Below are 72,089 nucleotides of genomic sequence, written 5' to 3'. Positions count from 1 at the left end.
GACTGAAATTCTTGCCCATTCTTCCTTGCAAAACAGCTCGAGCTCAGTGAGGTTGAATGGAGAGCGTTTGTGAACAGCAGTTTTCAGCTCTTTCCACAGATTCTCGATTGGATTCAGGTCTGGACTTTGACTTGGCCATTCTAACACCTGGATACGTTTATTTGTGAACCATTCCTTTGTAGATTTTGCTGTATGTTTGGGATCATTGTCTTGTTGGAAGATAAATCTCTGTCCCAGTTTCAGGTCGTTTGCAGACTCCAACAGGTTTTCATCCAGAATGGTCCTGTATTTGGCTGCATCCATCTTCCCCTCAATTTTAACCATCTTCCCTGTCCCTGCTGAAGAAAAGCAGGCCCAAACCATGATGCTGCCACCACCATGTTTGACAGTGGGGATGGTGTGTTGAGGGTGATGAGCTGTGTTGCTTTTACGCCAAACATATCGTTTTGCATTGTGGGCAAAAAGTTCGATTTTGGTTTCATCTGACCAGAGCACCTTCTTCCACATGTTTGGAGTGTCTCCCAGGTGGCTTGTGGCAAACTTTAGACGAGACTTTTTATGGATATCTTTGAGAAATGGCTTTCTTCTTGCCACTCTTCCATAAAGGCCAGATTTGTGCAGTGTACGACTGATTGTTGTCCTATGGACAGACTCTCCCACCTCAGCTGTAGTTCTCTGCAGTTCATCCAGAGTGATCATGGGCCTCTTGGCTGCATCTCTGATCAGTCTTCTCCTTGTCTGAGCTGAAAGTTTAGAGGGACGGCCAGGTCTTGGTAGATTTGCAGTGGTCTGATACTCCTTCCATTTCAAAATGATCGCTTGCACAGTGCTCCTTGGAATGTTTAAAGCTTGGGAAATCTTTTTGTATCCAAATCCGGCTTTAAACTTCTCCACAACAGTATTACGGACCTGCCTGGTGTGTTCCTTGGTCTTCATGATGCTCTCTGCGCTTTCAACAGAACCCTGAGACTATCACAGAGCAGGTGCATTTATACAGAGACTTGATTACACACAGGTGGATTTTATTTATCACCATCAGTCATTTAGGACAACATTGGATCATTCAGAAATCCTCGCTGAACTTCTGGAGTGAGTTTGCTACACTGAAAGTAAAGGTGCCGATTAATTTTGCACGCACCACTTTTCAGTTTTTTATTTGCTAAAAAAGTTGAAAATATCCAATAGATTTCGTTCCACTTCACAATTGTGTCCCACTTGTTGGTGATTCTTCACAAAAAATAAAAATTTTATATCTTTATGTTTGAAGCCTGAAATGTGGCAAAAGGTTGAAAAGTTCAAGGGGGCCGAATACTTTCGCAAGGCACTGTATATTGCCGGGATCCAACAAAACATTACAGCTGCAAACAATTTTTTAAATTACATTTTTTCCTTTATAAATGTAATATTCCTGTGGTACTGTTATCAACATGGGGAAGATAAACTACTTTACAGGCAGACTAAGGGGACCCTCCAGGAACTTTTTATGGCAATAACTTGCATACAAGCCTTTAAAATTAGCACTTTTGATTTTTCATGTTCGTGTCCCATAGACTTTAACGGTGTTCTCACAAATTTTTTGCTTGTTCACATGTTCTGCTGCGAACCGAACCTAGGGGGGGGTTGGCTCATCCCTAGTGACCAAGTTGAGGCTGTTGACAATCAGTCTTATGCCGTGTACACACGACCAGACTTTCTGGCAGAAAAGGTCTTCCGAACGGACATTCGATGGAGTTACGATGGACTTCCGAACGAACGGACTTGCCCACACACGAACGGACTAAAGTCTGGTTGTTTTGAATGTGATGATGTACGACAGGACTAGAAAAGGAAGTTCAATAGCCAATAGCTGCCCTTGCGTCGTATATGGTCCATCGGACCAGCATACAGGCAAGCGGTTTTCCCGATAGGAATTGGGTCCGTCGGATAGATTTGAAACATGTTCTATTTCTAGGTCCGTCTGAATTTTTCAAGAAAAACGATCGGACTATCCCACACACGATCGGACTATCCAACGGAATGATTCCATCTGACCTATTCTGCCAGAAAGTCTGGTCGTGTGTACGCGGCATTAGAGACACACCTTCTTTGTCTAGCTTACATATACTTTGATTTGAGAGTGAATTCTTAAAGAGGAGCGCCAATCATATTTGTGTTTATTAAAATCAGCAGCTACAAAAACTGCAGCTGCTGACTTTTAATAAACAGACACTCACCAGTCCCAGGATCCAGCGATGTGCTCACCCAGGCTGTTCTTTCCATCTGTATTTTGTCCCCAGTGCCAGCATCTCAACTGTGGACACCTGGTTTTGGCTTTTGGGTGGCGCTCTTTTTTATAAACGTACAGAAAGTAAACTCATGTAAACATGAAACACCAAGCAAGTACAATGCAAAAGCCTTATCAAACATTACTTTTGGGGTAAACTTTGCAAATATATTTTGATCCCCCTTTAATAACCTAAATTTTACTTGTTCCAGCTTGTATAGTTCATTTTCTGCACAATCATGTTTCTTTTGGCAGCACTTGTAACAAATTATTGGCAGGTTTATCTCAAAGCAGTTTTACAAGGTTTTTTGAGACACAACAATTTATTCTTGATCTAAATCACCATTGTGGAAACCTAGCTGCAACAAATAAAAGGACTCATTCAAAATGTAATTTTACTAGAAGTACAAGTAACAATTTCATAAGCAATTGAATTTGTAGTGAACATTACCGGGCCAGGAGTATTCCCTGAGATCTGATTTGCACATAATAGATGTTCAGCATGTAATTCAGTACACTGAGCAGACTGATAAAGCCTATATAGCATTTAGTAAGTGTATATTTTAATACATATGTGAACAGGAGCGCTTCCACTCCAAATGAGCAGATATACAATTGCAGAAATGGAGAGAAGAAAGGGTTGGCTACTTTTAGAAGCCTGTCATATCCAGAGATATACGGTATGTATAAATGTCTCTGGGTCCTGAAGTAAGATATGAACCAGGACCCCAAATCCTATTGATAAAAGGAAATACATACACACAAATTCCGCACATAATATAACAAACTGTCACCTGTGTGTAAAATGCATCAAACTGATGCTCGTCTTGATTCAATGAGTAGAAGAATCAGGTTATGGGATGGGCCCTTTGGAGGCCACAGACCCATTAGCAGTTGTTACTTCTGTTGCTATATGACTTATGAGAAAACTCAAATTTTAGCTTCTCCTATTCCTATATAGACTACCAGACCTTAGAGCTGCATGATTAATCGTCAAGAATCGTTATCACAATTCTTTCCCCGTTGCGATCTTGATAAAAGTGTTTCACGAATTCTTGCAATGCAAAGAATTCTCTCTGCTCTTCTGAAGCCACAGCCCTCAAAAGAAAGGGGAAAAAGCAAGAAAAAATCTGGTCAGTCTGCCAAGAAGCTCAACATTCTTTATCAGTTGAACTAAGTCTAAACATTGTAACAATTTGTCAATGGAATACACTTTGTGTGTAAGTGAGGAAAGTTTAACCACTTAAACACTAAACCTTTTTCTGACATTTGTTGGTTTCAAGTTAAAATCATTTTTTTTGCTGGAAAATTTCTTAGATCCCCCAAAAATTATATATATATATATATTTTTTTTAGTAGAGACCTTAGAGAATAACATGGTGGTTGTTGAAATATTTTATGTCATACTGTATTTGTGCAGCGGTCTTTCAAATGCAATTTTTTTTGGAAAAAAATACTTTAATAAATAAAAATATAAAAAAACTAACTAGTAAAGTTAGCCCATTTTTTTGTATAATGTGAAAGATTTTACGTCGCGAGAATTGTGATCTTTTTATTCTAAGCAAAAAAATTGTGATTCTCATTTTGGCCAGAATCGTGCAGCTCTAGCAGACCTACACTTGTCTGCCAAGTGTAACATTGGCATTGTTACTAAGGACGCAGAACTCTGCCCACAAGATGCCAGTGTTTAGTACTTTGCCTCGCCATAGCTCTAATACAAGTGCACAGAACATTCAGGGAAATGTAGTCTTGAAGGAGAATTTTGAATACAGTGCAGCTGGGATCACAACTAAAAGGTCCACAATTACCAGCGAAAGGGAGGGACAATATAAAACAAAAAGCCAGAGAAAGAGCCAGGCAGTTGGGGAGAAACACACTTGGATAAGTGGTACTGGGTCCACAGGCTTCATTCTAGTGCGAATCACCCCAACCTCCTCTTGGAACTGAAGATTTTCAGAGATCCTGCCTCCACCTGTTTATGGTAAATTCCCTCTTCTGCTCCCACATCTTTCTGCTTTTTGCTGCATAGAGGAAATGGGGACTAGCAGAAACAAGCAAGACAGAATGCATAATAAACTATAATTTAATGGATAACAGCACAATTAACCACTTCAGCCCCGGACCAATAAACACCTTAAGGACCAGAGGTCTTTTTCCAATTTCGCACTGCGCTGCTTTAACTGGTAATCGCGCGGTCATGCAATATTGCACCCAAACGAAATTTGCGTCCTTTTCTTCCCACAAATAGAGCTTTCCTTTGATGGTATTTGATTGCCTCTGCGATTTTTTTTTTTTGCGATATAAATGGAAAAAGAGCGAAAATTTTGAAAAAAAAAATATATTTTCTTCTTTTTGTTATAAGAAAAATCGAATAAACTAAATTTTAGTCATACATTGAGGGCAAAATTTATTCAGCCACATGTCTTTAGTAAAAAAAATGTCAATAAGCGTATATTTTTTGGTTTGCGCAAAAGTTATAGCGTCTACAAACTAGAGTACATTTTCTGGAATTTACACAGCTTTTAATTTATGACTGCCGATCTCATTTCTTGAGGTGCTAAAATGGCAGGGCAGTACAAATCCCCCCCAAATGACCCCATTTTGGAAAGTAGACACCCCAAGGAAATTTCTGATGGGTATGTTGAGCCCATTGAATATTTATTTTTTTTGTCCTAAGGGATTGAATAATGACAAAAAAAAAAAAAAAAAAAAATTTTTTTACAAAAAGTTGTCACTAAATGATATATTGCTCACACATGCCATAGTTATATGTGGAATTGCACCCCAAAATATATTCCGCTACTTCTCCCGAGTATGGGGATACCACATGTGTGGGACTTTTTGGGAGTCTAGTCGCGCACGGCACCCCGAAAACCAATCACCACCTTCAGGATTTCTAAGGGTGCAAATTTTTGATTTAACTCCTCACTACCTATCACAGTTTCGAAGGCCATAAAATGCCAAAATAGCACAAAACCCCCCAAAATGACCCCATTTTGGAAAGTAGACACCCCAAGCTATTTACTGAGAGGCATGTTGAGTCCATGGAATATTTTATATTTTGCCACAAGTTGCGGGAATATTACAAACTTTTTTTTTTTTTGCACAAAGTTGTCACTAAATGATATATTGCTCACACATGCTATGGGCATATGTGAAATGACACCCCAAAATACATTCTGCTGCTTCTCCTGAGTACGGGGATACCACATGTGTGGGACTTTTTGGGAGTCTAGTCGCGCACGGCACCCCGAAAACCAATCACCACCTTCAGGATTTCTAAGGGTGCAAATTTTTGATTTAACTCCTCACTACCTATCACAGTTTCGAAGGCCATAAAATGCCAAAATAGCACAAAACCCCCCCAAATGACCCCATTTTGGAAAGTAGACACCCCAAGCTATTTACTGAGAGGCATGTTGAGTCCATGGAATATTTTATATTTTGCCAAAAGTTGCGGGAAGATTACAAACTTTTTTTTTTTTTGCACAAAGTTGTCACTAAATGATATATTGCTCACACATGCTATGGGCAGAAGTCAAATTACACCCCAAAATAAATTCTGCTGCTTCTCCCGAGTACGGGGATACCACATGTGGGGGACTTTTTGGGAGCCTAGCCACGTACGGGACCCCGAAAACCAAGCACTGCCTTCCGGATTTAAATATAAAATGCTACCAAAAAACCTGTTAGCGATGGCAGGGATCAGGCCTGACTCTGCGATCGCTGCAGTTATGTGTTTAGTGTTTTGTAAGTGACAGTGATCGATCGATACTGCACTTGGGTGGGCTGGGCAGAGGGGCAAAACGCAGGTGCTAGCAGGTATCTGGGCTGATCCCGCTAACAATGCGTTTTTTTGGAACCCTAAACTGCTGGGGACGCTAGTATAGATCTGATCAGATCAGATATTGATCTGTTCAGATTCTATAGCACTACGGGAGGTGTATGCTTTGCGTGGGGGTGTTAGCGGTACTGGCACTAACCTAGCGCTGCCTGGGGCGACGCAGACCCTGACCCTAAAACCTAATTGATATCACCCGCCGGGTGATCAGGGGGTTAAACCTTTATTGGGTAATAAATGGTGGGTGCCCTGATGCTATAAAAAACAAACTAACCAGAGTCACCCGTAACACTTATACGGTGATCAGTGGTGAAAGGGTTAACTAGGGGCAATCAGGGGGTTCAAATTTTTATTAGGTAGTATATGGGGGTCCCTGGCACTATATAAAAACCTGACGGGGAACCTAAATAACTAACTGGCTAACCAGCGTCACCAGTGACACTTATACTGTGATCGCTGGTGAAAGGGGGTGAAAGGGTTAACTAGCAGCAATCAGGGGGTTAAAACCATTATTGGGTAGTATATCGGGGTACCTAGCGCTATAAAAACCTGGCGGTGAACCTAAAAAAATAACTAGCTACCTAGCGACACTAGCGACACTGATGCAGCGATCAGAAAAATGATCGCTTAGTGACACTGGCAAAAGGGGGTGAAAGGGTTAACTAGCGGCAATCAGGGGGTTAAAACCATTATTGGGTAGTATATCGGGGTACCTAGCGCTATAAAAACCTGGCGGTGAACCTAAAAAAATAACTAGCTACCTAGCGACACATGCAGCGATCAGAAAAATGATCGCTTAGTGACAATGGCAAAAGGGGGTGAAAGGGTTAACTATCGGCAATCAGGGGGTTAAAACCATTATTGGGTAGTATATCGGGGTACCTAGCGCTATAAAAACCTGGCGGTGAACCTAAAAAAATAACTAGCTACCTAGCGACACTAGCGACACTGATGCAGCGATCAGAAAAATGATCGCTTAGTGACACTGGCAAAAGGGGGTGAAAGGGTTAACTAGCGGCAATCAGGGGGTTAAAACCATTATTGGGTAGTATATCGGGGTACCTAGCGCTATAAAAACCTGGCGGTGAACCTAAAAAAATAACTAGCTACCTAGCGACACATGCAGCGATCAGAAAAATGATCGCTTAGTGACACTGGCAAAAGGGGGTGAAAGGGTTAACTAGCGGCAATCAGGGGGTTAAAAACATTATTGGGTAGTATATCGGGGTACCTAGCGATATAAAAACCTGGCGGTGAACCTAAAAAAATAACTAGCTACCTAGCGACACATGCAGCGATCAGAAAAATGATCGCTTAGTGACACTGGCAAAAGGGGGTGAAAGGGTTAACTCTAGGGGCAATCAGGGGGTTAAATCTTTATTGGGGGGTGATAGGGGGCTACCCTGGACCTAACACTAACTGTCCTGACAGTTTTTACTGTCACAACTGACACTGAATGCATTGATCAGTAAAGAAATGATCAATGCAATCAGTGACACTGTGACTGGGGGGGGGGGGCGGGGGGGGATCGGGGGGCGATCGGGGGGGGATCGGGGGGGGGGGGGTTTGTGTGCCTGTGTGTACCTACATGTCAGTGTAGTGTTGGTGCACACTTACTTTTAGTCTTCTCCTCGTAGTCCGGTCAAAAAGACCGCCCCGAGGAGAATGACATCACTTCCTCCTTCCTGTGTAAACAATACACAGTGGGAGGAAGCTTCTCATTGGCCAGGAGCGATCCAGAGGGGGTGGCCGAAAACGAACGGCCATCCCCTCATCACGGAGCGCTCCTGGAGGGAACCGGACCGTCGTATCCAACGGGAGGGGGTCCGATCGGACCCCCCACCCGCTGGAAGGCAATCACGTACATCTACGTGATTGTGCCTGCCTGTGCCATTGTGCTGACGTACATTGGCAATACGGCGGTCCTGAAGTGGTTAAACAAGTTAAAGTGGGACTTCATTGTATCTGAAAAACACAAACCAAAAACACAAATTAATTTTATTGTTCAAAGTAAAACCCCCCATCTATTCATATCTTCGTGCTTTATTTTGCTTAGAGATCATTTTGAAAAACATCCACTAACATTTCTGGCCGTGGCCATCTTGAGTAAGGGCAAATGATTCATGTAGCATTTACTTCCTGGAATCCATCTGCCCTTGGTTCAAGTGATTGTAAAAGTACTTTTTTAAGAAAAAAGTCATACTTACCTCATCTGTGCAATGGATTTTTCACAGATCGGCCCCAAACCTCCTTTTCTGGGGTCCCCTGGCAGCACTCCTGGCTCTCCCATGGAAAGCCGCTTTCCATGGGGTCACTTGTGCGGGTGCGCTTCCGAGTCCTGTTGCTGTGTCCATTGACACAGAGAGCAGGACTCAACCCTAGCTCCCATGTCAATGGATTTGACTGACAGCAGCGAGAGCCAATGGCTGAACCGGAGAATGCATAGAATGCATTAAAGCGGAGGTCCACCCTAAAATGGACCTTCCGCTCATCGGAATCCTCCCCCCCTCCGGCGCCACAATTGGCACCTTTCAGGGGGGAGGGGGGTGCAGTTACCTGGATAATCCAGGTAACTGCACCCACTTCCGGGCTAGCTCTCTGCGGAAAGGGGCGTAGATTACGCCCCTTTCCGCAAGTGCCCGCCCCCTTCCGCAAGTGCCCCGCTGCCTGCTGGGAAACACACAGATCCCAGAGGCAGCGGGGACCATCCTCATTGCGCAGCGCGGCTCGCGCATGCGCAGTAGGGAACCGGGAAATGAAGCCGAAAGGCTCCATTTCCTGATTCCCATACCCAAGATGGCGGCGGCAGCACTCGAGTGACGATCTAGAGATCGGCTTCGGGTGCCGTCATCGTGGGTGCGCTGGACAGGTAAGTGTCACTATTTTAAAAGTCAGCAGCTGCAGTATTTGTAGCTGCTGACTTTAAAAAAAAAAAAAAAACGCGGAGTCCCGGCGGACTCCCGCTTTAAGCTGAAAAACACTGAGACTTTACAACTCCTTTCAGGCAAGCAGGCAAGAGGGTGTGCCTAGCTGAGAAAGCCTTTCCTCCCCTTCTAAAGGAACTTGGGATGTATGATGTCATTTGCCTAGGCATGGTAACCAGGAAGTAACTGAAGAAAAAAAAAAGTTTAGAACAAGTAAATATGATATACTTTCCTATTGATTTAGTAATGCTAGCAGCATAAGGATTAGAAATAGTCTATGTTAATTGAGAGAGTGAAGTTCTGCTATAAGACTAACATTGGTTGCAATCTCTGAAAACCTAATTCCATTCGATAGTGAATTTATAGTCTGCTTGTGCTTTTTCAATACTTATTTTAATTATTATTAAAACAAATAACTGGGCTAAAGGTAATTAACTGGAATTAGAGCAGAATTTTCAACCTCACTTATTTTAAATCCACGTGATTGGAAATGGAAAATATCTGGGAATAGCAGATGAAGATTAGTGTCTCACCGAAATGTCAGGTAAGCAATTATACTGCTTGCGGAATGTGGAAAAAAAAACAAAAAAATAACTGTGGTTCATTTATAAGGAGAATTTAGCAGGCTATCCCCAACAACCAGATTTCTGCTGGGGTTTTATCACAAGTTTTGGTAGGTATAAATAACATTTCGGAATGCATACTGTTGGGCTTGAATGTACACTGTTGCCTGCACCCACTGGCTACATTCCCCTAGACATGAATTGGCTGTCTGCAGGCAGTAACTGGCAGCTCCAGCCACTTAGACCTCATTCACACAGGTCATACTAAAGTGTACCTAGGGTTCATTCATGATGACCATACACCTGCACAGATGTCACATTTGTTCCATCTGTTTATGAATCGACCAGTATTCTATAAAAGCAATAACCTATAACAATCTTAGAGGCATGACCAAAAAACACTACAGCGCTGGCACTGTGCCCATCCTATAGGGATAAAATGTCATATACCATGTTAATAAAGAAGTATTGAAAGATACTTATTCCCGGATGTATAGGAATAAAAATGTCATTTGGTAGAAAATGTCTGACACTGTGGTGATGAAAAGGCTGCTTTCATATGTGCGCTGGAAATCCACAATCTGTAAAATAGGAAGGGAAGTCAATAAAGTGCCAAACCGGTATAGTGTAGCACAATGTATTAAGTAAAATACCATATAAAACAAATGGAACTCACAAGTGGGTGAGAGAGGATGAAAGTCGGCTGTGGTGGGGAGCAAGATGAGCCTGGAGTCCATTCAGGGAGACCACCATATAACCAGTGATGTATATAAAAGTCTATATTGCACGTGTAGGATATGTAAATGAGGGGCTGTAATGATTGGCCACACTGATTCAGAGGAACTGGAAATACAAAACATGTGATGAGAATTTATCTTAACATGTAAAATGTTGCATACACACGGTCGGACTAAGTTGTCGGAAAATCCGATTGTACATAACGTGATGACGTTATTTTGTTAGACGGGACTACGTTCAGGCTAGTAGCCAATAGCTTTGGTCTAGGAATTTGATCTGAGCATGCGTGGCACTTTGTCCATCGGAGTAGGCTACACATGATCGGAGTATGTCCGATAGGAGCATTTTGTCTGAAAATTTTACCGGCAAGTTGGAAAACTTGGTCCGTCGGATATTCCGACGGAAACAATCCGATGCAGACCACACACAGTCGGAATATCCGACAAAACAGTCCGATAGGACACATTCCGTCGGAATCTCCGCCCGTGTGTACAAGGGCTTACACTAGAAAAAAGTAAATATAAAAATAAATAAAGTATTAAGGGAAGTACAAGGGCTGCCATCTGTACTTCTAATGCCGTGTACACACGACCGGACTTTCCAGCAGATAAAGGACCGACAGAATCAGTCCGTCAGGCAATCCGATGTGTGGGCTAATCTGATAATTTTTCATTAAAAAAAAATCCGACAGACCTAGAAATAGAATATGTTTCAAATCTGTCTGACGGACTCAATTCCTATCGGGAAAAACGTTTGCCTTTATGCTAGTTCCTTCGTTAGTCCCGTCTTACGTCATCACGTTCAAAACGAACTGACTTTCTAACAGACTTAGTCTATTCGTGTGTGGCCAAGTCTATTCGTTCGGAAAGTCCATCAGAACTCCACTCCGCTGAAAGTCCATCGAGAAGACCGTTGGACCTAGTCTGCCGGAAAGTCCAGTCATGTGTATGCGGCATTAGAATACCAATGGACTGTCTGCTTCTGACTCCAGTACTGACCTAGACAAACATGCTTATTAGAAAGTCAGAATTCAGTATTACATCCTATTTGTATAGTAGATCTCAGTCAGTGTGTCAGAATGTATTGAAGGATTGCTAGTGATAGCCAGCTATTATTGCCATATAGTCAGTAATTGTAGTGACCATATTTCTTAAAGTGTAAGTTCATTTTCAGCCGCATTTTCCTAAAACCCCCTTTTGTATATATTCTGAATAGTACATACCAGCGCTCCTCGTGTTTGAAATGCTTGCTGTGGGGGGCACTTGACAGGAGAAAGGGGCCGGGAGCAGCCAAGAGAGACTCAAGAAGATGAGGATCTGGGCTACTCTGTGCAAATCCATTGCACAGAGCAGGTAAGTATAACATGTTTGTTTACAATCACTTTGAAGCGTAAATCCACTTTTGTTGGGAAAAAACTTTCCCCCCTGGGTGATCTATGTACATTGCAAGGATTTTAACAAACTTTGGTGCAGATTCCTACCTTTGTCTGTGCTCATGTGGGAAAGTGAGTCTTAAAGCGGGAGTCCACCGGGACTCCGCGTTTTTTTTTTTTTAAAAGCCAGCAGCTACAAATACTGCAGCTGCTGACTTTTAAATAGTGACACTTACCTGTCCAGCGCGCCCGCGATGTCGGCACCCGAAGCCGATCGCTCGCTCGGCTGCCAGGTCCCGCCGCCATCTTGGGTATGGGAATCAGGAAATGGAGCCTTTCGGCTTCATTTCCCGGTTCCCTACTGCGCATGCGCGAGCCGCGCGGCGCAATCCGGACGGTCCCCGCTGCCTCTGGGAGCTGTGTGTTTCCCAGCAGGCAGCGGGGCACTTGCTGAAGGGGGCGGGCGCTTGCGGAACGGGGGCGTAACGTACGCCCCGTTCCGCAGAGAGCTAGCCCGGAAGTGGGTGCAGTTACCTGGATTATCCAGGTAACTGCACCCCCCTCCCCCCTGAAAGGTGCCGATTGTGGCGCCGGAGGGGGGGGGGATTCCGATGAGCGGAGGTCCATTTTAGGGTGGACCTCCGCTTTAAGGGGAGTAGTTTCATAATTATCAATCAGCTGCAGGGCACTAATGAGTAAAGCTGATGGGCCTACATCCCTTTGGATCTGATTTCCTATTTGGAGTATCTCACCAAAAATGAAATTTTTGTTGCAGGGGATGCCTAAAATCTGTCTTGTATCTTAGTGCAGATTCCTGGGAAAATTGTTGAGCCAATCACACAAGCAGGAAAATCTGTTTCTGGGGGGCGTTCTGTGCACATTCTGTGTAGAGAATACCTCCAGGTAGCCATATTGCATTGCATTTTCAGAAAATTACATTGACTGAAGATTGAAAAGGAAAGGACATTTTTAATAACATTCAATACAATATGACTTGTGCCGCAATTGTATACGCTATATTTTTTTTTCTTTATTTGCTGTTTTTTTCCACATGAAAGTGGAGTTGCCATTTAAGCAGTTTGAACGGGCCTGAGTGGCCTTTAGGAAGCACACAATTATAGTATCCAGCCTGCAAACAGCAGGAAAAAAGGGGATCAAAAGGCCAGTGGCTAAATTACACTTTAAGGACAGGTTTTCCTTAACAACAATAAGCAAAACATTTCTGCCCATGATAAGGAGAATAATAATACATAAAACATCCATATATAGCTTTGGCACTTCGTTTTAGACTTTTACTATTACTGCCAGCACAAAGAATCCTGGAATAGCTGACATTCTTTCACAGCAGTAATTATCACACAAAGGTTCTGAACAATTCCCATATCATCCTGTAGGGAGCAATGTAGGATGACAACTGGTTGCATGATATTTAACATATGACATTTATAGCTTTATACATTCATGTTCTACCAATGATAATTAAGCATTTCTACAAAAAAAAATAAAAAAATTAAATTGAGCATTGGATTTTAACATATTTTAAAATGACTTAGATGTAGCTTGTGCAGCATTGGTTAAAATTCTACTACTTTGCTCAACTTAGTCGGTCTTAAAGAGACACTGTCATCAAAAAAATCACAAAAGATATAAGAATGTGTATTTAGACATAACAACAGAACTGCTGATTCATGTTACTGTATATTTTTTAATAATATTATGTGCTTAGCGACTAAAGTTGCTCACAAACAGCAGATGGTGCCACTTCATTCAGCTGCCTCTGTCTTCATATCAGCTCCCTGTCACCCCATGCAGAGCAGCATGCAGAGCAGGGGGCCAATCATCAGGCTGTGCTGCATGCATACAGTAGGTACATAAAGGAAACACATAGTTGCTAGCAGTCCCAATCAGATTCCCAAAAAATTGGCTCTGTTATGGGTGGGGTGGACTGGTCCGGGGGGGGGGGGGGGGGTTCGATCCCCCATAAAAATGCTGCACCACATCGCCATCACTCGGTTGTCATCCTGGCCTGTCCACATAGTAAGCTGGGTGGGCTGGGAGAGACGGGAGATTATAGATCAGGGATATGCAATTAGTGGACCTCCAGCTGTTGCAAAACTATAAGGCCGCGTACACACGTGGGGACTGTTCGCTCAACTTTGTCCGCTGAACAGTGTTTCGGCGGACAGTCCGCTCGTGTGTGGGCTTTCAGCGGACAGTTTCAGCGAACAGTCTGCTGAACAAAGTTTTTCGGAATTTCCGAAAAACTGTCCGCTGAAACTTTGTTTCAGCAAACAGTCCCCTCGTGTGTAGGCTTGTTCGTCAAACTAAGTTCCGCGCATGCTCAGAAAGGATTTACACGCCGAAGTTTGCATTGCAGTGTATAGGACGTCGTTTTCTAGTCCCGTCGTACGTGCCGTTCACGTCATCGCGCACGGTTTCAGCGGACTGTTCGTTCGTCGTGTAAGTCCGTCCATGCTAATTTTGAGCGGACTGTCCGCTGAAACTGTTTGACGGACAAAGCTGAGCGAACAGTCCCCGCGTGTGTACGCGGCCTTAGTCCCATCATGCCTCTGCCTCTGGGTGTCATGCTTGTGGCTGTCAGTGTATTGCTATGCCTCATGGGACTTGTAGTTCTGCAACAGCTGGAGGTCCGCTAATTGAATATCCCTGTATATAGATGATGTAAAGAGGGAGGGATGTAACAGCTAACTGCAGCTATTGGCTGAGGAGGTGCCAGGAGGGGGGCTGTACCATGTCCCAGCCAATGGGTGCAGTGTCCAGACATAGAGCTGCTCTGCAAAGAAGCTGCATGAGGCAGGAAGCAGAAACAGTTTCGGCAGATCAATGCAATTTTTTTTTTTTAATTGAGACGCATGATACTTGCAGCCAAGGAGTATTCAATTATGCTGGAAAATAATCAATATACATCCTGTGACTGTTATTTTCTGATAGGTTAGACTTGTATCCCTCTTTCTCATTCTATCCCTCTTTCTCTTTTTCTCCATCCCTCTTTTCTTCTTTCCTTTCCTCCCTCTCTCTCTCTTCCTCCATTCCTCTTTCTCCCTCTTTCTTTCTTTTTCTCTCTCCCTCCATCTTTCTCTCTTTCTTTTTCTCTCCCTCCATCCCTCTTTTTCTTTTCTTTCCCTATATATTACCACATTCTCCACTATGTAAGTAATCTCAGACTCTATTTAACCACACCCATTTAAGCCACAGCCAATATTTAGTGTAATTTAAACTACGCCAATTTTTCGCGTGCCACATTTTTTTCACTCCTGCTAGACCACGCCTACAAATGAATTCCTGATCCCTAATTAAAATAATAACACGTTTACATAAAAAAAGTGTCCCTAAAAATGTTCTCAGAATGTTGGAAACTATGGAAACCTGCTGATTGGATGAGAGATCAGAGTGAGCAGGACTGATGACTTTTGTCTGTTTCTGTACACTAATGCCGTGTACACACAACCGACGGTCTTCCTGACGGACTTTCGGTGGACTTCCGGACTTTCCGAATGGACTTGGACACACACAATCACACCAAAGTCTGATGGATTTGAACGTGATGACGTACGACCAGACTAGAATAAGGGTGTTCATAGCCAATAGCTGCCCTAGTGTCGGTTTTTGTCCGTCGGACTAGCATACAGACGAATGGATTTTTCAAAAGGACTCCAGCCGTTGAAACATGTTCTAAATCTAAAGTCCATCTGATTTTTCAACAGCAAAGGTCCAATGAAGCCCACACACGGTCGAATTGTCCGACGGATTTGTTCCGTCGGATCTTTGCTGTTGAAAAGTCGGTCGCATGTACATGGCATAATAGAGAAAGTTGGGTCCTCTTCCTGCCTGTGCTGTATGTTTATAAGTAATTCTGATCATTCATTGGTATGTTAAACTGAAATGCCAGTTTTCAGGTGGACTAACCCTTAGCTAATGGAACATATGTGGAATAAACTAAGCCCCCCCCTCCAACTAATTCATACACCTCCACTACTTACAAGCCCTGAAATTTCCGACGGAAAATGTGTGATTGGATCATGTTGTCAGAAAATCTGATCGTATGTGGGCTCCATCAAACTTTTTCCGTCTGAATTTCCAACACACAAAATTTGAGAGCTGGATCTAAAATTTTCCGACAACAAAATCCGATTGTTTAAATTCTGATCGTGTGTAGACAATTCCGACGGACAAAGCGCCACGCATGCTCAGAATAAATTAAGAGACCACAGCTATTGGCTACTGGCCCGTTTATAGTCCTGACGTACGTGTTGCACGTCACCTCGTTAAGAACGATCGGATTTTCCGATAACTTGTCGGAATGCCTGACCGTGTGTACAGGGCATAATGCTCCTTTTCTGTCCTTTTCACACAACAGTGCACATTAGTCCATAGTCTCTAATCGATCTTGGGAATGAGCAAGAGAGGGTGGCTACCTTCCTACATACAGTGGGTCTATGAAGAACAAATGTAGCCCCCCTCTAACAGGAAGTCAGCTCACAGCAGCAAAATAATTAATTTGGATATTTGGAGGTGGCTGAGAGCAATAGAAGGGACTTTTTTTTTTTTTATTAAAGTATAACTAAGGCCCCTTTCACACTAACGTCCCGTTCAGGCCCGCCTGTCAGTTTTTCAGGCGGACCTGAACGGGTGCTCCATAGAGCTCTATGGAGCGTCGGATGTCAGCGGTGACATGTCCGCTGACATCCGACCCGCTCCGATCCGAAAAAGTGTGACGGAGGAAAAGGCTATTTTTCCATCCGTCTGCGGATCGGATCGGATGACGACGGGCACTGCGGTCCGTCGTCATCCGATCTCCCATAGGGGAGAGCGGCGCTGTGACAGGTCCGTCCCTGCACAGTGTGCGGAGACAGACCTGTCATCTCCCTGCTCAGCGGGGATCGGCGGAGTGATCCCCGCTGAGCAAACGGACATCCACGGGGCGGATCAGAACTGATCCGCCCCGTGTGAAAGGACCCTAAAGGCAAAAGTTTTTTTTTTAGTTTTGGATATAGTGGAGAGGGACTAGAACACCTGTCAGTTTTAATTGCTGTAGGTGTCCCCTGTTAGGGAGATTCACCTTCTCTATTTGTCCTGTTTACTATTATCATTGAAGGTAAAGGTAAAATAAAATCCCAAATTTTAGGTTGTCTCCAGAAAAGTAAAATAGAAATGAAAGGCAAAACATTTTTGTATAGATATAAAAATATACATAAATATCTTTATTTAACTTTTTTTTATAAGCAATCATATTTCCTCTGTTATCAGCTTCATAAGAGCTGGGGGGAAGAGAAGCACCAGCACACTGAGCTTCCCAGCAAATGGCTGTGCAGTGGGGGTATATCAGGACAAGTCTGATCGGAGGAGAGCAGGCTGAGTTCCAAGCATAGCTAAAGAACTGACCACGATGTGCTCTCCTACTTAGTGTGGTCAGTTTTTATTAGAAACCAGAAGGACTGGCAGGAACACCAGGGATTTCACATAAAGGAAGCAATACAAAGGGAACAGGAGATTTTCTCATACAAGTACATGGTACAGCAGCCACATATCAGCCACATATGAAGTTTTGGGGTAACAAATGCTTTAAATCTCTGCAATAGGACACAGATGGGCAAAAAAAAAAAAATATGACAGGGGTTGTAACCCTCCCTTACTCCAAAATGAAAAAAAGTTTTGCCTTTAGTTCTAAATGAAGAATACATACTTGATATGAATACACAGTATATTAAAGCAAGATTTTAATGTCATTTTAGAGAGCCCATTTGCAGTGTTGTATTTTAATGCACACATTTCAATGAACTAAAAAGTGTTTTGTGGTTCCCAATAATAAAGTCGGTGTCTATTCTCATCTTAGCAGTGCAGTGTTTTCAAAAATACACGTCTAATTTTTTTTTTTTAACATTTGGGACATTGGGTGGTCTGCTGAAGTCAATGGTAATGCATACAAAATGCATTTTTATGCATTGGCAACCGTATTAAATTAAAAGTCCACCCTAACACTAAAATCCCTGCATCCACAGACATACACAATCTAACACTAACCTATCTCGCCCTGTAAAGAAGAAATCCGTATACATACCCTTTTTGAAGCCGATATGACCCGATCCCACGCTGAGCTGTCAGCCACGGCTTCACTGTGGAGGCAGGTGCAGAGGACACAGCCGACAATGAAAGCCCATAGTAAGTCTTCATACCTCCCAACCTTTTGAGATTAGAATGAGGGACACCTATTAGCAAAAGTATGTAGACACACACTCTGCCATTCCCTATTAAAGGTGAATTCTGCAAAAAGAAAAAATGACTAGGTAAACCTACAAGTGCTTTTTTACCACTACTATTCCTTTATATTGGTTTTTGAAATTTAAAAATGCAACAATTTAGAAATTGGATCAAAGGTTTAGTTAGCGTTGGGAAATACAATGAATACATTTTGAAAGATAAAAATAAATTTTTATATACAACTATATAGATCAGACCAAAATGAGGAGGAAACAGTAACAGAGGGACCAAATCAGGGACAGTCCCTCAAAATCAGGGACAGTTGGGAGCTATGAGTCTATAGGTGATGTCACTCTCTATTCATTTCACAGCCGTTCTCGGCTTTCTCCTCATCAGAGCTTCTGCCGCTGGAGACCGGACCGGAACGGCTTCAAAAAAGGTATGTATACTGATTTATTCTTTACAGAGCTATAGAACTGCATGATTCATCATTAAAAAATCGTGATCTCGATTCAACCCCCCTCATGATCTTAATACAGCATTTCCTCAATTCAGTGCAGAGAGTTCTCTGCTCACAGCTGACAGCTATCAAAAAAACTAAACTAAAAAACAAAAACAGGCAGCCTGACAGGTTTATCACAACATTGCCAGCACTGGGAGATAATGATAAACAAAGTATCATTTATCAAAGGAATGAACTTCAGTCTGAAAATAGGTCAGTTTAACCACTTAAAGAGGGATTCCACCTACAAAAAAAATATTAAAAGCCAGCAGCTATAAATACTACAGCTGCTGACTTTTAATAAATGGACACTCACCTATCCCGGGGTCCAGCGATGCCGGCAGCCGAGGCCGATCGATCGCTCGGCTGCTGCCACCACCATTCTAGGTGAGGGAATCAGGAAGTGAAGCGAATCGGCTTCACTTCCCGGTTCCCTACTGCGCATGCGCGAGTCGCGCAGCGCAATAGAAATTGTCCGCGCTGTCTCTGGGACCCGTGTGTGTCCCAGCAGACAGCGCGGCAGGACAGGAAGAGGCATAGACTCCCACGGGAGTTTATGCCCAGAAGTGCGTGTAAATACCTGTCTTTGACAGGTATCTCCACCCCCCTCCCCCCTGAAAGGTGCCAATTGTGACACCGAAGGGGGGGAGGGTTCCGATCAGCGGAAGTTCCACTTTAGGGTGGAACCTCGCTTTAAAGACTAATGCCTCATACACACGATCGGAATTTCTGGCAACAAACCCGTTGATTTTTGTTCGAAGGTCGTTGGCTCAAACTTGTCTTGCACACACAAGGTCACACAAATGTTGGCCAACAATTATGAACGTGGGAACGCGGTGGCATACAAGACGTATGATGAGCCGAGAAAATGTCAGTTCAATAGCCAGTGGGGCTCCTTCTGCTTGATTCAGAGCATGTGTGAACTTTTGTGCGACGGACTTGTGTACACAGGATCGGACTTTCCGACAACAAGTTTTGTTGGTAGAAAATTTGAGAACCTGCTCTCAAACATTTGTTGGCAGAAAGTCCGACAGCAAATGTTCGATGGAGCATACACGCGGTCAAACTTTTTACGACAACAAGCTCACATCCAACATTTCCCGTTGGAAAATCCGACCGTGTGTACACGGCATAAGCCCTTTTCAGATACTTGTTGCTTACAAGTTAAAGTCATTATTTTTTGCTAGAAAATTACTTGGAACTTCCAAATATTTTTTTTTTTTTTAGCAGAAACCCTAGAGAATAAAATGGCGGACGTTGCAATATTTTATGTCACACTGTATTTGCGCAGCGGCCTTTCAAACGTAATTTTTTTGTAAAAAAAATACACTTTAATGGATTTAAAAAAAAACTAAACGTAAAATTAGCCCAATTTTTTGTATAATGTGAAAGATGATGTTATGCGAATCGTGATCTTTATTTTAAGCAAAAAGAATTGTTATTCTCACTTTAGCCAGAATCAAGCAGCTCTACAGGGCTAGATAGGTTAGTGTTAAATCGTGGATGTCTGTAGATGCAGGGATTTTAATGTAAGACCCCATACACACTATTATCTGCAGATTTTTGTCTTCAGATTTACCAAAACCAGGTAGTGGAAGGACCTGCCTGATTGCACACAAATGGAAACTCTTATGCCGCATACACACGACCGGACTTTCCGACAGAAAAGGTCTGACGGAATCATTTCATTGGATATTGTTGGCTTCATCTGACTTTTTTTTTCAAAAATTCTGATGGACCTAGAAATAGAATATGTTTTAAATCTTTCAGACAAAATCAATTCCTATCGGGAAAACCGTTTATCTATATGCTGTTCTGACAGACGCAAGGGCAGCTATTGGCTACTGGCTATTGTGCTTCCTTTTTCTAATCCCATCGTACGTCACCATGTTCTAAACGAATGGACTTTGGTGTGATCGTGTGTCGGCAAGTCTGTTTCAGCGGAACTCCGTCGGAAAGACCGTCAGAATTTATTCTGACGGAAAGTCCAGTCGTGTGTATGCGGCATTAAGGTTTGATCTCATATTATATGGTTTTGGTAAATCTGAAGACAAAAATCTGATGCCCTGTACACACGGTCGGAAATTCAGACAGAAAAGGTCCAATCAGAGTATGTTGTTGGAAAATCCGATCATGTGTGGGCTCTATCGGACTTTTTCCGTCGGAAATTCAGACGTAAAAAGTTTGAGAGCTGGATCTAAAATTTTCTGACAACAAAATCCGATTGGACTTTTTCCAATAGTTTGTAGAGAATTCCGGCAGACAAAGTGCCACATATGCGCAGAATAAATTACAAGACAAAAGCTATTGGCTACTAGCCTCTACGTAGTCCCGTCGTACGCAACGAACGTCACCTCGCTCTGAGCGATCGGATTTTCAGACAACTTTGTCCGACCGTGTACATACAACACAAGTTTCGGCCAAAATCCGTCTGACAGATTTTGTGGTCGGAATGTCTGACCGTGTGTACAGGGCATAATAATGTGTATGGGGCCTTAGGGTGGACTTCCACTTTAACAAGCCTTTGTCAATAGCTGTTAACCCTATCCATTGCAAATTCTAAAATAAAAATTTACGTCAAAATGCCTGTCAACGCACATGCCAAAAGCTCCAAAATACACACCTCTACACACATGCATACATCTAAATGGGCCCATAGTTTTTTCTATTTTCTAAATGCTACTTTGTGAAATATTTATAGAACAAGAAGCGAGTGTCTGTAACAAGTCCAGCGTTCGTGAAAGTGCCCAGTAAAGGAATGTTTTCAGTTTTGTGTTTCAGCTTAAAAGCACATGACAGCTCCTGCATTGTAAACGAGGATTTAATGCTTAGTAGGGAGGCATTTGCTAATTGTCAGTTTACTAGATCTAGTCGACTACCAGGAACAGGCAAAGCTGGGTCATGTGCTCCTATCTCCGTCATATTTGTTTATACTTCACAACAGATTTATCCGTTGTTGGCTAGACTTCATTCTTTTGACATAAATGCTGCAAGGCCTTTTTTCTGTTCCTTCGCATTTGCGCAAGTGGGTCCGTTTGATTAACTGGTGATGTTCTTAAACAAGGAGCCACTGTGTTGAACCATCGACATGTACACAAATCCACTGGTTTACATGGAACGTTAAAGAATCCGGAGAATTATCTAATTGCATTGCAGGACAAAATGACGTTCCTTTTACAGCAGAACTCTTCCATAATTCAGTTGTATAAAATGAAAGTCTCAGCGGAGAGTCATGAAAACGGGATCGTTTTGCAATTCATTAAACACAAGTGCTCAGTAAAGAGCTTGCTTTGCTTTACATGTCATTGTAATACAATTAATAAATGGCACAACATCTTTTTTTGCTGCCATTACAGTTTTTGTTTACTTCTATTGCTCCACAGAGAGTATCAGAAGCAGGTCAGGATGGGCAGTAGATTCGGGTGCTCAGATTACACACACAGCTGATGAGGAACAAGAATGATTTTTTCAACTCTGTGCTTAACTGATAGAAAGACTTAAATTAAAAAAGTTAGTTCTTTTTAGAATGTATTTGTCTTAAGCCTCGTACACACGATCAGATTTTCAGATGACCATTTGTCCTTTTTTGATGCATGCTAGTCTAAAGTGAAGAGGTTATTCGCCATCCAGAAATTCTCATATGACATAATACGACTTCAGAAGTGACGTAATGTGTTGAATGGTTTTTCGTTTCTAAGCAAGCTTGCTCTCACGATTTTTTTCGGATAAAAATCGTACTAATTAAACGAAGTTGTCGGATGAAAAATCAGAATCGTCTGTCAAAAGCACCATACTAACGATTCGAAAATCGTCAGATCGTTGGACAAAATTTTACATTTCCGATTTTCGTTCCATGTGTATGGGCCTTAAGGCCATTTTCACACGGGGCGGAATCCGTTTTTATCCGGTTTCCTCAGCACTGACCCCCCGCTGAGCAGAGCGGAGTGAGCGGATGGCACAGCTCACTCTACTGGCAGTCGGATGTAAATGGACTGGATGTCTATTTACAGCTGACTTCCTTCAATCAGATCTGGCCAGACAGAGGGGAACAGATCCCATTCCATTTGTTTTTGCTGGATCAGATCAGAGTGGAGGTAGCCGGGTGTAACAGAGACAAGTCCATTTACATCCAACTGCAGATAGAATGGCGGGTCTAACTGGGTCCGGCTGATAAACAGACAAGCAGCCCCAACTGGACCGCTTTTGTGAAAGGGGCCTTAAAGAGGAAGTAAACCCTAATGGGTTTACTTCCTCTTTGTCTCCCTGCAAAGGTAAAGCATAATGGGCTACTATGCATAGTAGCCCATTATGTGTCACTTACCTGACACAGGAACCAGCGATGTCACCGCTGTCCCCTGTTCTCCGGAGCGTCCATCTTCTTCCGGGTATAGCTGCTCTGGCCACTCACAGCGCTGGAGCAGCGATGACATCACTCCCGCGCATGCGCACGGGAGCCGCCACTAACGGCATGTCGCCGTTAGCAGCATGCTGCTAATGGCGATAGTGCGCCTGTGTGCCGCTGTCTACGGCACATGCGCCATAGACAGCTGTCACCGTCTTTTAGTAAATATCTCCTAAACCGTGTAGGTTAAGGAGAGATTTCTTGGACTTACAGGTACCCCTTAATTTAGGCTTACCTGTAGGTCAAAGTGGTTTGTAAGGGTTTACAACCACTTTAAGCTGGCCATATATGGGTCAAATTCTGTGCCACCATTGATTTCGAAATTTGAGCAACCGAGTGTTGCTACAGAAAATAATTTTTGTGGACAGGAATCTTCTTTTCTTTGCAGGTCACAGCTCATTCACATTTCTTTAGATTATATTCCTCGCACGATTTTCCCATCATTGATTAGAAATTTGTTAATTTTTACAAAAATTTCCAACATGCTTAATCACTCAAATTTGATGGCCACACAAAACTCGTTGTTGCTGAAGTCCACTAATGGTGTGAAATTCGAAAGAAAATTCTTAAACCGGCCATACATGGTTCAAATTCTGAAAGAATTTTCTTACAAAAATCGTAGCTAAGAATTTTCTTTCGCATTTTGCACCAGTAGTAGGCTGCAGCAATGGCCAATTTTCGTGCAGCCATCAAATTTGAGTGATTAGACATGCTGGAAATTTTTGGAAAAACAAACTAATTTCTAATCAATGACGGGAGAATCATGCGAGAGGAAAAGTTTTAAATGAAATGTGCATGAGCGCAAAAAAATTAAATTCACGGGAAAAAAAAGAAGATTCCCTACCACAAAAATTATTTTCTGTAGCAAGAAGAGGTGAAATTAAAGGCTTGGTTGGTCAAATTCAATGGTGGCACCAGCGGATTTTTAAAAGAAAATTTGTTCGGAATTCAACCCATGTATGCCCTACTTTAGGCCTCATGCACACTGAGCATTTTCCCAGCTCTTCTGAATAGCAGGAAAAAGGCAGCTTAAAAATACACATAAAGGCACGTTTAGACATGTTCAGGCACGTCAAGAATTTTGGAGATTATTAGGGCTGTTACTGATTAAAATTTTCACGTTCGATTAATCGATCTTTTTTAAATTGATTAATCGACTAATTTCAATTAATTATAATGCACATACAGATCCAGCTACTTTTAGCTGATCTCCTTGCATTGCAACTCTGCATTAGTCAGTGGTAAATGTGGTATACACTATATACAATCACCCGACACTAGTTAGTTTCCACAATCCATGACTTAACTTCACAGTTCGCACAAATACGTTTTAAATTTAAACCGTAGCACTGACGTAAGTCTTTTTTTTTTCCACAGTAGAGGGACAATCCCTCCGGCTCCGCAGTCTAACAATCACTCTCACCTTATGTCATGGACCCCTGTGCAAATTGGTGGACATGCAAGCCGGTTTTAAAAGGGTTAACACGGACCATAAACTTCTCTCACATCTCCTTAGATCTCAGCAAGGGTGCCAGGTCATGGGTAGAAAGAAAAGATCTAAGTGCTCACCGCTTAAGTATAAGATTTAATTTTTGTGTTCAAACACAAACTACTCACACAAAGATGATAAAAACATAGCATGTAAAGCTGACAATCGTGTTAGTTCCGTAGGGCAGCAGCGGGTGACGTCATGCGTAGCTCCTCCACCATACGCATTACATTCAATCATAACTTCACTGGACTCCTCCCCCTTCCCTTTGTTAGCAGATGGAGGCACTTGGGGAAGGGGGAGGAGTCCAGTGATGTCGTTGTTCATGACATCACCGGATCTCCGACGGAACTCCCTGCAGACCCGGAAGCCGGCGGAGAGGTAAGTACTGATCAAAAGAATTTTGATCGATCAAAAAAATGTATTGATTAATCGAGGAATTAAAGGGGTTGTAAAAGGTAAATGTTTTTTCACCTTAATGCATTCTATGTATTAAGGTGAAAAAACATCTGATAGTGCCGGCGCCCCCAGCCCCCCCGTTTTACTTACCTGACCCCTCGAAAGTCCTGCGCTCGTCCCCCGACATCCTCTTCGCCACTCAGCCTGGCCGCTGATTGGCTGGAGTGGATGGATTGAAAGCAGCGCAGCCATTGGCTCGTGCTGATGTCAATCACATCCAATGACGTTGCGCGCCAGGGGCGGGATCGTGTGATACAGCGAGCGGCTATAGCCGCAGGCTGTATCACGGGAGCACGCCCGCAGGTGCTTCTCACCATGCGAGGGAGCTCGCATGAACGTGAGAAGTACCTGCGGGAGGAAGCAGAGACAGCCGCCGAGGGACCCCAGAAGAGCAGGTTCGGGGCCACTCTGTCCAAAACGAGCTGCACAGTGGAGGTAAGTATAACATGTTTGTTATTTTAAAAAAATAAAAAAAAATACCTTTACAATCCCTTTAATCTTTAATTTCCACAGCCCTAGAGTTTATTCATTTCTTGGCCAGAATCAGTGGTCGCCCATCCATACGGGGTGCAGGGGTGCCGCCCCCCTAATCCATGTGCCCGGCCCCTTATCTACATGCAGGGTACCGAACACATGGATTCCAATGTTTTTTTTTGAAGCACGTGATTAGAGTCTGAGGCTCTAATTGGCTTCAAAAAGGGGTAGGCTTTTGTTGTTTGACAATAGTTAATAATGAAGCCACAAGGATGGTGATTTATACATGCTACACGTGAACTCTGCTGGATTTGTTTTTACATGCTGTATTTTTTCTTAATAAATGTGAGTGCAATTTATTAAGCTGGGGTGGTGAGATTTATTCAGTTTAACACCCAGGTACTGTACTATTGGAAGCATTCTTGTATTTTTATGTCGGATTTGGAGCTGCTGGTGATCAATGTGGAGCAATTTTTAAAGGAGAAGTACGCTGTGTGCAGAGCACGTTTGACCCTTAAAGGGTCTATAGAGGAGGAAAGCTTCCATTACACCTGGTGAAGGGAGCACAAGAGTCACAGATTGGAATCTGTTGTGAGGCACGTTTTTCACAGTGAAGTTAGAAGATCTTAATTTATTCATCCAATATGGACTTTATATGAATTCTATTGAATAATTCATACATTATTACTTATAGCACTGTTATAGCACTGTTACAGCACTTATTTGCACTGTCACTTTATTAAATTTAGACACTCAATAGTTTTTAGTCACAAGCAGCGCTATCACATATTATTTACCAATATTCGCTATTGTCTTCCTGATTCTCCTCCCAGCCAATCAGGAAGCGGTCACCCCCAATTGGCCACGAGAAGAAGCGATCCTATTGGCTGTCGAGGAGAAAGAGGGTGGGGATGCAGGGGAAGCCACTGAAGCCAAGGAGGAGGAGGAGGGTGAAGCGTGGTTGATGACTGACGGGGGGGAGGGGGGACTGAAGGTGCTCAGACTGACAGGTGGGGGTGGGTATCGATCATCGGGTGTATTGTTTACCGACCCAAAAAATATACCACCAGCAGCCACTGGCCAGAATATTAATTTATTTCTGCCCATTGAAATGAATTAAGCACTAAACGCGCCTAGAGTTTAGGCATGTTTACACATGTTTAACCACTTGCTTACTGGGCACTTAAACCCCACTCCTGTCCAGACCAAGTTTTAGCTTTCAGAGCTGTCTCACTTTGAATGACAATTGCACGGTCATACAACACTGTACCCAAATTACATTTTTATCATTTTTTTTCCCACAAATATAGCTTTCTTTTGGTGGTACTTGATCACCTCTGGGGTTTTTATTTTTTGTAAAAAAAATGTAAAAAGACCAAATTTAAAAAACAAATTATATTTTTTTATATTTTGTTATAACATTTTGCAAACAGGTCATTTTTCTCCTTCATTGATGTAAGCTGATGAGGCTGCACTAATGGGCACCGATAAGGCGGCACTGGGGGGCACTGATAGGTGGCACTGGTGGGCACTGATGTGTGGCACTGAAGGGCATTGATAGGTGGCACTGGTGGGCACTGAGAAATGGCACTAATAGGTGGCACTGATAGGTGTCAGTGGTGGGCACTGATCGGCACTGGCAGGTTACACTGATAGGCAGCACTGCTCGGTGGCACTGATGAGGCACTGATTGGCACCACTGGTGGGAATTGATAGGTGGCAGTGATGGGCACTGATGGGTAGCAGTGATGGGCACTGTGGGCACTGGCAGATGGCACTGGCAGAGGGTATTGATTGGCACAGATGAGGCAGAGGTGCCTCCTTCCTCTTCAGGACCGATGTCCCTTGCACATAAGCTGATGATCGGCTTTTTTTTCTCCTCACACTATCAGCGTGAGGAGAAAAGAGAAGCGATTACCAAACTTTTGTTTACACACGTGATCAGCTGTCATTGGCTGACAGCTGATCACGTGGTAAGGGGCCGGGACCAGCCCATTACTCGGATCTGTGATCACCTGAGTCTCAGTGACTCGGTGATCACATTGCGGGCCGCGCACGCCCTGCAGGGGGCGTGCAGGGAGTGTGCAAAGGGGAGGCCGTCATTTGACAGCCTCCCAGAAATTCTGGTCTGTGTGCGCTGTAGCCATCATTCGTCGATAGCGAGGATGCCAAGTGGTTAAGTGTGTCAGTTGTTATTTTTTGCCTAAACATTCCTCTCTTGAACATGCATGTGATTTTTTTCCACCTCTAAACGCTTCTGCCTATAAATGTGTGTAAATGCCTATGCATTCAAGGACACATAGAGGGGGTGTTTAGAGGGGGAAAAAAGTCAAATGCCTCTTATAACGTTTATAACGCCCAGTGTGCAAGACGTCTTAGGTCTTTTGCCCACTGCTGCCTAAAAACTCAGCATTTTTAGGCATACAGGTGTTTTTTTAAATTTTTTTTACTGATTTAAATGTGCTTGTACAAACAGATGTAAAACATGCCCTGTGAATACAGAATTTATGCATATGCATGGATGCATGCAAATATGTGCAAATAGGCACATAACGCATACAATTTTAATTTGAAGATGATTAAAATGACATTCTGAGAGCAAAATGCAAAATAAACGCAAGAAATTTTGACCAGGAGTACTGATACTCAAACATCAGTACAGCGTGCAAGTATCCTTAAAATATTAGTTCATCCTTATAGAAAAAAAATGTAAAGGTGAACTAACTTTGTCAAATTCTCTTTCATCGACTGGCACTGTAACAAAGAACACAAACAGTGGGTGGGGATGGAGATAGATGATACAACCACACCTCTACTAACTTCCCCGTGGCTCACGACATCTCTACCGAATGACATTGGGGATCACCCCCTGATTGGGGCTACGCTGACAGCTGTGAGGAGACTGTTCCGCAACACACGTATCTCGCCTCTGCCCTCCCCCATAACTCCTATAATTGGAAATCCAGACTTCTCCCCGGGCCTCACTAACAAAAAACTGAGAAAACTGACAGTAGCTAGGAGACACCACCTGGGGGAGGTGTGGCCATCTGGAGAGCTCCCGAACTTGCAGGCTATCACAGAGCTTATGGACCCACCACTTGATATGTTCAGCGCATACCAGCTCCGACACTTCTTGCAAACAATTCAAAAGATCCCCTACACACCACGAGACTTGACTTACTTTGAGACTGTGTGTCACAAAACCGAACCTGTATGACATACCCTTTCCCTACTGTACAACCTCCTGACTAATCAAGACGATGGGAAAAAGACTTAGGAACCCACTTCACTCCACAGCAGACAGGAAAAATTCTGGTGCTAGCGCACAAAGCCTCCATTGCAAATCACTACCAGGAAGCAGGGTACAAAATAGTCTCTCGCTTGTACAGGGTTCCGTACTTGCTCAATAAGATGAGTAATACAATCCCGGATAAATGCTGGTGGTGCAACTCAGAAGTAGGAACCATGGCTCATATCTTCTGGGTGTGCCCAGCATTGGGGGCGTTCTGGGAGGGGGTGACGGATACGATTAAGAGCATAACCTGTGTGGAATTAAGGGGTAACCCAGCTCCGTGCCTTCTACACCTAACAGAGAGGCCCATTCGGAAGTATAAAAAGACGCTGACGATGCAACTCCTCATCGTGGCAAGGGCATGCATCCCTGCAATGTGGAGGCAACCTCAGCCCCAGTCGAGGGTCCTGTAGTACTCTAAAGTTAATCACATCCTCCGGATGGAAGAATTGACAGCTACTCTTCACAACACGGAAGAGCAATTCCACGACAAATGAAGGCCCTGGAGCCTGCCTTTTGCCCTTTTCGTCCCCCCCTTTTTTTTCTCCCTCTCCCTTCCCTTTCCCCACCTGTCCCGAACTGATTCCTTCCCCACCCTTCCTTCTCTTGTCAACTTGCTCCCTCACCTTCTTATGCTGGGGGGTTCGGGTGGTCCTGTAGACCCAACCGTATACCATAGACCTTGGGATACATGCGAGAATAGATATCTACGGGATGCGTCCCCGTGGACTCCATGGACCCCCTGGTTTAATGTTTACTCAAACCATTGAAATTACAGCTTCAATACCTTTTCTTTGAAGTTATTTGGCAGAATTTAATGTGTCTAGAGATGTATTATTCACTGTCCTTAATGGTTTGGAAGCTTTGTTTGTACAAATAAAATGTAAAATCTGGATGTATTGTACCGTTGACTGCCATGAAAAAATAAATAAAGGAATAAAAAAAAAATCTCTTTCATAGAAATAATTAAACCAATAAAAAAGTTTACCAAAGTAAAAATGTTAAAAGTTAACAATAAAATTATCCCAAATTTTAACAGTTTTCCTATCTGCCTTTTATTTTGGCCACTACATGGCCTGTCTTCTCTTTCATTATATGAATGGGAACGGAAATGTTAGATTACTCTTGCAGCAACGTCGGCAATTGAATATAGCTACTGTACAGCAATTATAATGTGACCAAAATGCATGAACATGGCAACTAAATTTCAGCTGACCAAGCATTGTGCACAAATGGTGGTCTGATGGTCCTATTATTGAAGGTGGTGTTTGGGACAGGTCCCCCTCTGTTCAAACTAAAGATCCTCTTTGGATCTGCCTTTAATTTGTATTGCACCCTTTGTGAAAGAAGATAAATCAGGGATGTGCAGGCTAAAGGCGATAAAAATGTTTCTTAATGGAGTTGGCCAAAGCCATATTAGCTTGACAAGTCAAGGTCTCTTCTCAATGTTCTCTCATGATATATACAGTATTAGTGAAGTCACATATGGATATCTCCTTGAGATTCCAGTAGACAATTTAAGGGCCCCTTTCACACGGGCACCTCTGTTTGACGGACTCCGCTTGCTCAGCGGGAGGATCGCTCCGCTAATCCCTGATGAGCAGGCGGATGACAGGTCTGTGTCTTCTCATTGTGCAAAGCGGAGACGAACAGAGTCCCGCTCTTCTCTATGGGCAAATTGGATGAAAACTGACTGCCTGTTCGCTTTCATCCAATCCGCCATACGGATGGAAAGTAGGATCACCATGCGTCTGGGTTTGGTGGACAGGATCGTATATCAGCAGACATGTCATCCGCCACTCCATGGCGGTGAATAGATGGTTCAATCAGGTCCACCTGAAAAGCTGACAGGTGGACCTGATCGGACAGCTGGCGTGTGAAAGGGCCCTTTGTGTGACCACCTAATTATAGCAGTGCCAGGTGTGCATACTTTTTTATCTCAATAATGGAGATTTCATCAACAGGGATATAAGAAATTGTTGGACACTTAATTCTCCAAACACTACCAAAATATCTCTTACATCTTGTCATTAAAATTTTATGAACTTGGCTTTCAAGAAATAAATTGCCGATACAGCCAATCTCTTTTCAGCATATGATGCAGTTTTTTGGCCTTTGACATTTCCTCAGCTGTTTGCGGATGGCGTGTTTAAGTGGCTGCCACTGAAAGTAAATCATTAGCTCTTTGACTGAGTAATTGAAGCAAAGACAGTTTAGAACAAAGTTCGCATTCCCACAAAAGATTTTGCTGGGAGCAAAGTCATTAAAAATGTACTTGTAGGTACTACCTCTACACTATGACCTGTAGACATTTATTATGCATGTTTAAAGCCCAACTTCGGGCAACTAAAAAAAATGTCTTGCACTAGGGCTATGCCTGCACTGCAAAGGATAATTGCTTGTTTTGGTCTAGATTAGAAGAACACTACAAGGAAATTTAAGCTGGCCATAGAAGGATTAAAATTCGGCAGGGTTCAGTAGGAAATGTCCCCACTGGCAGAATACAATAGCACTGGGGGAGGGATTTCCCCATCAACACTGACTGTGTTGATGGGGAATCGGGCAATTCTCTATCCTACAGTCCATGATTGAAGGAAAGAAAATTGCATAGTGTATGGCTTGCCTTACTTGGCTGATCCTCTGCTACTCCTCGCAGTTTCTTCTCCTCCATGCTCCAACAGTCTGCAGTCCTGACATCAGTATGAACAAAGTAGGGTTCATAGCCCTTCATAGGACATCATGGCGAAAAGAATCAGTCCACTGCCAGAGGATGGGTAAGCACCATCTGCAGGGGAGCAGAACATCAGGTAAGTAAACTGTTTCTCCTATTCTCTAGACAAAACAAAGTATTAACCCTTGCAGCCCCAATGCAAGGGATATTTCTTTTTATTTCTTGGAGTTGAACTTTAAACAGGTTCTACAGTTCAAAAACATATTTGAGTCCGAAAAAGAAGTATGCACTCTATGTCCATGATGTTGATGTATGTTTCAAAGCTTTATGTGTCAGCCTAAATATTACCTTTAGATTACCACTTGTCAGATGTACATATGTACAGTTGATAATCTGTTATTGCTAGGAATTTAATCTCAAATCTGGATTGCAAGAATATGCTGAAAAGCATATATTCACATAAATACAGATCACAAGCATAGACGCTGTCCCCCTTTGAAATACAGACCGCCAATGGTTGTTTGGGGTCTATAAAGGTAAACAGTCTTAACCAAACTGGTTCTGATGGAAAATCTACCTTTCTCAGGGGTGGCCAAGTGAAAGTGCGGCTTTCCTGAGTATTATGGGAGATCTGTGAACTTTATTTTCTATGGTGTTTTGCAAAATTTGGCTGGCCATCAAGGGCCATGCTACCTGATTACCAAAGACAGACAGCCTGCCCCCTTCCTCATGTTATGCGTACACATGCTTTGTTAGTAGAGAGTTATTACTGAAGAAGGAGTAGGTGTCTTTCTTCAGTATGTACAGCTGGCTGTAACCTGTTAAACCAATATGTAGACTAGCCTTCAAATTTTCCACTAGCCTAATGTGAGTAGAAAATGATGGCTGCTGAGTGTGGGCTGCCTGGGAGCGGTGGGAGGGGGGGGGAGGCGAGCTCCACTGACAGGCGGGGTTGAAAGGGAGTCCTTTTCCCAGCGATCACCAAGGGAAAGACAGAGGAGGACAGGTGGCCAGATTATCAGAGAGTGGGGAACATTGCTGCAACAGCTTTAATTTGCAGTCCTGTGTTCTCACCACTCGTCATCACATACAGCCCCGCCTCCTGGCCCGCATACTTTGATAGACAGATCACCCGTCCAATGCCAAGACGTGTGACATATATCAAAGTACCCGGGCCAGGGGGCGGGGCTGTGACCACGAGAGGCGGGAACACATGGCAATTTAAATTAAAGCTGATCCCTGCTCTCTGATGATCTGGCCGGCAACCCTCTTCCTCTCCTCTCTTCCCCTGCACAGGTGAGGCTGCATAGTTGGACACAGGTAAGCTGCATTGTTGGACACAGCTAGGCTGCATTGTTGGACACAGGTAGGCGGCATTGTTGGACACAGGTAGGCTGCATTGATGGGCAAAGGTAGGCTGCATTGTTGGACACAGGCAGGCTGCATTGTTGTGCACAGGTGAGGCTGCATTGTTGTGCACAGGTGAGGCTGCATTGTTAGGCATAGGTTAGGCTGCATTGTTGGACACAGGTGAGGCTGCATTGATGGTGCCACATACTTTATGGTAGAGCCTGACGAGCAGAGGAAAGCCTCTCGTACAACTCTGGTTCAAAAGCCACTGAGTTACCAACAGCGTCCGCCAGAGCACAGTGGGGTAGGAGTGCCTGTGATGTTCTCCATAGCAGGAGGACACTGGTAGCAGCCAGAAGCAGTAGTGGAGCTGCAGTTGGTGGCTGTAGGTATAGGCACTTGTGGATGCAGGGATGCTGCGGATGTAGGGAGGCTGCTGGTGCCAGGTACCACGGAAGCAGGTACGTGGAGACTGAAGGAAGGTGCAGCGTGAGACAAGCTGGTTCAGATACAGAGGAATCAAGGTACATCAGAGATAACACTTAAGAATGGTCAAGTTCAGGCAGAGGTTTGGCAACAGAGAAATACGGAAGTAAGACTGAAGAAAGGTGAAGCAAGCCAAGGCCAGGAATGGAGAGAATCAGAGTAGTCAGGAAGCCAGGTAAAGCTCAGATCAAGGATAGGCACTGGAAACAGAATACAGGGGGAAACTGCAGATCAGACATTAAAGTCCCTAGTACATCTGCCATCCTTATATACTACAAATGGGCACCAATGCTAATGGGGGCGCACACACGTGTGCTCATGCACATAGGCATTCATCTGAGTCCACGGACCTCCCTATCAGGAGGGACATCATTAATTGTGCCCATGCATGCGTAATGGCCTCTGTCTCTGCACATCTGCTCTACTATGGCCAGCAAGTTCCTGACAGATGGGCACAGGTAGGCTGCATTGTTGGACCCAGGTGGCCTGCATTGATGGACACAGGTAGGCTGCATTGTTGGGCACAGGTGAGGCTGCATTGTTGGGCACAGGTAGGCTGAATTTATGGACACAGGTAGCCTGCATTGATGGGCACAGGTAGGCTGCATGGTTGGACACAGATAGGCTGCATTGATGGTCACAGGTAGACTGGATTGATCAGCACAGGAAGGCTGCAATGTCGGGCACAGGTAGGCTGCATTGTTGGGCACAGTTGAGGCTGAATTGATGGGCACAGGTGAGGCTGCATTGATGGGCACAGGTGAGGCTGTATTGATGGGCACAGGTAGGCTTCATTGATGGGCACAGGTAGGCAGCATTGATGGGCACAGGTAGACTGCATTGATGGGCACATGTAGGCTGCAATGTTGGGCACAGGTAGGCTGCAATGTTGGACACAGGTAGGCTGCATTGTTGGGCACAGGTGAGGCTGTATTAATGGGCACAGGTAGGCTGCACTGTTGGACAAAGGTAGGCTGCATTGTTGGACACAAGTAAGGCTGCATTGTTGGGCACAGGTAGGCGGCATAGTTGGGCACAGGTGAAGCAGCATTGATGGACACAGGTAGGCTGCATTGTTGGGCACAGGCGAGGCTGCATTAATGGGCACAGTAGAGGCTGCATTGTTGTGTACAGGTGAGGCTGCACTGATGAGCACTGATAAAATTGTTGTTAATATTTATTTTTGTAACTTCATTCTGCATAAAACATTTAAGTGTTATTTCATGAGATCATTTATGAGGGCATGTTTAGAGGTGGAATTAGGGGCGGGGTAGGGGCTGGGTGGGGCAACTGGTGGCTAGTAACCGTAAGGCCTGGTTAGTAGCTCAGGACTTGAAATTTTGAGACCTGATGTAGAAAATCATTCTAGTCTATTAGATTGTAAGCTCTTCTGAGCAGGGCCCTCTTAATCCTCTTGTATTTTCTTGTATTGTAACTGTATTGTCTCCTTTTTATATTGTAAAGCACTGCGTAAATTGCTGGCGCTATATAAATCCTGAATAATAATAATAATAGTAAAACAGATTTGTTGTCTGACACTCTGTTCCAAATTTATAGGCCACATTCACCTCTTATGCCACGTACACACGACCGGACTTTACAGCAGAATAGGTCCAACGGAATCATTCCATCAGATAGTCCGATCATGTGTGGGATAATCCGATTGTTTTTCTTTAACCTCTAGGGATCTGCGCTATAGCCAAATGAAGGCTACAGCGCGGACCTGCATTGCCGGGACGACGTCTATTGATGTCGTCCCCTGCACGAGAGGCCTGTGTGCCCCCTGCAGGGCGCGCAGCGCACTCTTTGACTCGCTGGATCACAGATCGGAGTAAGGGGTCGATCCCGACCCATTACCACGTGATCAGCTGTCAGCCAATGACAGCTGATCACGTCATGTCAACACAGCCGGTAATCGGCAATTTTTTCTCCTCGCGTTTAGGAGAAAAATAAAAGCCGTTCACCGGCGGCAGTGAGCGGGACATTAGTCCCACTCACTGCGATGTGCCCAGATCCTCAGTGCCCACCTGTTCCCCCTAAAAGTGCTGCCTACCATTGCCCATCAGCGCCACCTGCCAGTGCCCACAACGCCACCTGTCAGTTCCCACAGTGCTACCTGTCAGTGCCCACAGTGCCATCTGTCATTGCCCACAGTACCACCTACCAGTGCCCACAATCAGTGCCTCCTGGACAGTGCTGCACATCAGTGCCATCTATCAGTGCCCATCAGTGTCACCTACCAGTGCCCATCAATGCCCATCAGTGCCACCTATCAGTGCCATCTATCAGTGGTACCTATCAGTGCCCATCTGTCCCACCCATCAGGGCCCATCAGTGCCATCTTATCATTGTCCATCAGTGCCGCCTTATCTTTGGCCATCAGTACCGACTTATCTGTCCCCATTAGTGCCACCTTATCTGTACCTATCAGTGCCGCCTTAACTGTGCCTATTAGTGCCCATCAGTGCAGCCTATCAGTGCCCACCAGTGCCGCCTCATCAGCGCATATCAATGAAGCATAAAAATTACCTGTTTGCAAAATTTTATAACAAACTTTTAAACATGATTTTTTTTCGCAAATTTTCCATATTTTTTTGTTTGTTTAGCAAAAAATAAAAACCCCAGCTGTGACTAAATACCACCAAAAGAAAGCTCTATTTGTGGGAAAAAAATGATAAAAATGTAATTTGGGTACAGTGTTGTATGCCCGCGCAATTGTCATTCAAAATGCGTCAGTGCCGAAAGCTGAAAATTGGTCTGGGCAGGAGGGGGGTTTAAGTGCCCAGTAAGCAAGTGGTTAAAAAATTCAGACTGACCTAGAAATAGAACATGTTTCAAATCTGAATTCCTATCGGGAAAACTGTTTTTCTGTATGCTGGTCCGATGGACCAAATACGACGCAAGGGCAGCTATTGGCTACTGGCTATTGAAATTCCTTTTCTAGTCCCGTCGTACGTCATCGCGTTCAAAACTTAAGTCCGTTTGTGTGTGGGCAAGTCCGTTAGTTCGGAAGTCCATCATAACTCCGTTGAAAGTCCATTGGGAAGACCATCGGTGCTTTTCTGACGGAAAGTCCGGTCGTGTGTACACGCCATTAGGCAGGTAAATAGTATAATTTACAGTACTACCAAATCTCAAATCATAAGTTTTCATATATGAGCTGTAAGGATAAAATATTCAATAATAAATTAGCTTGGAATTCCAGTAAAGTTTGTTAAAATTAAGCATTTCCAAGTGTCTCTGATTTTGAGGGACTGTCCCTGATTTGGAACAAAGTCCCTCTGTCCTTCTTTCCTCCTCATTTGTCCCTCATTTTGGTAGGATCTACTGTATATAGTTGTATATAAAATGCACTATTTATCTTTCAAAAAGTGTTTCCCAGTGCTAAACCTTTCATTTGATTTCTAAATTGCTTATTTGTAAATTTCAAAAGCCAATATAAAGAATAGTAGTGGTATCAAAAAAAAAAACATTTGTGGGTTTAACTAATAATCCTTTTTGTATAATTCTCCTTTAAGGGGGCGTGGCAGGGTGTGTGTCCTATACTACATACTTATGCTAATATTTGTCCCTCGTTCCCATTTCAAAGAGTTGGGAGGCATGCATTCTATATACTTTAGATAGAAAAAAGAAAATATGTGGGAGTTCTTTTAAAACATCCAGATACAGATGATATACTGAGTTTCTTAAATTGCTGTGACATGAGAAACTTCGGCCCTGTAATAGAACTTGATTGGCATTCAGAAGACAAACAACTTATGGCTACAATGGAAATAGAATGTAAGTAGGATAATACACAGTAAAAGTGAAAACATTTTGAACAATTAAAAAAATAAAAAATAAATTTTTACATGACACTAAATAATTATTGATGCCTAAGGTTGGTAGCTTGGTGATGTAACTTTTTCACTTTGAAAGGAGTGCTTGAAGTCTAGTTGCAGCTTGCTTGCCGGGCATCTGAATATTCGGTAGTGGGTTATGTCACGAATCACCAAAATATCAAAAATTAACATAAATAAACATATTTTCCACCCCTACTTCTATGCTAACCTACCACCTAAATCAGCCAGTTCACCTTCACTTATGACTGGTAAATTTCTAGTTAGAATATGCATTTGATGCAATTACCCTACACCCCTTTCACACCAGGGCGTTTTGCAGGCGCTATAGCATTAGAAATAGCGCCTGCAATCCGCCCTAAAGAAGCTGCACCATTGTGTGTAGTGTGAAAGCCCTGAGGGCTTTCACACTACAGCGGTGCGCTGGCAGGACGTCAGAAAAAAGTCCTGTCAGCAGCTTCTTTGGAGCGGTGAAGGAGCGGTGTGTTTACCGCTCCTCCATCGCTGCTCCCCATTGAAATCAATGGGGCAGCGCTGTAATACCGCTGGCAAAACGCAGCTAACCCTTTCACGGCCGCTAGCGGGGGGTAAAAGCGCCCACTAGCGGCCGAAATGCGCCGCAAATCCGGCGGTAAAACGCCGCTAAAAATAGTGGTGTTTTACCGCCGACGCAATGGGCGGTGTGGTGTTTAATGGGGTCCTTTCACACCACACCGCCTATTGCGTCGGCAGTAAAACGCTGCTATTTTTAGCAGCATTTTACCGCCGGATTTACGGCGGATTTGCTGCGCATTTCAGCCGCTAGCGGGGCGCTTTTAACCCCCCGCTAGAGGCCACGAAAGGGTTAAAACCGCCAGTAATATGCCGCAATAGCTGCGTTTTGCTGGCAGTATTACAGCGCCGCCCCATTGATTTCAATGGGGAGCAGCGATGGAGGAGCGGTAAACACACCACTCCTTCACCGCTCCAAAGAAGCTGCTGGCAGGACTTTTTTCTGACATCCTGCCAGAGCACTGCTGTAGTGTGAAAGCTCTCGGGCTTTCACACTACACACAATGGTGCAGCTTCTTTAGGGCGGATTGCAGGCGCTATTTCTAATGCTATAGCGCCTGAAAAACGCCCTTGTGTGAAAGGGGTCTAAAGGTAACAGCACATATCACTTATTAGTCATCTAATTTTGCAGAATTTACTGCTGTTTTTATGACAAAGGCATTTTTGAGTTACTGAACTTACCACAGAACTTTGTTACAAGAAGCAGTGTAGAGTAGAGGCACAGGGGTGTTTGGTGTAGTTTCCAAAACTGGCAACTAGGTGCCACCATAGTTAAGAAGGTTGGGAACCTGGTAGTGAGAGTAGACACAGTGTAGTTACCTATGTAGCTGATAGAAGACCCCAGAACAGTGAGAGAGTGTACCATAGATAGTGAGGTAGTGCTAGCCCTGCCCCTGCCAGTGTGTGGTATCTTGGTTATGGTGGCTAGTGTGGCAGGAATCTGCCTGGGGAGTTGGTTATGTGAACTATTGCAAGCCCCAAGGAATGGCAAAAAATTGTGTTTTAGACTCTGGCTTCTGGGAGCTTCCCTGTAGGAGGAAAGCATAATAGGAGACGTGCAAGACTTATGGGATGACTTGCTCCCCCCTTGGCATGGGATGTAGTCATACTTCCCAACATTTCGATATGGGAATGAGGGACATCTACTAACAAATGTTAGGACACGCCCCCTGCCACACCCCCTTAAAGGAGAATTAACCAAAAAAAGGTAAATTAAATCCACAAGGACTTTTTTTTTACTACTACTATTCCTTTATATTGGCTTTTAACATGTACAAATGCAGCAATTTAGAAATTGGATGAAAGCTTTAGCACTGGGAAACACATTTTGAAAGATAAAAAGTGCATTTTATATATAACCATATAGACCAAAATGAGGGACAAATGAGGTGGAATGAGGGACAGAAGGACATTGCTCCAAATCAGGGACAGTCCCTCCAAATCAGAGACAGTTGGGAGCTATGTGTTGTATTCCCTGAAAGATATGGGCTCCTTGACTTGGCTCTCTGCTTGGTATTACTTTATTTAATTGTTTGCAACTCAAGAGATGTGCCATCACCATTGGGATGACTGAAAGCATGTAAATATGTAAATCAACTGGTTCATTGAACAGCTAATAGGCTTTCTGTTTTTTGGACTTTTCCTTCTAACTTCTAAATGAGGGAATTCTATGGAAACAAACAGTTGCTGGGTGAAGCTGCTATTGGAGTCTATTGCTGTAAGGTCTGAGGAGGGTATGGAAGGGACTGCTGCTGGTACTGATTAGGCCAGGTAAAGTCTATCTGGGGTGATAGGGGAGGATCCAGTTCCCATACTGTCCTGGTAGGTAAAGGTGACCCACCTATGTTGGTCAGGAATGAATTAAAGAGTGCATGTGCTGTTTTACCACATGGCCATAGACATGGAAGACATGCAGCCCGGCACACAACTAGGCTGCTACACAACAACAGCATCCAATCTAATTTATCATGGGGCTTCATATACCTTAAACTACCCATCAGATTCAGTCAGTTATCTTCCAGCTAAAGTTTAAATCTGATTGATGGCTGTGCAAAAAAAAAAAAAAAATGACAGATCTTGGTATTAACAATACAATAAACCCATACTGTGTGCATTTATAGTCTAAAGCGGTCTCATCTTTCAGTAAGCAATATGGTGCTCTATGCCCACGGGCCACCACTTTAGTTGCATACGTAGCTATGTCTGACTAAATGCCCCCAAGGAAAAATTTGTATTTTTAGGTTTTTCATCCCTGTAAGGCCTTTCAAGCTATGGGTTATCACATATCCTCTGGGAAGGTCAGTGAGCACAGTCACAAAAAATACTGACTGACAAAAGAGCCACATTAGAGAAAGAACATAACGTACTGGAGGCAGTAGCTAGTTATTGTCACAAAGCCTGCTATTCTTATCAGTGCTGCTCTGTGAAAGGAAGTGTGTGTTTCTTTGTTGTGTTTGTATTACGATAGGATATTTGTCAGCTTTAAAGCACAGTATATTTGAAAAGCAAAAAAAAGCAAGTGTTGGGTAATAAGGACTCTGGAAGTCATTCATACATTGTATGCAGTACAGAGTCTCCAGGGTGTCTGAGTTATGCCATCAACTGTCTGTGATCAGTTTGCTGCTTCCTCACTTCCACAGCTAGGCTCTGTACAGTGCCAGGGTCACACAATAGCTACAAAGTTGACATTTCGGTAGTTTAAAATTGTGTATTAAATTTATCCAAAAACCCCCCAGAAAAAAAAAACATTTTTATTGCAGTTTAACAATCCGTAGATGTGACGACTGCCTCCATTTTCTTTTTTTAGTTTTTTTTATTATTATTCCATCAGAGGATCCTTCTGTTCTTTTTCAACTTCCTTTAACAGACCAAGCTGTGCAGCAAAAGTGGCAGTTTGTGGGTTGGACAAACTGTCTAAGCCCCTGTACATATGGTCGGAGAATCTGTCAGAATGCGTCTTATCGGACCGTGTCGTCAGATAATCCGACTGTGTGTGGTATGCATCGGACTGATTCCGTCCGAATCTCCGTCCGACCCAATTTTCCAACATGTTGGAAATATTTCCCGACCAACTGGGCCGGTCGGACCTAATCCGATCATGTGTATAGCATTTTGATCGGACCAAGTGCCACGCATGCTCAGATCAAATTCCTACATCAAAGCTATTGGCTACTAGCCTGAATGTAGTCCCATCGTAACGAAATTACGTCATCACGTTCTGAAAGATCGGATTTTTCGCCAACTTGGCCCGACCGTGTGCATGCAACAGTTTCGGACACAATCCATCGGACTAAATCCGACGGACAAAATCCAACGGATTTGGTTGGCAAAATCTCCGACCGTGTGTACAGGGGCTTACACTGACAGAGGGGCTTTCAGTGGTCAGCTTTTATGTAAAATATTTATCCAAAAAGCAAAAAAAAATCGTTCCTTAGAGGGCAAGTTCACCTTAACAGAAAATCTGTAAGGTGAACTTACACTGGACCCCTCCCCATCCCTCACAGAGGGTGATCGCGAGACTCAGGTACAGCAGGACAGGTGGGAATGGGGAGGGGGTCCACTGGAAATTCACCTTACTTATTTTCTGTAAAGATGAATTTACACTTTAAAAACTGTTAGCTGGAGTCCGACCTGAACTAAATCTGCTAGTGCATCTAATGCTGTGTACACACGATCGGACTATCCGCTGGACTTTGCAGTTAAGGTCTGCCGGACTTTCAAACAAACTGACTTGGCCACACACAATCACTCCAAAAGTCAAACGGATTTGAACGTGATGTCATAGACTAACGAAGTTCATAGCCAGTAGCCAATAGCTGCCCTAGCGTTGGTTTTAGACCGCCGGACTAGCACACAGACGAACGGATTGTGCGCTAGAAAGCCGAGTCCGGTAGACAATTTTGAAGCAAGTCTTATTTCTAAGTCCGCCGGACTTTTGGGAAGAAAAAGTCTGCTGGAGCCCACACACGATCAAATTATCCGGCGGACTCTGGTCCGATCATGTGTACGCGGCATAACAATATTCTTTTCCGAAATTGACAATGCTGCTGTCCAACATTGTCTCTGTTGCTCTTCCAGTAGTGCGGAGACACACTAGGTGAAAAAAGCCTAAAAAATTTAAACGAATGTAGCCACCACACTGCAATATATTACATTTTTGTTTTTGAATTTTATACCATTTTTTATTACTGTTTTTTGGGAAGTTGTTACTATACACTAAACTATATTTTAAAATTGAAAAAAAAAACATAAATTAAAAAGTTAAATATGTTTTAAATATATCTGCTATTAGTCTATTATATAGTTTCATTGATGTTTTCTTTATAACCAGGTATCATCATATATATATATCTTTTTAGTTTCTGATTCTTTGAACCTCACAAAAAAAAAAGTTAAAGCTTAAAACAGTTAAAACTTAAAACAACATTAGAAGAAAAGTGTCCAGGTTACTTACCATACAACCCAGCATCCAGCCATATCTGGTTGGCACCGGAGACATCAATGGGCCTTCTCCTGGGACACAGGGAACGCTGAGGATCCTAAATCTCCCAAGATAGTATACTAATCTTCTAGATTACTGCTACTTGTCCACAATTGGCACTTCTTTTTCTTAAAATTTCCTTCCCCTACACCTTATTGCCCCTCACACTACCCCAGTGGAGGCTCAACTATTGGAGTTCTGTTCGGGGGATTGGGGGGATTCTTCTATGCACCTCGCTTGTGTGGATGGTGGAATCTGTCTGATCAGCAAAAAACGAGCCATCCATGGCCAGCCTTATGCCAGGTTTACTTTTTCGTTCAACCCAGCGGTCTAATGGAAAAAAAAATGAAAGAGCTCATGAGGAGTTACTGCACTAACTATGTGATGTTAGTACATCGATCTCCCATCGGCAGACCTTTTTTGGTAATGCCCCTTCAAATTAAGCTGGATGTTCGGCTTGCTTCTGTCAGGACCACTTGTCGAACACATGAGCTGAATGTCATCTGGCATCCGATACCGCCCGATATTTGGCCTATCTGTATTGGACTTTAGACTGTATGTTGATTTGAATGTACAATATGTACAGTATCTGACAAAAGTGAGTACACCCCTCACATTTTTGTAAATATTTTATTATATATTTTCATGTGACAACATTGAAGAAATGATACTTAGCTACAATGTAAAGCAGTAAGTGTACAGCTTGTATAACAGTGTCAATTTGTTGTCTCTGCAAAATAACGCAACACACAGCCATTAATGTCTAAACCACTAGCAACAAAAGTGAGTACAGCCCTAAGTGAAAATGTCCAAATTGGGCCCAAAGTGTCAATATTTTGTGTAGTCACCATTATTTTCCAGCACTGCCTTAACCCTCTTGGGCATGGAGTTCACCAGAGCTTCACAGGTTGCCACTGGAGTCCTCTTCCACTCCTCCACGATCACATCACGGAGCTGGTGGATGTTAGGAACCTTGCGCTCTTCCACCATCCATTTGAGGATGCCCCACAGATGCTCAATAGGGTTTAGGTCTGGAGACATGCTTGGCCAGTCCATCACCTTTACCCTCAGCTTCCTTAGCAAGGCAGTGGTCATGGAGGTGTGTTTGGGGTCGTTATGTTGGAATACTGCACTGTGGCCCAGTCTCCAAAGGGAGCAGGATCATGCTCTGCCGCAGTATGTCACAGTACATGTTGGCAGTCATGGCTCCCACAAAGAACTGTAGTCTTCCAACCCCCCCCCCCCCCCCCCAGTGCCGGCAGCACTCATGCAGCCCCAAACTATGACACTCCCACCACCATGCTTGACCGTAGGTAAGACACACTTGTCTTTGTACTCCTCACCTGGTTGCCGCCATACACGCTTGACACCATCTGAACCAAATAAGTTTATCTTGGTCTCAGCAGACCACAGGACATGGTTCCAGTATTCCATGTCCTTAGTCTGCTTGTCTTCAGCAAACTGTTTGCGGGCTTTCTTGTGCATCATCTTTAGAAGAGGCTTCCTTCTGGGATGACAGCCATGCAGACCAATTTTATGCAGTGTGTGGCATATGGTCTGAGAAGTGACAAGCTGACCCCCCCACCCCTTCAACCTCTGCAGCAATGCTGGCAGCACTCATACGTCTATTTCCCAAAGACAACCTCTGCATATGATGCTGAGCACATGCACTCAACTTCTTTGGTCAACCATATCAAGGCCTGTTCTGAGTGAATCGTGTCCTGTTAAACCGCTGTATGGTCTTGGCCACTGTGCTGCAGCTCAGTTTCAGGGTCTTGGCAATCTTCTTATAGCCCTGGCCATCTTTATGTAGAGCAACAATTCTTTTTTTCAGATCCTCAGAGAGTTCTTTGTCACAAGGTGCCATATTGAACTTCCAATGATCAGTATGAGAGAGTGAGAGCGATAACACCAAATTTAACACACCTACTCCCCATTCACACCTGAGACCTTGTAATACTAACGAGTCAAATGATACCAGGGAGGGAAAATGGCTAATTGGGCCCAATTTAGAAATTTTCACTTAGGAGTGTACTCACTTTTGTTGACAGTGGTTTAGACATTAATGGCTGTGTGTTATTTTGAGGAGACAGCAAATTTACACTGTTATACAAGCTGTACACTCACTACTTTACATTGTAGCAAAGTGCCATTTCTTCAGTGTTGTCACATGAAAAAATAGAATAAAATATTTACAAAAATGTGAGGGGTGTACTCACTTTTGTGAGATACTGTAAATGCACTTGTCAGCACTAAAGTGTCAGCACTATATGAAAACCCATGATAAATAAAACAAACTTGTAGGAACTTCGAGTGTAGAATCAAATGCTACCCTGTTTCCCCTAAAATAAGACCTAGCGTGATTGTCGGTGTTGGCTGCAATATAAGCCCTACCACCCAAATAAGCCCTACTCTGTTTCCTCAAAAATAAGCCCTACCCTGAAAAGAAGACCTACAAGGACTTTAACTAGGGCTTATTTGGGGGGTAGGGCTTTTATTGCAGCTATCACCGACAATCACACTAGGTCTTATTTTAGGGGAAACAGGGTATGTCTGTGTAACTGTCATTCATAGCACTCACTGAGTTTTGTTGCTGAAAATAACAGTTGCTTTTGCAAATAGCAATCATTATTGATTAGTTAGTGGACTGAGTTTATAGTTTGTACTATCTGGTTTGGCAATGTTATGAAATACTGAGATAGACTACAAGAGATCTTTTAGTCAGAATTCCTTGTTGCAAAGAAAAAAGGACATTCTCTTTTTGATGATATAAAAGTAATAAAAAGTTTCATAAGGAAATAGTTATTCACATAGCCTACTTACTATCTTTTAAATTATTTACCAATGCTTATTTTGACAAGGATCCATCCTTAAAGATACCCAATGCTATATTTACATTTTAACGGGACTGTAAAACAGCATTGTATATAACTTTCTCCTAGAATGTATTAAACTAGCATATTTATGTATTTACCATTGCAGGTTGGCCAAATGTTACACTCCATCCATTTGACCACTAGGTGGTGTTATTTTTTCCTGCAAAATATTCCAGTTCTAACTTTATCAAAAACTTGACACTTTACCAGAACTGAATAACATTTATTGCCAAGAATCCCCAGAACACACCCAAATAACACAACTCAGTCTACATTCAGCGCTGAAATTGCATTACTGCAGGACAACTGGAATCCACAAGTTATTGAAGATTTTGTAAAGAATTCAACAGCATTAACAGGAAAATAATGTTAAATACTTTCAGCAAACTACATTCAAGACATAATTAAAAGAAATAAACTATGTTGTAATCTGATGTGTGATGCCTGTGGATTAAAAAAGCAAAAAATGTTTTAAAGCGGACGTACAATGCATCTGAGCAACACAAACCAAGAATGTTATTTAATTAATTTTTAATATTCAAAGCAAACTCCCCCATCCATCCATGTCTCTATGCTTTATTTTGCTGAGAAGTCACTTTGAAAAAAAACTATAGAGTTAGGACCACAGTATACAGAGGAGCCTTGATGTAGGCACTGCGGCTTTCACGGATATTTGAAAATGTGTGCAATGAAACCCTATGTTTTTTGCTTGCTGGCAGGCTGGTAAGGGTACTGGGAATTTTTTGTTTGTTTTTGATCTGCATTGGCCTTCCATGTGCACCTTACTGCAAAGGCTAATTATAAATTGGAGTGGTTGCCATTTTTATAATGTTCACTGATTTAGTGTGGGGACACATTGGGTACCTTAAAAGAAGAAGTACAGCCAAAGCCAGATTGTTTTGCACATCTGTGACTCGTTTTTAGGAGACAGTGAGCTGAAGCCTGCTGTCAGGTGACGACACAGAGATGGTCTCGGCTGGGGAAAGATTGCGATAATATGGTCAGAATCCGCCCACAACCCTGGACTGGCACCTGACTCAGCCTCTCAGCAAGCTGCTAAGAGCCTGAGCCAGCCGATCCTGCCACCTTCACAGCCCAGCGCTCCAGTGAGGGTGGGGGGGGGGGGGGGCAGAGCAGACAGCGGTGAATGACAGTCACCAGCTCTCTGCTCATGAGCACTGAGAATTGAGCGATCGGCGGTGTTTGATCTCTCGGTTCTCAGTCTTAGAGCCAGCGGGGGACAGATGCAGAATTACCTAGGTAAGTATGATTTAAAAAAAAAAAAATATGACATACTTCTCTTTTAAGTTGCCATTGGGCAATTGCAGGGCATCCAATGTGTACCTTTGCCTTGAAGGAAGAGTGGGCTCCCTCCAGGCAAGCTTGTCCTTAATTTATCCACTGCTATATATGCTCCAACTTGGAGAATCTCAAAACTATAAAGTTAGGATGGCAGTATACAGGGAAACCGGGGTGTGGGCACTGCGGCTTTCACATATATTTGCAAATGTGTGCAACAAAACTCTCTATTTTTAACATGAGATATTAGACAGGGACAATTTGATTTCTTTGCAGGCTAGCTGGTAATTGTGCTGGGAATTTTTTTATTTATGATGTCAATTTGAAAAACACCCCCTAGATTTTTTTGGCCTTGGCCATCTTGAGTAAGGGCAGATGATTAATGGAGCATTTACTTCCTGGAACCCACCTGCTCTTAGCTCATGCATGCAGGCAGGAAGATGTGCTTAGCTGAGAAATCCCCTCTACCCCTCCTGAAGACTCCTGGGATGTATGACATCATTTGTCTAGGCCTGGAAACCAGGAAGTAGATGAAGAAATGTAAAAAGAAAAGTTTAAACAAGTAAATATGATATACTTTAGCTCTAACGAGCAGGGCCCTCTGATTCCTCTTGTACCAAATTGTAATGTAAATGTAATGTCTGCCCTCATGTTGTAAAGCGCTGAGCAAACTGTTGGCGCTATATAAAACCTGTATTATAATAATAATAATACTTTCCAATCAATTTACTAATGTTAGCAGCAAAAGCATAAAAATAATCATTGTTGAGAGCTTTATGAGATATATTAAAACAATTCTTAGAAACCATTCAGATTCCTTTTTCATTTTAAAATCACAAAATGGCTTGATGTTGTTTGGTTGCTACGAGCAATATGGATTTTTTGTTAGCACACCTTTTAATAAACAATCCCAGAGTGATTACAGATATTTTGTACAAGCTACTTTGGTAGTAACTGAGCTCAGTTTACCTCCCTGCTTCAGTGTGTGTTGGGAGCTCTGCACAGTGCATACCTATCAAATTTATAATTTAAGAAAGAGGGACACTTTAGGGAGACATTAAGTAAAAGAGCTCTGTAACGGAACCACTTCCCACTCTCCACTTGAGTGCTTCCGTCAGTATACTGCTTCCTCCATTCTGGACCTTCAGATATCAGATATTACAGCCACATATTGCAACAAGAACCAGGTGAGACTAGTTCAGTTAAAAAACTGGAATACTTTATTTTAAACTAAGACACATACTTTTATATCCCACAGGAGGACATCCCCCTCCTGATCATATTACCCTAATAATACAAACTGTAAACAAAAACATAATTACAACAAATGACATACTATAAACATTATGTTAATTAGCCACCTGGATGACTCAGATGTCTCATTACAGGTCAGTCTTGCTGGTTTCAAGCTCAGAATGTACAATACACATTAACATAAGTATAAACACAGAACATGAAAAGCAGGAGACCTCAGTAGCAGACTGTCTGGCTCTGGCTCCTACACAGTTCCAGAGGCCAATGTGACCAGCTCTTTCAATTAATATGTATAGTTCAGAATCAAACAAACCAGGAATAGTTTTTATATATTTCCTGGGAGATATTGTGGATAAATATTACTATCCCATCTGAAGTAATTCACCACATTCTCAGTGTCCATTAAGTGGTGGTCCATCATTAGAGAATGATCTGCTCTCTCCCTGGGCCATAGTCAGTGGGTAAGAGGCTTGCTCCGAGTCCTTCCCAGAAGCCCCCATCTTAACTAGGTCAGTCACAAGCTCTAAAACAGAAAAAGTCCAGTCAAAATAACAAGATAAAAATGAATAGCTCATCAAAAGATTTTAAAAAAATGCTTTTATTGCAATATTCACCTTAAATCCAGAGATTTTCACTGCAATTTTTTTTTCCTGTTATCAGATGTCCTCAGTCTAAGCCCAGGTTATTCTAGACCAGCCCTAGCCTGTGACTGGACAGTGAAAGAACATGCCAGGTCAAATTCAGGTACGTTTGCATTTAAAAAATAAATGTTGTGATGTATTCATGATTTCAGAGCTGTTATTTACAGTAAATCATATGTTCTATATCTACATAGAGTTTAGATTTTTATGATTTCCAGGGAAAAAAAACACCTTTCCACTCTATACCTCCAAACTTAAAGTGGATGTAAATTTGCTCCTTTATGGTCTGTTAAATATAATATTGAAAGCAGTGTGTTATATTTGGTTTGACAAGTGAAATAAAAAAAGCTGTTCATCGATCTAGAAATCTTGTGAGCTGATAATGTCCTGTACTTCTGTGGACAGTTATCAGTTAGCAATGTTTGCAGCTCTCTCTGTTAACTATAAAATACCTCCAACTATATTCCTATAGTGAGAAATGGTGATACTTCTTGATACAGTACAAGGTTGTCGCCCTAGAACAGAAGGTGTTTTCCTGACAGGATCACCAGGTGAAATTAAAGCTCAAATCTGGAATTTTTTTTTTTTAAAGTCAGCAGCTACAATACTGTAGCTGCTGACTATTAACATAAGGACACTTACCTATCCAGGGATCCCACTATGCCATACTGAGCCAATTTCTACATAGGCTTTGGCTGCAGGCGCCGACATTGTAAGTAAGGAAAACCAGCAGTGAAGCCTTCAGGCTTCACTGCCAGTTTTCTACTGTGCATGCGCAAGTAGCTCTGCGCTTTCTGAATGGTCCCACCGTCTTCTTGGACCTGATGTGTCACACAAAGCAGCAAGGAGAAGGATGAGGGACCGGAAATGCCCAGAGATCACTGTGGCAATTGTCCTATAGCCTAGGCCATCTTTATGTAGAGCAACAATTTTTTTCAGACCCTCACAGAGTTCTTTGCCATGAGTTTCCATGTTGAACTTCTAGTGACCAGTATAAGAGAGTGAGAGCGATAACAACAAATTTAACACACTAATGAGTCACATGACACCGGGGAGGGAAAATGACTAATTAGGCCCAATTTGAACATTTTCAAATAGGGGTGTACTCACTTTTTGGTGCAGCCGTTTAGACATTAATGGCTGTGTGTTGAGTTATTTTGAGGGGACAGAAAATTTACACTGTTATACAAGCTGTACACTCACTATGTTACATTATAGCAAAGTGTCATTTCTTCAGTGTTGTGTGAGGTGTACTCACTTTTGTGAGATACTGTGTGTGTGTGTGTGTGTATATATATATATATATATATATATATATATATATATATATATATATATACGAAACGGGTGAGGTTGACAGCACGTTGGTCGTTGGTAACTTCAAAGTGCACTGCAATCAGACAGGTCACATATAGAAAAAAGAGTTTTTATTTAAATAGACTAATTTTCTTCAATTAAGGGGAGCAGCAAAGGGTTCAAAAGTTGCATCCCCACATTCATGGACATGATTGAAAATACTTTGGTTTACAATAATACACTTTTTTTGACCATTGTAGATTGTCCAGATTTATAGATGATGTGTTTGCGGTGTGGACAGGTGACGTGTGTACTCTATCACTGTTCAATGAATATTTAAACTATTTGGTACCAGGTCTTAAGTTTAATATGGTATTTACCGTAGTTCTAGTCCAATCTCTTTTCTAGATACTATGCAAAATATACAGGGACAGAAAATTGTGAGAAATCTGTATATTAAAGCCACCAATCACAACCCATTATTACATTTCAGGAGTTTTCATCCTTCAGGTGTCTTTAAATCCATACCCAAAAGTCAAATGACCCGAGTAACCAGGATAGTTAGTGATCAGGCATTGTGTCCGAATAGCCTTGATGAGATGGAAAAGAGACTCACACAAAGGGGTTACCCTTCAGAGCTAATTCAGCAAGAAAGAAAGTGATATCTACTCCTAGAAAAACACCCAGACAGAGGAGAATTCCTTTTGTGTCACAGTTCCATCCTTTTTCTTTTTGAATACACAGTATAATCAGAAAACACTGGTCTATACTCAGAGAAAATTATCCAAATATCTCTGAATTTCAAGCATCTTCCTTCTTATAGACGGGGTAAAACTTTACGAGATAGAATAGTGAGGTCTGATCAATACTGTCCATCAGGGCCGCTGATAGGCCAGTACAACTGGCCCTGCTGTACCGGGCCTGACCAGCAGAGGGGCCCGGGCAACCTGAACGGCAAAATTTTATGTTTAAAAAAAAAAAAAGTTCCTCTTCCACCGATCAGTGCTCGAGGCACTGGCAGTGGGTGGCATTTCAGGGGGGAGGTGCGAGCAGCACCCGAGTGGAGTGACATCTGCCGGCTCAGTGATCAGGGACCCGGCGCAATAATCCCCTTCTCTCTGTGGTCGCGTCGCGCGGCCGTTCTGATCAGTCTCGGTAGCGGCTGTCACTCACAGCCGAGCAGAGTGAAGCCGCCTCCCCCTCCTCCATGCACAGCACTGTGTAGACATAAAGGAGGAGGGGGAGGCGGCTTCACTCTGCTCGGCTGTGAGTGACAGCAACTGCCGAGACTGATCAGAACGGCGCGACGTGAGTCACGCGACCACAGAGACAAGGGGATTATTGCGCCGAGTCCCGGATCATTGAGCTGACAGGTGTCACTCCACTCGGGTGCTGCTCGCACCTCCCCCCTGCAATGCCGCTGCCTTGGAATCGAGGTACATTATGGGTCCTTAGGGGAGTCTGTGCACTGTAGGGGGGTTCTTTACTGTGGGGGGTCTGTGCACTGTGGGGGGGGGGGTCTGCACTGTGGGGGGTCCTGCACTGTAGGGGGGGTCTGAACTGTAGGGGGGTCTTGCACTGTAGGGGGGTCTTGCACTGTAGAAGGGGTCCTGCACTGTAGGGGGGTCCTGCACTGTAGGGGGAGGGGTCTGTACTGTAGGTGAGGATTCTGCACTGTAGGGGAGTCTGTACTTTAGGGGAGTCTGCGCTGTAGGGTGGAGGGGCCTGTACTGTAGGAGGGTCTGCACTGTAGGGGAGGATTCTGTACTGTAGGGGGGTCTACACTGTAGATGGGGGTCTGTATGGTAGGGAGGGGGGTCTGCACTGTAGGGGGTCTGTGTAACATGCAGGAGGTCCAGAGCTGTGAGGGGCTGTGTAATGTAAAGGAGTGCAGAGGTGCAGGGTGCTGTATAATGTAAAGGGGTCCAGAGGTACAAGGGCTGTGTAATGTAAAGGGGTCCAGAGGTTCAGGGTGCTGTGTAATGTAAAGGGGTCCAGAGGTACAAGGACTGTGTAATGTAAAGGGGTCAGGAGGTTCAGGGTGCTGTGTTATGTAAAGGGGTCCAGAGGTACAAGAGCTGTGTAATGTAAAGGGGTCCAGAGGTGCAGGCTGCTGTGTAATGTAAAGAGGTCCTTAGGTGCAAGGTCCTGTGTAATGTAAAAGGGTCCAGAGGGGCAGGGTGCTGTGTAATGTAAAGAGGTCCTTAGGCGCAAGGTCCTGTATAATGTAAAGGGGTCCAGAGGTGCAGGGTGCTGCGTAATGTAAAGAGGTCCTTAGGCGCAAGGTCCTGTGTAATGTAAAGGGGTCCAGAGGTGCAGGGTTCTGTGTAATGTAAAGAGGTCCTTAGGCGCAAGGTCCTGTGTAATGTAAAGGGGTCCAGAGGTACAGGGTGCTGTGTAATGTAAAGGGGTCCAGAGGTGCAGGGTGCTGTGTAATTTAAAGGGGTCCAGAGGTGCAGTTGTGGAGAGGGGGGTAGACAGTAGTGACAAAAAGATATTGAAGGATGCAGAGGTATGCAGGGGACACAGTGGGTGTTTTTACATTTTATGGTGGGGGGGATGGGTGCCAGATATAGGATCCGCCCCGGGTGCCAAATGCTCTAGGTACGCCCCTGCTCCCCCCCCCCCCCTTGTTCGGTAAAGTTGTTTTTTTTAACTGTGCTATGCGCTCATTGCGCTGTGTTCATTCCAGTATGCGGCTGCAGGGGAGGGACTCTTTCCTGTATTTCGGGCGCGGAAGAATACGTCTTCTGCACCCGCTCCGCACACCGCACAAGTACTGGCTAGCATATAATGTTATGGTGTTGCGGAGTGATTTCCCAAACCTCTCTCTCTCAGCGTGACAAGAACTTAGTAGCAGAGTGAGAGGCGACTCAGGCGAGCAGAGAAAGCAGGGGCCGGGCGAATCGATCGAGTCGAGATCTTGTGCACAATTACAGGTGACAAGGTGAGGTGTATGCTTGCTTGGGGGAGGTTTGAAGTTCAACATCTGCAAATGCAATACATACCCTGCCAATACCCAATACTCTGCAATACATACCCTGCCAATACTCTGCAATACATACCCTGCCAATACTCTGCAATACATACCCTGCCAATACTCTGCAATACTTACCCTGCCAATACTCTGCCAATACTCGGCAATACTTACCCTGCCAATACTCAGCAATACTTACCCTGCCAATACTCTGCAATACTTACCCTGCCAATACTCTGCAATACATACCCTGCCAATACTCTGCAATACATACCCTGCCAATACTCTGCAATACATACCCTGCCAATACTCTGCAATACTTACCCTGCCAATACTCTGCAATACATACCCTGCCAATACTCTGCAATACATACCCTGCCAATACCCTGCCAATACCCAATACTCTGCAATACATACCCTGCCAATACCCTGCCAATACTCTGCAATACTTATCCTGCCAATACTCTGCAATACTTACCCTGCCAATACTCTGCAATACTTACCCTACCAATACTCTGCAATACTTACCCCGCCAATACTCTGCAATACATACCCCGCCAATACTCTGCAATACATACCCCGCCAATACTCTGCAATACATACCCCGCCAATTGTTTCAAGGCGGGGTCTGGGGAGGGGCAATGGGTGGGGGCAGGGGTGGGGCTGAAGGAGGGACCCGGGGCGGGGCCAGGGTGGAGCTGAAGGGGGCCCCATCAGGTAGGCTGTACGGGGCCCCATGATTTCTATCAGCGGCCCTGCTGTCCATCTACTAACCCTTTATCATTTTTGGGACCATGTAACAATGGTTTGTTTCCTTGTTTGAATTGCATTCAATGCAACTCTGTGACGAAAGGGAAATTTTTGTCTCACCCACATAGAGGATATAGGATAGATATCAAAGGACATTATACATGGCAATCATCGTTTGTTGTTTATGTGATTAAGTGCCCATGTGGGCTCCTCTATGCGGGTGAAACTACACAAAAAGTAAAGGATTGCATTGCACGTCATAAGTACTCCATGAGAGATAAATTAACACAATTGCTGTTGGCTAGACACTTTGTTGAGAAAGGGCATACAATCTCACAATAAAAGTTTATGGTCATAGATGAGGTTAATCGTAGTAGAAGATTAGGTAATAGTGAACTGATTTTCAGAAAGAAGGAGGTACAGTAGATACATTTCTTAGATACGTTATATCCTAAGGGATTAAACTCAGATATGGATTTGTTCTTGTTTGTGTGAATGAATCTCCTTCCATATACCTGAATTTGATTCGTTTTTATAATCCAATTTTGTAGCTTTCATAGGAATCTAGATAGATCGAATTATGGGTATTAATAAGTAAATATGCTATAATGATTTACTGTTTTTTTATATTTAGGTCTTTATTGGGATTCTGGCATTTTTGGTGACGGTGACAGCTCAGTCTGATTGTATAGTTTATTTGGTTCTGCTCTAAACTCAATTGAGTTGTGCATTTCTAACTGTTGCCAGTAGGAGTCACTGGTGCCAGAGGCCAGTATGAGAATTACAGCAAGGTTGAGCTATGTAATGATTATTATTTTTTCCAGAACAGCCCAGTAGGAGGTTCCTGGCCACTGTGCATTCTGGGAAGGGTATTTATTGGGCAGGGCCATGTGCTCTCTCTCTCTCTTTCTTCTCTCCTTGGGCCCTCCTGGCCTGAGGATGTGATGCTGTGAGTTCTGCAAGTAGGCTCAGAAGCCTGTCTGGAGCCTACCAATCCTGTGGTGGTCTTTAGGCTGTCTTGCCAGTGCGGAAGAAGCCGAGCCAAGCTGAGGAGATCCAGGGGAGCACCCTTGTTGGAGAGAGCAAGGAAGAAGGCTGGTCTCTCAGGAGGGCCTTGTGACTCATTTGGAGGATGCACCTGTATCTAAACTGCTCTTACAGTGTTGCCCGGATGGCTTAAAGGTTCTGACACTGTAAAGCTGAATCCTATTCTACGATCGAAACCATGGTAACTAGCTACTGGTTGCTAAGTCTGCGAGAGAGGCTTATCCAGGAGTTCTACTGGCTGCTAAGTCTATGAGAGAGGCTTGTCCAGAAATTCTACCAGCTTCTAGCTCTGTGTGAGAGGCCTATCCAGGTAGTCAACATCTGCTAAAAGAGAAAGCTGTTTTACCTTTGGATTCAAGGAGTCTGTAAGTGATCTGCAAATGGTATCTGAAACCTCCCCTATCCCTCTCTCCTATCACTACTTTCAAGTTCTCTATTAAAGCACTGAAAAATATCTAAAGTGACTCACGCCCAAATTCTGTTCTAACTTCCCATTATAGCCATGGACTCAGCCCTGGGGTGAATGTTAGCTCGTTCCCTGCCTCTGAAAGTACCTCCTTGATCCCAGTAGTCCCAGGGGGGGCGCTACATATATGTGACCATTATATGTTTGTCATACCTTGATGTGTTCCACATATACAGTATCTCACAAAAGTGAGTACACCCCTCACATTTTTGTAAATATTTTATTATCTTTTCATGTGACAACACTGAAGAAATTACACTTTACTACAATGTAAAGTAAAGTAGTGATTGTACAGCTTGTATAACATAGTAAATTTTCTGTTCCCTCAAAATAACTCAACACACAGCCATAATGTCTAAACCGCTGGCAACAAAAGTGAGTACACCCCTAAGTGAAAGTGTCCAAATTGGGCCCAAATTGTCAATAGTTTGTGTGGTCACCATTATTTTCCAGCACTGCCTTAACCCTTTTGGGCATGGAGTTCACCAGAGCTTCACAGGTTGCCACTGGAGTCCTCTTCCACTCCTCCATGATGACATCACAAATCTGGTGGATATTAGAGACCTTGCGCTCCTCCACCTCTTGTTTCAGGATGCCCCACAGATGCTCAATAGGGTTTATGTCTGGAGGCATGCTTGGCCAGTCCATCGCCTCCACTCTCAACTTCTTTAGCAAGGCAGTGGTTGTCTTGGAGATGTGTTTGGGGTCATTACGTTGGAATACTGCCCTATGGCCCAGTCTCCGAAGGGAGAGAATCATGCTCTGCTTCAGTATGTCACAGTACATGTTGGCATTCATGGTTCCAGCAAAGAACTGTAAACCATCTTTATGTAGAGCAACAATTCTTTTTTCAGATGCTCAGAGAGCCATGAGGTGCCATGTTGAACTTCCAGTGACCAGTATGAGAGAGTGAGAGCGATACCATCAAATTTAACACACCTGCTCCCCATTCTCACCTGAGACCTTATAACACTAATGAGTCACATGACACCGGGGAGGGAATGGCTAATTGAGCCCAAATTATTTGGACATTTTTCACTTAGGGGTGTACTCACTTCTAAAAACAATATATATCAAAGTGCAAAGTGCTAAATGTGCAGAAATACAAATGATATCAATTATTGCAATAAAAAAAATATGCATGCAATGTGCAAAAAAAACAGTCCTCCAGGGGCAGAAGCATTTTGGAGTATAATGGTGATAGCACTGTCCACTTTATATATACATTTTTGTTCGACGATTCACAACAAAATTGGATAGAAGCTGCCCCTTTAAGAGTTCTTTTTGTATCTGTGGCGTAGTTCTCTATATCCCCTTTGTACACTTTAATCTATATTTTTCTATTTTTTATTAAAAAGAAAATCTACCCAAAAGCCTAAAAAAAAGTATCTAAAAACACAGGTCACTTAATAGGCCGGGACCCACTACTTTTTTAACCTTACATATAGTGTTGGAGGGTCTGGTCTGCAGTGCCCATGCTGCTACCTGGTGACTTTCTGCTGTTCATTTTCTGAGGAATAACAAGGGGCTTAAAGCTTTCAAGCAAATGGCTCACTGAGCAGCCTAGAAAATGAAGAGCATCTTCCTGTCACTGCTGTGGTAGATCACCTGACAGTGGATCCAGATACATTTTTCTGGGTTTTAGGGGCCCTAAAATAAATATAAAAAACAGCTCAGATTTAGTATGTAGGGTGGAAAACTCGTGTTTTCTCTTTTTTCACCTAAGATTGAACCTAACGGCTCAGGCACACAGGGCGTTTAACCCTTATGCATGAGATCCCAGTGTTTAGGTGTGGGCAGAAGGCACAGGCACACCATCCAGTTCCACTATTGGCAGCCTGCAAAATTCTATGATAAGCTGAAAGCTGGTGCAGCTGGATGGTGCACCGAGTGGTGCTAACGTTTAGGACAGCATGCACACAGGGATAAATGCCTAGAAACCAGGCTTCTTTTGCTCAATATATTTATCTTTGAGTTCATACTGCCCTAAATGTTAGTACCACTCAATGCAACATCCAGCCCTGTCCAATCGCAGCAGCTTTCAGCTTCTCATAGAGGCTGCTGGCAGTGAGGCTTGATGGTGCACCTGTGTCCTTGTGCATGCACTAAAGCACTGGGATCTCATTCACTGGGGCTAAACACCAAATGTACATGGGGCCTTAAACTGCCTGTTATCAAGTGCAGTACTTAGTACTTGAAAAATAACAAACATGTTATACTTACCTGCTCTGTGCTGTGGCTTTGCACAGAGCAGCCCAGATCCTCCTCGTCTTGTGTCTCCTCCAGCGCTCCTGGTCCCTCCCTCCTGCCGAGTGCCCCCACAGTAAGAAGCTTGCCATGGGGGAGGGGGGGGGGCACCCAAGCTGCTTCTCTTTGTTCATTCAGATGCGGAGTCGCAGCTCAGCCTCAGCCCCTATCTCTCCTTATTGGCTCACTGACTTTGATTGACTGTCTCAGCCAATGAGGGAGAGTCCCCAGACAGCTGAGGCTCTTGTAAAACATTGCTGGAACGAGATGGGGCTGAGGTAAGTATTAAAACCTGCTGCACACAGGTTTTTTATCTTAATGCATTAAGATAACAAAAAAAAAAAACCTTCTGCCTTTAGAACTACTTTAAGCTGCCCATACAAGGTTCAGTTTTGTCAGCTGGCTTAGCCTCTTGGCACTGGCCTCTTGCCAGGTTGCCTTTGGCGCTGAATGACCGCAAATTTGCATGCAATAGTGCAAAAACAGTTGTGCACCCTGCGCACTCTCAACACAGTTACCGCCAGCTTTCTGATCTTGTGACCAATGTGACAGCCAATCACAGCGGTCACATGACTATAAACCCTGCCCCACCAACTAAACCCTTTAAAGACCTGGAAGGTGCCGGCTTCAAGGGGTAAAGAAAAAAAAATTAGCTAATTCCCCCATCCACAAATTTGTGGATGAGGAAATATTGCCTGCTTGTATTCTGATAAAGGGTCTCCCCATCCGTCAGAATACAGTGATCAGAGCTGCAGCTAATTGTCTGCATGCGGTGATCTAAAGAAAATTTTCCAACAAGCCTGTGCAGGAAAAGTCAATTGATATATCAACTTCTCATGAAGGGGAACTGCCATACATGGATCGAAATGTGTCCGGTTCCTGCTGAACCAATCGAATTTCAATCCATTAATCGCCAGCTTTAGTGTATGTGGTGAGATTTTGCTACAGATTTACTTGAAGCGGTATTCACCAAACAATGTTTATGTAAGATATACAGTACATATACATAATATAAGGAGTGGTAATCTAATCTAGGCTGCTAAAGTACCGCATATATGACCTCTCTAGGGAACACCATCTTAATTTTAAGATTATTTATAATTTTGTACAGTACTATTAATCCCTAGAAGCACAGCATATTGTATGTCTCACGAGTGTACACCAAATTACATATCATAATACTGTATGTCAACAAGGCTTAATGCCAGACATGAGTGATTCTGGGTGTCACATTCCAGTTCAGTAAGCTGCATACAAGTACAGTAGAAGTCTTCAGGTGGAACACACCTCACATTGACATTTAAAAACACATTTGTTTTGGACTGATTAGGCAGCAACAACACTTTTTCTTATTAACTCGCTAACAGTTGTGTTATATTATATTATGAATACTGCACCTAGAGCAAAAGGCGTATAGCCATATGTTGATAAACTAAGCCAGCTTTAAAAAAGAAGTACATGTTTCCAGTTCTTTTAGTTGGCTGACAACGTGCTGCCAAAACATGATCCGATTACCACTACCCATCAGATTGTGTAATGGAAGTGACGTTTCAACCAAAAAATACCTACTGGGCATGCGCTATGTGTTCCAACCACTTCATACTCTGACGGGTAGCGGTAATCTGATAGAACTCCCATGCAGACATTTTACTACACTCAGCTACGTCTTGAATTTCAGAGTAATTTTAGCAATAAAGTGAGTGTATATAAATAAATATAGTATATTGACATGTGTGATGCTGTTTTGATGTTACACGTTGTTTGAAGCTGGACGTCAGCAGTAGGAAGGTGGCGGTGGCCATATTGGAACACCCTGCACTGCTCAGCCCTAAACCTTAAGACTCCTTTCACACCAGGGCGTTTTGCAGGCGCTTTAGCATTAGAAATAGCGCCTGCAATCTGCCCTAAAAAAGCTGCACCATTGTTGGTGCGCTGGCAGGACGTCAGGGAAAAGTCCTGCCAGCAGCTTCTTTGGAGCGGTGAAGGAGCGGTGTGTTTACCGCTCCTCCACCGCTACTCCCCATTGAAATCAATGGGGCAGCGTTGTAATACCGCCGGCAAAACGCCGCTATTGCGGCGTATTGCTGGCGGTTTTAACCCTTTCTCAGCTGTTAGCGGGGAGTAAAAGCGCCCCGCTAGCGGCCGAAATGTGCTGCAAATCTGGCGGTAAAACGCCGCTAAAAATAGCGGAGTTTTACCGCCGACACTATGGGCGGTGTGGTGTGAAAGGGGTCTTAGGCTTTCAAAATGAACCACTTCAATACCAGGCACTTAAAGAGGGATTCCACCAAAAAAAAAAATATTAAAAGCCAGCAGCTATAAATACTACAGCTGCTGACTTTTAATAAATGGACACTCACCTGTCCCGGGTTCCAGCGATGCCGGCAGCCGAGGCCGATATCGCTCGGCCCTCGGCTGCTGCCGCCACCATTCTAGGTGAGGGAATCAGGAAGTGAAGCGAATCGGCTTCACTTCCCGGTTCCCTACTGCGCATGCGCAAGTTGCGCCGCGCAATAGGAAATCTCCGCGCTGTCACTGGGACCCGTGTGTGTCCGCAGCCATTGTGGGCACTGATTGGCATCCATTGTGGGCACTGGCTGGCATCCCTGGTGGTCTAGGGTGGCATACCTGGTGCTGGGCATCCCTGGTGGTCAGGTGGCGTCCCTGGTGGTCCAGTGTGGGCATCCTCGGGAGGGCTGCGCTGATAATCGCTCAGCACAGACCCCCCCTGTCAGAGGAGCAGCCATCGGAGACGCTTTACAGAGATCGTAGTTGCAGGGTGTCAGACTGACACCCCTCAACAACGATCGCCACGATGCAAGCCCCCGGAGCCGCGCAGCAACTAAATATCCTGATCACGTCATATGATGTCCGGTCAGGATATTAAAACCACTTTGCCACCGTCATTTTGCTATATGGCGGGCGGCAAGTGGTTAAACATCCAAACAGCATCACAGATATCAATATACTATATTTATTTATATACGATCACTTTATTGATAAAATGACTCAAGACGTTAGGTGTAGTAAGATGCCTGCATGGGTGTTCTATCAGATTACTGCTACCCATCAGATCATGAAGTGTTTTAAACGCATCTCGCTGTGAAACAGATGTTGGAACACATGGCGCATGCGTAGCAAGTATTTTTTTTGGTCGGAATGTGACTTTCGTTACACGATCTGACAGGTAGCAGTAATCTGATAGAACACCAACATTTCCACCATTCATGTAACAAGTGCAGAGCCTTTCTCTGCTCAGAGCAGTCAAAAAAAAGGAGCCGGTGTCAAAAACTGCCCCCCCCATCGGATAGTGTCCGCCCCGTACTGCGCAGGTGCAGCGCTTGCGCAGTACGGAGGACAAGGAGACTCCAAAAGTGTCCGAAGATGAACAGCGCCTGCGCACTGAGTCCAGGTTGAAACCCTACCATCCAAGTGGACATACGGTAGCAGTTAGTAAGACGGCCCCTCGCGGGCTCGCTTTGCTCACCACACTTCACTCGCCACGCTTCGGGCATGGCTTTGCTTCGCTCTGCAACTTTTTATTCTAACTCTATGTCCACTTGGATGGTGGTGCTTGAACCTGGACTCAGTGCGCAGACGCCGTTCATCTTTGGAGACTTTCGGCATCTCCTTGTCTTCCGTACTGAAAGTGCAGTACAGGGCGGACACTATCTGATGGGGGACAGTATTTGACACAACACCCGCAAAGTTTGGTACAACATTGCTTAGCACTGAGATAAAATGAAACATTGTATCATTTGGTTCTTTTAGATCAAAGGGATGAACTTTGGTCTGGAAATAAGGGCATTTAAACCACTTAAAGACTAAGGGGTTATTTACTAAAGGCAAATCTACTCTGCACAACAAGTGCACTGCAAGTGCACTTGGAAGTGCAGTTGCTGTAAATAAAAATTAAATTGTAAAAACTACTGACACCGTCCACTGTCACATGACATAAAAAAAAAAGTATCGGTAATCAGTATCGGTGAGTACTTGAAAAAAGTATTGGTACTTGTACTCGGTCTTAAAAAAGTGGTTTTGGTACAACCCTAGTAAGTAATTGCATACTAGCAAATAATGCCATTGTCTTGCAGGGTTTATTTAAATTTTTTTAAAGGCTGCGGTTTACTACTGCTTTAAGGTCGGCCATAAATAGTTTGAATTGAACCATGTGTAGGCAGGCTGAATGTACCAAGTTGATCAACTTGTGTACAACCAGCTTGCTGGATTCACTTGCAATTATTGCTAGCGGCTGCTATATAGAAAATTGCTCAACAGAAGGGATTCCCCTGTCAGAATTGTCTGTGCTGATGGGGAAATCATGTGAATTTCTTTTCTGCAACCAACGGTTGCAGGAAAGAAATTCACACCGTCTATGGCCTGTCTAAGGGGGAATTTCTCTCACTTTGAAAAGACATTCTCTCTCTTCCTGTTGAGTCTACAGGACAGGAAATTAAGGCAAATTGCGCTAATGAGACACAGAGGGAAAAAAAAAAAACCCTCAGCAGTTTTAACTCTCCCCTAACTCTATCCAAAATTGTTTAAAAAAAGTTTTGGTTTAGCTATACTCAAAGGCCCAGCTGCGCATATTGGAGTATGAGTGGGAGGTTGCACAGCACAGATTCATGTGACAGAATGATGTAGTATTTTACAGAAACTCTTTCAGAAGACTAATAAATCTGCATTATATGTTATAAAAAAGTCATATTACAGGAGTGTGTCACCAAGAAATCAGTTTGGACATGTAGCAGTTCATTAACTAGATCAAACAACATGTTTTTAAAAGACACTCAAACTCCTAATTACTTAGCAATGGCAGCTTCAACTTAAAATGTTACAGACTTCTGTATTCCTTTGATCTGCTCCGTCTTGCTGAAAATTGACTTCATGTGTGACATATATTCTAAGGGGACTTTCTGTCTGTAATGCAGTTAATGTTTCCTTGGCAGCTTCACTGGTTAACCTGGGTTATTGCTGGAAGATTGAGACTGAGCATATGATGAAACAATATACGTCAAACAATCAGTAGATCCAGAGAAAAAGCTGCTTAAAGAGACAATGTTAATGTCACTTTTCCCATTAACTGGCAATGCTTTCTGATGGCTCATCCCCTGCAAACTATCCTCACTCATCTGTGCTCCCTCGTAACATCCTTGCTCTTTTAGGGCATGTTGGATAGCAACATGGTCTAATGTCATATTTCTGGAGTTTCTCTGTCAATGTTACCTTGTTTATGGGTAACAGTGTTTTGGTATTACCCAGAGTTTCAATTGGATCTGTCATAAATCCGTTACATATCTGTTTCTTATTTCCCAGCATCGTACGACTTCTCTCGGCCTCCATGGACAGTCACCGGGGCATGGAACGAGCACACGAATGTTCCCAAAAACTTCCTGAAATGGGGGTAATGGGCTATGCTCTCAAGTAACAGCTGAATAGATGGTCATTGGCTATGTCCTCAATTAGCAGCTGAATACATTTTGTTTAAGACAAGAGTTGGTAGGAAGCCATTCTAGCTATTGTTTTATTTTCTTTGTTTTTATTTTCATTCAGGTGGAAAGAGTTTCAAAAGGTTTAGGCTTTGTCCACCTGAAAGGGGAGTTAATGCATAGGTCTTAAGATACAGATAAATGCATTTTTTTTTTTTTGCGTTTAAAATAATAATTACCGTATATACTCGAGTATAAGCCGAGATTTTCAGCCTCTTTTTTGAGGCTGAAAGTGCCCCCCTCGGCTTATACTCGAGTCATCGCTGTCTGCCCGCTCGATCAGCGTGTCGAGCAGACAGACAGCGGCCATTCTATTCAAAAGCCGCGCCTCCGGCTCCGCCTTCGCCTGTGATAGGCGGAACACTGAATTTCCCAGCAGCCTGTGTTCCGCCTATCACGGACATCGTATCATCCTCGTACTACGGACGAGGATGATACGACGTCTGTGATAGGCGGAACACAGGCTGCTGGGAAATTCAGTGTTCCGCCTATCACAGGCGAAGGCGGCGGCGCAGCTTTTGAATTTTACAATGGCCGCCGACGAAGAGGGCACGGGACGGAGGCAAGGCAAGGCACGGCACGGCACGGGACGGGACGGGGGCAAGGCAAGGCACGACACGGGACGGATGCAAGGCAAGGCACGGCACGGGACGGAGGCAAGGAGGCAAGGCACGGGACGGAGGCTCGGGACAAAGGTAGGCTGGACACACACACACACACACACACACACACACACACACACACACACACACACACACACACACACACACACACACACACACACACACACACACACACACGGATGGATGGAGACACACACAGGGATGGATGGATGGATGGATGGAGACACACACACACAGGGATGGATGGATGGATGGATGGAGACACACACACACAGGGATGGATGGATGGATGGAGACACACACACACAGGGATGGATGGATGGATGGACACACACACACACAGGGATGGATGGACGGACACACAGGGATGGACGGACACACAGGGATGGACGGACACACAGGGATGGACGGACACACAGGGATGGACGGACACACACACAGGGATGGACAGGCATGTCTCACCCTCGGCTTATACACGAGTCAATAAGTTTGCCAGTTTTTTGGGGGGTAAATTGGGGGCCTCGGCTTATATTCGGGTCGGCCTATACTCGAGTATATACGGTATAATAATTTTTTGAGAAGCAACATTGATGTTCCATTTTCTTTTCCATTTTTGGTCATAACATGCTGATCCATTTTTACAGTGGGTTCATCCTAAAGAAATCATGGTTGTTTTGATGATTTGGTTAGAGTTGCAGAAGCCAGGAATATTAAGTTCCTGGGTTCCAACGAAAGAACTATAAGTAAACGTAGCAAGCGAACAGATATTGTGGATATGAATTTGATTCTGCTCTTGTTTTTCACTTCCAGAATCCTGGTGGAACGAGATTGGAGAGGTTTCTGGAACATGGATGACAGATGTTCATCTGGTTGTCAGTTCGTCTGTGCCACACCACACCGCAAATTTGTTCTGATAAACATTCAGGAGAGAAGGGACAAAAGAAAAAATACAGATTAATACTCGTTTTTTTCATATGGACAATTTATTGCTAATGCTGAATCTGAAAGACTGTGCCTATCAACAAGACTTGTGAAACATTTTGCCGGAGTCTCTCCTGTCATCGATGAATGCAAACATGCTATTAATACATGTGCAATGGGTTGGAGGTTGGAGAAGGAATATAACCTGTCCAATCCTTCAAAGCATGAAATGTAAAATATGTTTTTTTTTTTTTTTGATGGAGGGAGGAATTGAAAAAAGAAAAGGTTTTTAATGTGTGACATGTATTGACATAACGGAATTATAATGGTGCAGGTACCCAGGAGACTGGCACTTATGCATAATAAGATGTCTGTTGGCCAGGTGACACATCAATGGGGTGAAAATTTCCTTGTAGGGGTGGTGTCTCAATCTTAGCAGTCCTACAGAGAGGTTCTCAGTTACTGGACATGTGGTACACCAGAGCTGGACATGGGGGAGATGCGCCTAATTGATATCTCACCTGAGAGGTTAGAACCTTGCACAGGTAATGCTGGAGACTACACACAGGAGCATGATAAAGGGAACAAACGCTGGCTGCCAGGGCACAGTATGCCTTCCCCACATGGTGCTGCAACATCTCACAGTGGTTGATAAAAGCCTATTACCCTATATGTGCTAAGTATACACTGAATCAAGTACGGTCATTATATCAGTGGCTTATTCCCAGAGATGTGCGGACACAGAAGGAATTTCATGCAGGACGCTTATTTCTGAGGAGTAACTGAAAGAGGAGGGATGTATTCAGCACTATATTGGGGGGAATAGGACCTGGGATGGGTGTTAATGGAGTGGACAACGGTATCCTGAGGAACAAACTCTCAGCCATAGCTTAAGCAGGGCTTTGTTACTCAGAGAGATTGGTGGCATCCTTAATAACACTCAACGAAGTTACATAAACACCCAGGTTAAAGTGGCTCCATATTTTGTCAACCATGTTGAGAGGGTGGTAAAGAGTGTGATGATACAGGACACAAATCTGCTATGGGCTCTGGCGTGCACGCAGAGGCAGGTTCATATTTTCCTCTGTTGGAAGCACGTCCTTTGAGTGCCAGGTCAAGACATGGTGGTGAACGAAAAATGTTGGGAAGATATTTCACTCTGGGTTCTGGATGGAGAGATCATTGCTGGGAAGGTAGCACCTGGGTATTATTTGGGACACAGATGAGTTTGTTTCTTTGTCGTAAAGGATACCGATATAACGTTAGTCATGGAACTAGGGTGTTCCTTGAACCTAATAATAGGTAGAGGTGCATGGTATACCCTGGGCCTGGTCTCTGGAATCCAGGCACAGGATTGCGTTTCAGGTTTATATGTGTTAGACTCGATATTTATATAGAAGGGCCTCCCATTTATCTATGCAAGTTGAGGGATGAATTGACGGTAAGGTCTCTGCATACAAGTTAGAGGCTTTGCTGCCAATTCAGAGCCCTGAAATACCGCTGACATGCCAAAATGCAGTAGGAAAGGCCATTGTGAGCAAGCCTGCCTAATCCTGAATCCGAATTCACAGTAAAGGGTTATAGGAGGTTGGGAGCTGGATGCATAATTGGATGGGACACATATATATGTATATATTATGGTAATGGGTTGATTTACGTTATGGTATAGTGTAACATATGTGTATTTTAGGTTAGTAATATGGGTGAGTAAGGCCCTCCTCGAGACTCTGTAACTGAAAGTTGGTTAATAGGGTGCTCTGAGTGTGTGCTGGTGAACTGCCACTGTGCCCTGAATGGGAAGGTCACAACATCTCTTCATGTTATATGCAAGTGTAGCTAATGTGTGCTAGAAGTGAGTGTAGGCAAACCATATGACTCCCAGTTAAGCTGGTGACTCTTAATTGGGTCAGGGTTTGTTAGAGTTCAGGGCTGGATGACTCATCTTGGCAGGTCTCTGGTGCCTCCCCCTTGTCTGGAAGGTTGGAGAACCTTATAGAATTAGTGGGTGGGGGGTTAGGAGGAGCTGCCTTGCATATTTTTGAGGCCTCAACTAATCCCCATTAGGGGGTTGGCAGGAGGCAGAGCTTACCTCATAAATAGACATGGGCCATGCCAGCAGGGGCAGTCAGGTGGAAGATGGAAATTTAGTGTCAAGGAGGCTGTCGGTTGCCCTCAGGGGCTCCCCCTAGACTTGGGGGGAGGGGGAGTCCTGCCTTGGGCCGTGGCTCAGGTGCTGGAAGGATCCTGCCAAAAACACACGGCAGGAGGCCTTCCTGGAGGCACGGGAGCAAGAGAGAGGACAGAATGAGTGGATCAACACTGTTGGGGACTAACAAAGGGGGGAGACTGCCACATATAACCAGCCTCCCTTGATGTCAGCGGTGTGCTTAAGCTTTCTAACCTTCCCTGAGAGATCTCCTGAGAGTCAGCCGAATGGGCTATTGAAGAGTCAATGTAGATGTGAGAGATCTACTAGAGATAGAGGTATATAGATATATATCTATAGATGTATGTTGTGTCCACCAGCAGAGAGAAGCTGGGTAGATGCCACACTCCCAATTCTGGAGGCATAACAGGAGTCTTCAAGCTATGGCCCTTCAGTTGTTCAGGAACTACAATTCCCATCATGCCTAGTCATATCTGTGAATGTCAGAGTTTTACAATGCCTCATGGTATGTGTAGTTCCGCAACAGCTAGAGAACCGTAGTTTGAAGATTCCTGATCACTCTAGCATGTCCTGAAAAAAGGTGTTTTTTCATGTGCCTTGTAAAATGCCCAAGAAAAATTTGGGAAAATACAAGTGGGTCATGGCACATCTACATTCCAAATTTGGCACTTAAGATGGTCATGCACTATGCAATCTGATTCACCAATCTCTGTACAACTCAATATTTAGGCGAAATAGGTAATAGGAGGTCGCACTTGAATAATTAATTCAAATTATAGGAAATCAAACAGGCTCTTGCACTAAATCTAATTTAAGATCTAACTGATTGCAGTGCAGGGTCACCTTTAAAGATCAAAATCTGAAAATATACATTTATTGGGTTTCGAAACACTTCTCAGTTCTTTGTAATGTATTGAAAGATTTGGGTAAAAAAAAAAAAAAAAAAACACATTTCAAAGATATATTAGAAGTGATAGGAATGAGACATGAAAAGGGTTGATTAACTGAGAACACCTACTAATTGCCTAACAAGACACATCCAATGAGTTGAAATTAACCAATTGTATTGGGCGTGTGCTATTATCAATAAGAAAACCACAGTTACCCTAGCACCAGTTGCAATTTACATATGCGGGTATTTATTAATTGCTATTTGCGCTTCAATGCGTGCCGGTTCACTTGTTCGATTAATTACTTTTCCAGCGCACCAATTAATGTATGAACTGGTGCAGTGCCTTCTTCTTAGTAAATCACCCCCATTCAAAGTGCCATTTTTTACCTCCAAAAAACTACAACGCTGATAAACGCTCATAAACACGCGTTGATTAGTGTTCGACATTCTATTTTTTCAATGCATTGTGGGAGTTTGGAATGCACTGTGGGATTTTTGGAGTGTCCTCTGTGTATTTTTATTGAAAACGCCCATAAACGCTAACGCTAATAAATGCTCACAAACGCTAGTACAAAATGCTGTTAAAAGCATGTTTTCCAACCAGTGTTTTCTGCCAGCAATCTGGCGTCCAGAAAAAGCTTTTTTGAGCTTCAGTGTGCATGGAGCCTTAGCTCTCTGGTAATTAGGTTAAGCCCTGGTTCACACTGACTGCAGAAATTACCCGCATGTCAGTCCTGACTTCGGGGGCAATTTCAGAGACATCTTTTCGGGTTTCTGCACAGATGTCAATGGAAATCGCACTCCGAAATCGCCAAAAGTAGTACAGAAACTACTTTTGGGAATCAGTGCGGCGTCACGCACCGATTCGGACAGTGATTTGGCATGCGATTTGACATGTCAAATCGCATCAATGTGAACCAGGGCTTAGATCTACTTTTTAAACAAAAACACCGACCACATTCTAAACAGCTGTGGTTAAAAGAAACAACGTTATAACTAACCGCAGGTTCTTAATCAGTAAATAAATTATTAAAGCTGCGTTACTTTGGTGACAAATTCTTCCAAGCTCGGTTTATGTAACACGGAGCTTGAACTACTGAAAAAAACAATAAATGGTATTTGTTGATTGGAAAGAAATGAGAGAAAAAAAAAAAAACACAGGAAACTCAGTCTTGCATTTTGCATGAAAACACAAATGGCAGTGGTTCCCATCTAGTAATTTATCTATTTATCGGAATGACAGTTGCTCTACATTCAGAAGAATGTAAACATTTCTTTCTTGCAGGCTTATGCAGCGTGAGGCTGAAAACACAACCACAGAGCACCTGTTGCCTTCTTTAGGCAGCAAATTATTTTAAGCGTGTAAACCTTCTGCCTCCTCGCTTCCTCTCTGATAGATTTTTTTTTTTTTAAAGAAAACACCTGCAGGAGAGTTTTTCAAACACTTATGACAAATCAGTGTCATTAGCTGGATGTTTCAAATAATAACAAGAAATCTCTGGGCACAGTATATACTTTCATTTTCTAACATTAGCATTGCCATAACAATGCAAACAATAGTTCTATTTAACCAGTTCCATACTGGACCATAGTCAGAGGCGGCTCTAGGCTTTGTGAGGCCTTAGGCAAAACTTAGACATGAGGCCCCACTCATAATAATAAAAATAATTCAAGCAATAAAAATGAATACATTACATTGTACAGAGTACAATGAACTAATGGCAATTCACCCATGGCCAGTGCTCAAGGATTCCGGCATGTGATTGGATCATATCACACCAGGATATGCGCTACAACACCAGCTCCCTCTGTGAATGGCACTTACTAGACAGCTCTACGTTATGCCTAAATTTCGCATTACCTAACAAAGGCCATAGATCCATCATCTATTTTCCTAAACCTATGCCCCATACCTGCTGTGGACACAGCCAATGCATTTACTATGGTCAGTGAACCTGAATACAGAAAAGCACCTGCTGAATTTCTTTGCACTGCAGTGTCAGGAAAAAGCAAACTAGTGTAGAGAGAAATGAAAGCAGGGGGCCGACTGGCAACGTTTGGCCCAGGGTGTAAGTACAACTCAGAGGCCCATGGTGCAGCAACTTGGCCTACCTCTCACTCTCCCTCTTCCCTGCCAATAGAGGGAGAAGGAGGAGAGGAGAGAGGGGGGAGCAAAAGGAGTGAACGAGAAGGGTGAAAGGAAAAAAAAGAGAGGAGAGAAAGAGGGAAGTAGGAAAATATGTGAGAGAGTGGGGGGAGGGGTTGGAATAAGGGGGTAAGTGAGAGAGAGAGAGAGAGATAGTGGGGGAGAGAGAGGGGGGGGAGTGGGGATAGTGCGGGAGAGATATGGGGACAGGGAGGGGGAGAAAGAGGAGGAGGAAGAGAGGGGATGGGGTAGAGAGGAGAGAGAGGGGAGTGAGAGGGTTGAGGGTGAAGAGGGAGGGGGAGAAAGTGGGGGAGGGGTGAGAGGAGAGAGAGAGAGAGAGAGAGAGAGGAGGAGGGGGATAGTGAGAGGGGAGGGGGAAGAGGAGGAGGGAAAGGGGGAAGATTGGAGAGAGAGAGAAAAAGGGGAAGAGGAGGAGAGGGGGAGAGAGAGGAGAGGGGAAGGAAAAAGAGAGGAGGGGGGATGGGGGGGAAGAGAGGGGAAGAGAGGAGGGGGGAAGAGAGGAGGGGGGAGGGGGGAAGAGAGGGGAAGAGAGGAGGGGGGAAAGGAGGAAGGGGGAGAGGGGAGAAAGAGGGAGAGGGGAGAGAGGGGGAAGAGAGAAGAGGAGAGAGAGAAGAAGAAGGTTGGAGAGAGAGAGAGAGAGAGAGAGAGAGGAGAAGAGGGGGAGAGAGAGGAGGGGAGAAAAGGCAAGACCTGTCATCAGACTCACCCCAATCCCCGAATTCATCAGACTACCGGCACTCAGGCACTCTGAGCAGCCTCTGCATTGCTGGGGTGAATCCACAACACACGTGGGGGACGGGACTTCACCAAGCAGTCAACCCCGCAGTCTGCAGCTCATTAGTCTCCAGACTGAGCACGGCGAGCAGTGAGATGTTTTGCCTCCGCTGGCCACCCCCACCTGTCAGCGCTCCAGCACACCTACTGTATCTGCAGGATGTGTAGAAGACAGAGAATTTTCCACAGGCGATGTGTGAGCTGATTCCAGCATCCTCATGGACAATCATAGAGGACCTGTACAGGACAGGAATCATAGCGGCAGGGGGGCCAGTGACTCACCCCGTACAGCGCTGCCCAAGTCCATAAAAGAGATGAGAAGGCGGTGGGGGAGGGTGTTAGCAGACAGTGCAGTCCCGGTGTTTTAGATCGGTCCCGCCCATCCATAGGAAGCGCAATCCTTTCCGATGCTGGGCTCTCCTCCTCTCCCATTGTCAGGCAAATTAGATGGTCGCAAGGTCCCTGTGAGCATGAGGCCTTAGGCGACCACCTAATTTGCCTAATTAGAGAGCCGCTACTGCTTGGGAGGAGTAGCAGAATGTATTTTGGGGTGTAATTGCAAGTATGCATGTGCTGTTTGAGAGAAATAACTTATATTTTATATATTAATAATATGACAATTTTGTATAAAAAAATCCCAATTTTCTCAAGAATTGTCTGAAAAAAAATCTCACCATGCCTCTTAATAAATAACCTTGGATTGTCGAATTTATGAAAAGGGGTAATTTGGGGTGTAATTGTACTGTCCTGGCTTGTTAGCATCTCAAGAAATAAGATAGGTAGTCAGTACATCAGGTGTGATCAACTGCCAATGATTTTCACCATAGCTTGTAGACTCTACAACTTTCACAGAGACCAAATAATATCCACTAATTTGGGTTATTTTTTACCAAAGATATGTAGCAGTATAAATTTTGGCCCAAATTTATGAAGAAAAATGACTTATTTGCAACATTTTACAATAGAAACTAAAAAAAAAAAAAAAAAAAGTGTTTCGCTTAAATTGCAAGAAATAAGAAAAAAAAAAAAACAGAGGCGATTAAATACCACCAAAAAAAAGCTCTATTTGTGAGCAAAAAATTATAAAAATGAGTCATTAGAGTAATTGTCATTCAAAGTGCGAGAGAGCTGAAAGCTGGAAATTGGTCTGGGCAGGAAGGGTGTATAAGGGGGTGGGGGTGAGGGGGGTCCTGTGAAAGTTCACCTTACAGATTTTTCTGTAAAAGTGAACTTACACTTTAACAAGTACATGTGCTTAAGCCTAGTTACAATTTTTCTCACCCGGGAGTGAAAACAACAATTAGAAATCAGTTCCCATTAGACCCCTTTCCGTGCAGATGATCTCTCCGCTTTCCGTGCAGATGATCTCTCCGCTGATCCCCACTGAGCAGGCAGATGAGAGACACAGTTCCGCTCTCCTCTATGGAGAAATCTGATGGAAACGGACGGCCTGTCCATTTTCAGCCAATCAGTAGTAAACGCCATAGCTGTGCTGAAATGAACAGTTACTACTCCAATAATTGTGAAAAAAAACAATTAGTGAACTGTGTAAAGTGATACGAATATCGCTAATCCACACATAAAAAAAAAAAAAGTACAATCTGAAATGGTGAATACTACAAATTATAGCATGTGTGTGTGTATATATATATATAACGGAAAATTGAATACTCACCTTTCCGTAATTCTCCTTTCCTGGTGCCTACCCATAGCAGCATACCAATGGTTGATGGCCCCGCCCTCGATCAACCCACAGGAACACGTAACTCTATAAAAAAAAAGAGTTACTCCCCCCTCAGGTATTCTTTGTAACTAGTCTTCAGAACTTTAAGGATTATTGAATGGGGGATGTATGCTGCCATGGATAAGCACCAGGAAAGAAAAATTATGGAAAGGTGAGTATTCAATTTTCCGTTTTCCTGGTGCCTCCATGGCGGCATACCATTGGTAAATAAGTCGCTTACAGGGAGGGTACTGCAATAATGATTTTTAATGATTTTACAGAGCTAATAATTCTATGTTTTTTTTTCCCAAAATCTCGGGAGGTGAGGACTGCCAGATCTAGGCTATAGTGCGACATGAAGGTGTTGAAGGATGGCCAACTAGCCACTCTGCAAATTGTCTCAGGGGAGACCCACGCCAAGGCTGACCAGGAAGAGGCCATTCCTCGCGTTGAATGAGCATTCACCGCAACTGGGACTAGGAGCCACTAGCCCGATATGAATTAGTTTCACGAGTTTTGAAGAGGTTGGATCTTCTCCAAAGGCTGGGAGAACCCATTCTTGAT

At 43.7% G+C, this 72,089-nt stretch overlaps 1 protein-coding gene across 1 annotated transcript; it reads left to right on the top strand.

The window, feature by feature from the left end:
• The first annotated feature begins 30,781 nt into the window (after window positions 1-30,781).
• On the top strand, window positions 30,782-64,139 carry LOC143996252 (uncharacterized). Its single transcript, XM_077491217.1, has 3 exons — window positions 30,782-31,345; window positions 48,006-48,089; window positions 63,692-64,139. The coding sequence occupies exons 1-3, from the start codon at window positions 31,153-31,155 to the stop codon at window positions 63,793-63,795; spliced, it is 381 nt and encodes a 126-aa protein (XP_077347343.1). The 5' UTR covers window positions 30,782-31,152; the 3' UTR covers window positions 63,796-64,139.
• The last annotated feature ends 7,950 nt before the right edge of the window (window positions 64,140-72,089 follow it).

Source organism: Lithobates pipiens, unplaced genomic scaffold, assembly GCF_037356315.1.
Source record: "Lithobates pipiens isolate NorthernLeopardFrog02 unplaced genomic scaffold, aLitPip1_a1.2 Scaffold_19, whole genome shotgun sequence".
In the NCBI taxonomy this organism is placed as follows: domain Eukaryota; kingdom Metazoa; phylum Chordata; class Amphibia; order Anura; family Ranidae; genus Lithobates; species Lithobates pipiens.
This window is presented reverse-complemented; position numbering and strand designations above follow the sequence as displayed.

Bases quoted from the DNA above. Each gene is read 5' to 3' on its own strand.
- LOC143996252 (XM_077491217.1), top strand. From the start codon at position 31,153: ATGGCTTGCCTTACTTGGCTGATCCTCTGCTACTCCTCGCAGTTTCTT. The intron at 31,346-48,005 runs GTAAGTAAACTG...TCCTGTTATCAG, and splicing joins GCAGGGGAGCAGAACATCAG to ATGTCCTCAGTCTAAGCCCA. The intron at 48,090-63,691 runs GTACGTTTGCAT...TTTCACTTCCAG, and splicing joins ACATGCCAGGTCAAATTCAG to AATCCTGGTGGAACGAGATT.